Source organism: Chiloscyllium plagiosum, unplaced genomic scaffold, assembly GCF_037043375.1.
Source record: "Chiloscyllium plagiosum isolate Xiang-an unplaced genomic scaffold, Cpla_swu_hap1 HiC_scaffold_46, whole genome shotgun sequence".
Lineage (NCBI taxonomy): Eukaryota > Metazoa > Chordata > Chondrichthyes > Orectolobiformes > Hemiscylliidae > Chiloscyllium > Chiloscyllium plagiosum.
The window spans coordinates 14,696,706-14,763,026 of NW_028270184.1; the positions used below are offsets into that span (position 1 = coordinate 14,696,706).

Below are 66,321 nucleotides of genomic sequence, written 5' to 3' on the forward strand. Positions count from 1 at the left end.
GAAAAGTGTGAGGTGATTCACTTTGGAAGGAGCAACAGGAATAAAGAATCCTGGGCGAATGGTAAGATTCTTGGTTGTGTAGATGAACAGAGAGATCTCGGTGTCCATGTACATAGATCCCTGAAAGTTGCCACCCAGGTTGATAGGGTGTTAAGAAGGCATATGGTGTGTTAGCTTTTATTGGTAGAGGGATTGAGTTTCGGAGCCATGAGGTCATGCTGCAGTTGTACAAAACTCTGGTGCGGCTATATTTGGAGTATTGCATGCAGTTCTGGTTGCCACAAATTATAGGAAGGATGTGGAGCATTGGAAAGGGTACAGAGGAGATTTACTAGGATGTTGCCTGGTCTGGAGGGAAGGTCTTATGAGGAAAGACTGAGGGACTTGAGGCTGTTTTCATTATTAAGCCACCTCTTCACCTTCTTCTCTCTAGAAACATACAAGATGATCAGAGGGTTAGATAGGGTGGACAGTGAGAGCCTTTTTCCTTGGATGGTGATGACTAGCATAAGGGGACATAGTTTTAAATTGAGGGGTGATAGATACAGGACAGATGTCAGAGGTAGTTTCTTTACTCAGAGAGCACTAGGGATGTGGAACACACTGCCTGCAACAGTAGTAGGCTCATTAACTTTAAGGACATTTAAATGGTCATTGAATAGACATATGGGTGAAAATGGAATAGGGTAGGTTCAATGGGCTTCAGATTGGTTTCACAGGTCGGCACAACATCGAGGGCTGAAGGGCCAGTACTGTGCTGTAATTTTCTATGTTCTGAATTCAGGAATTCCTACTCAAAATATCTGGGAATGCAATAAGACCTTGATAATATTCTTCACTGTCCAATGCACCACCAATCTTGGTGCCATCTGTAATCGTACTAACCATACCTCCAAACCTCTCACCCAAGACGAATAATAGTGGCGCCAGCACCATGCCCAGTGGCACACCACTGATCACGGGCATCCAGTTTGAAAACAATCCTCTGCCACCACTCTCTGTCTTCGACAGTCAAGCTAACTTTGTATCCAATTCGCTAGCTCTCTGTGGATCCCATGAGATTGAATCTTACTCAACGACTTAGTAGGCAGCCTTGCTAAAATCCATCAAGACAATGTCTAGCATACTGCCTCACCTACTTTCTTGGTCAGTGCCTCAAAAAAACTCAATCAAATTTGTGAGACACGATTTCCCAAGCACAAAGCCAAGCTGACCATCCGAATGAATCCTTGCCTTTCCAAATATTTGTAGATCCTATCTCTCAGAATTCCCCTCACACAATGTGCACACCGCAGACGTTAGCCTTACAGCTTTGTAGCTCCCAGGTATTTCCCTGCAGTCTTTCATAAATAGTGGCACAATGTTAGCCACTCTCCAATCTTTGGGCACATCACTCATGGCTGTTAATGATCTTTTCTATAGATACTGCAATTTCCTCCCCAGTCTCCCACAAAGCCCTCGGATATACTTCATCAGGTCCTGGGGATTTATCGATCTTAATGCATTTTGAATTTTAACTCAATCCAACAATCGTGTTTGAATAAATTTTGTTTTGCTTAATGTCGAACAAGTTGACCAATTGAATTGCATCTGAAACACAGCACCTCAATTTTAGCTTGGAAATAAGGGAAAGGTAGAGTCGAGGCTACCTTCTTGATACACTTTGAGGGGGTCTGGTGTGGTCCATAATAAATTGGAAGCTCTTGTTGGGATCTCTAATTCCAAGTTGGGTTTAGGATTACTAGCAAATGGTAATGTTAACGTCTTGTGTTTCGGTTGGTTTAAACAGGGTGTGCTTTGTCTCGTGATAGCTCGTTCAGTCACTATGAATTCCCTCGGGGTGGAAGAGGTCACGTAGGGAGTTTTACAGGAAGTGAGAAAGGCAAGCCTTTAGAATTGATAGACCAGCTGGAATTGGGGTTGCCTTTGACAATGCGAAAAGGGATGGTAATTAGAGTCATAGAGATGTACAGCATGGAAACAGACCCTTCGGTCCAACCCAACCATGCTGACCAGATATCCTTACCTAATCTAGTCCGACCTGCCAGCACCTGGCCCATATCCATCCAAACTCTTTCTATTCATATACGCATCCAGATGCCTTTTAGCTGTTCTAATTGTACCAGCCTCCACCACTTCCTCTGGCAGCTCATTCCATACATGTACCACCCTCTGAGTGAAAAGTTGCCCCTTAGGTCTCTTTTATATCTTTCCCCTCTCACCCTAAACCTATGCCCTCTAGTTCTGAACTCCCTCACCTCAGGGAAAAGACCTTATCCTATCCATACCCCTCATGATTTTATAAACCTCTATAATGTCACCCCTCAGCCTCCAATGGTCCAGGAAAAACAGCCCCAGCCTGTTCAACCTTTCCCTATAGCTCAAATCCTCCGACCCTGGCAACATCCTTGAAAGGATTCAGAAAAGATTTACAAGTTTTACAACATCTTTTCGATAGGAAGGAGACCAGAATTGCACACAATATTCCAACAGTGGCTTAACCAATGTCCTATACAACTGCAACATGACCTCCCAACTCCTGTACTCAATGCTCTGACCAATAAAGGAAAGCATACCAAATGCCTTCTTCACTATCCTGTCTACCTGCGACTCCACTTTCAAGGAGCTATGAACCTGCACTCCAAGGTCTCTTTGTTCAGCAACACTCCCCAGGACCTTACCTTGGGATTTACTTTTCCAAAATGCAGCATGCCACATTTATCTAAATCAAACTCCACCTGCCACTTCTCAGCCCATTGGCCCATCTGGTCAAGATCCTGTTGTAATCTGAGGTAACCCTCTTTGCTGTCCACTACATCTCCAATTTTGGTGTCATCTGCAAACTTACTAACTGTACTTCTTATGCTCGCATCCAAATCATTTATATAAATGACAAAAAGTAGAGGACCCAGCACTGATCCTTGTAGCACTCCACTGGTCACAGGCCTCCAGTCTGAAAAACAACCCTCCATCACCACCCCCTGTCTTCTACCTTTGAGCCAGTTCTGTATCCAAATGGCTAGTTCTCCCTGTATTCCATGAGATCTAACCTTGCTAACTAGTCTCCCATGGGGAACCTTGTCGAATACCTTACTGAGGTCCATATAGATCACATCTATCACTCTGCCCTCATCAATCGTCTTTGTTACTTCTTCAAAAAACTCAATCAAGTTTGTGAGACATGATTTCCCACACAAAAAGCATGATGACTATCCCTAATCAGTCCTTGCCTTTCCAAATACATGTACATCCTGTCCCTCAGGATTCCTTCCAACAACTTGCCCACCACTGACGTCAGGCTCACTGGTCCATAGTTTCCAGGCTTGTCCTTACCACCCTTTTTAAACAGTGGCACCACATTAGCCAACCTCCAGTTTTCCGGCACCTCACCTCCGGTATCATCAATGATACGAATCTTTTAGCAAGAGACCCAGCAATCACTTCTCTAGCTTCCCACAGAGTTCTAGGGTACACCTGATCAGGTCATAGAGATGTACAGCATGGAAACAGACCCTTCGGTCCAACCCATCCATGCCAACCGGATATCCCAACCCAATCTAGTCCCACCTGTCAGCACCCGGCCCATATCCCTCCAAACCCTTCCTATTCATGTACCCATCCAAATGCCTTTTAAATGTTGCAATTGTACCAGCCTCCACCACTTCCTCTGGCAGCTCATTCCATACACGTACCACCCTCTGAGTGAAAAAGCTGCCCCTTAGGTCTCTTTTATATCTTTCCCCTCTCACCCTAAACCTATGCCCCTCTAGTTCTGGACTCCCCGACCCCAGGGAAAAAAACTTTGTCTATTTATCCTTGTCATGGAAATTAAATTGACTCGACTCAAATGCTTGCGAGAGCAAAGAAAAAGTTTTATTACATGCCTTTGGAAAGGGACCCTCTACACTTGACAAAATGTCTTACGCAAGGGGTCCCGAGTATCATTCATCCATTTCCTTTATATCATACTTCGCTAAGCCTTATCTCACCTCAAGGACAATCACCTTGGGAACAATTCAAGCCCTTTTCCACATAAGGAGTTGTTTTCCCATTCCTTTACTGTTGATTAGATTAGATTAGATTAGATTAGATTAGATTACAGTGTGGAAACAGGCCCTTCGGCCCAACAAGTCCACACCGACCCGCCGAAGCGAAACCCACCCATACCCCTACATTTACCCCTTACCTAACACTACGGGCAATTCAGTATGGCCAATTCACCTGGCCCTGCACATCTTTGGACTGTGGGAGGAAACCGGAGCACCCGGAGGAAACCCACGCAGACACGGGGAGAATGTGCAAACTCCACACAGTCAGTCGCCTGAGGCGGGAATTGAACCCGGGTCTCTGGCGCTGTGAGGCAGCAGTGCTAACCACTGTGCCACCGTGCCGCCCACAAAAAACTGCTCCTGCCCTTGTGTTTTCCCCTGACTCTGCTGAATTAGATTGTTTGCAAAACTTGCAAGGACAAGCTGTCTGTTCACAGGATTCAGCAAAGTCAGGCTGTCTGCAGTAAATTGACTTAGGAAGGTATTCTTTTACAGATTTCACAATAAACGTTAATTTTGTCAATTTTCCATTACAAGCCTATCCTTACCCCTCATAATTTTGTAAACCTCTATAAGGTCACCCCTCAGCCTCCGACGCTCCAGGGAAAACAGCCCCAGCCTGTTCAGCCTCTCCCTTTAGCTCAAATCCTCCAACCCTGGCAACATCCTTGTAAATCTTTTCTGAACCCTAGGTCATGGGATTTATCCACCTTTATGCATTTCAAGACATCCAGCACTTCCTCCTCTGTAATATGGACATTTTTCAAGGTGTCACCATCTACTTCCCTACATTCTATATCTCCCATATCCTTTTTGTTACAATACTTTGACGTTTATGATTGCCAGCAATGCCACTGGAATCTCTGGCAATGGCAAATGGAGCAGTTTGAATTAGAGGAAAAATGAAGAAAAAAGAAAACAAAACAGTTTGAATTATGATTGAAAGCGGAAGGAAAGCAGAAAGAGAGAAGAAAGGGAGAAAGAGAGAGAAGGTGAACTTCAGAAGTTAGCAATTGGAGAGGAAATTCGATGTGAAAGGGTGGAGGCAGAGGTAGAGATGGGCTTAGTGAGAAGGATAGTGATGACGTGCAAACCCATTGCAGCCAAAGGCCCGGTGGGGATCTGTTTAAATGAAAAAGGCTTCTACATCCTTCTCCTCAAACTTAGGCAACACTTGAACATATTTAATTTGTTTAGCCACTTTCTCAAATGAAAAGGCCAGTGACTATACGGATATGATTGATTCAAACAAAGTTGGCAGGTCGAGGTAGTGAGATATTCGCATCACTGTCAGAGGAGATACCTAGGGAGTTTGAGGTGGTGAGGCAAGCCATTGGAACTAGTGCACATGAACTAGTGTGTATAAACTAATGCCAGAAATCTATAGACAACGTTTCAGGAATCAAAGGAGGTACATTGAGTTCGAAAGGATCAAATCATGTTCTTATACACCTATCAAAATTACTTTAAGAGCATCATACATTTGATCCACTTTCAGAGAGACGAATATTTTGGAGGTGGTTAAAACTTGATTCCCTGAAATAGTGAGAACTCATGTGGACAACCAGATCGTGAAAAATTAGGAGAGGGTTAATGATTATGAGTTGGCTGACAGATCGGAGTTTTACTTCCAACATCAATTTCAGTCCGCCAGGGATAGAAATTTGGGAAAAGAGAAATCCTCAGATGGTAAGGGAAAAGGAGATCTCATTGAAGTCGAGAGTATGGTGCTGGAAAAGCACAGCAGGTCAGGCAGCATCCGAGGAGCAGGAGAATCGATGTTTAGAGCATAAGCCCGTCATCAGGAAGCTTTATCATCAGGAATGATTCCTGATGAAGGGCTTAAGCCCGAAATGTTGATTCTCCTGCTCCTGGGATGCTGCCTGACCGGCTGTGCTTTTCCAGCACCATACTCTCGACTTCAATGAGATCTCCTTTTCCCTTACCATCTGAGGATTTCTCTTTTCCCAAATTTCTATCCCTGGCGGACTGAACCGCGCTCTCGACTCTGATCTCCAGCATCTGCAGTCCTCACTTTCTCCTAGATCTCATCGAAGACAATAAAGGTAGTTTACCGCAGGGTAAAAAGGAAACCCATGAGAGAAGTGAAAAAAAAGCACGGGTGTTTCCATAGCAATAAAGTAGGCCACATGAAATTGGAGTGTTGGTGGGTTAGAAAAAGCACTGGGAAGACGGATGGGGGAGAACAGGAAATGTCGGTGAGCTTTGTTGAAGTGGTAAAGGAAAGGATGGGGAAACTACAAAGCTGCAAAAATACGTACAACCCGGTCAGGTTTGGGGTAGAAGAAATCGCGAGATCTCTTCAAAGAATGGGGCGGCACGATGGCTCAGTGGTTAGCACTGCTGCCTCACAGAGCCAGGCACCTGGGTTCAATACCCACCTCAGGCGACTCTATGTGTGGACTTTGCACATTTTCCCTGTGCCTGCGTGGGTTTCTTCCCACAGTTCAAAGATGTGCTGGTCAGGTGAATTGGCCAGGCTAAGTTGTCCATGGTGTTGGGCGCATTAGTCAAGGGTATATATAGGGCAGGGGAATGGATCTGGGTGGGTTGCTCTTCGGAGGGTTGGTGTGGACTTGTTGGGCCGAAGGGCCTGTTTCCATACTGTAGGGAATCTAATTTACTTGTGAGTAACATTTATTCATGTATGCCCAGAGGAATAGGTAAAGCTATTGTAATTTTAAACAATGGATAGGGTAACTAGGCAAAGTATTTTCCCTGGGATCAGGGAGTCCAGAACTAGAGGGCATAGGTTTAGGGTGAGAGGGGAAAGATATAAAAGAGACCTAAGGTGCAAGCATTTCACATGGGTATGAAATGAGCTATCAGAGGTGGAGGCTGGTACAATTGTAACATTTAAGAGGCAATTGGATGGGTATATGAATAGGAAGGGTTTGGAGGGATATGGTCCCAGTGCTGGCAGGTGGGAGTAGATTGGGTTTGGATATCTGGTTGGCATGGAAGGGTTGGACCGAGGGGTCTGATTCTATGCTGTACATCTCTATGACTCTATGACAGTAAGTCAATCTTTGATAGTGAGAGATGAAAAGAGGTAATTCAGAAGTTGTAACACCAGAAGAAGTGGTGGTAGGAGTAATAGAGAAACTCTCGGTTCCAGGAATACAGTTTATCCTTGGTAATGATATGGCTGGATCATAGATGGGTTGAAACGTCAGTGGAGACTCAGGCAACTGGAGGTATTATCGGAAGTATATGCTGGGGTTTTTCCTGACTGTGTGGTAACGAGGTCGCAAAGCCACAGGTTGAAGGAGAAATCAAAGAATAAATGTAGTCTCTGATAGGGAAGTTGAATAATACGAATTCACTTGCACCTCCACACACATCATTTACTACATCCGCTGCACCTGATGTGGCCTCCTCTATATTGGGGAGACAGGCCGCCTACTTGCGGAACGTTTCAGAGAACACCTCTGGGACACCCGGACCAACCAACCCTACCACCCCGTGGCTCAACACTTCAACTCCCCCTCCCACTCCACCAAGGACATGCAGGTCCTTGGACTCCTCCATCGCCAGACCATAGCAACACGACGGCTGGAGGAAGAGCGCCTCATCTTCCGCCTAGGAACCCTCCAACCACAAGGGATAATCTCAGATTTCTCCAGTTTCCTCATTTCCCTTCCCCCCACCTTGTCTCAGTCCCAACCCTCGAACTCAGCACCGCCTTCCTAACCTGCAATCTTCTTCCTAACCTCTCCGCCCCCACCCCCTCTCCAGCCTATCACCCTCACGTTAACCTCCTTCCACCTATCGCATTCCCAACGCCCCTCCCCCAAGTCCCTCCTCCCTACCTTTTATCTTAGCCTGCTTGGCCCACTTTCCTCATTCCTGAAGAAGGGCTCATGCCCGAAACGTCGATTCTCCTGCTCCTTGGATGCTGCCTGACCTGCTGCGCTTTTCCAGCAACACATTTTCAGCTCTGATCTCCAGCATCTGCAGTCCTCACTTTCTCCAAGTTGAAGTATAACTATGTCTGATCAAATGATTGAGAGAGAAAAAAAGAACAGACGAAGGACAAAGTGAAGGATATTTTTCATTCAGTGAATACAACAGAAAGATGAAAAACTACAGCAACTGTATCAATAGTATACACAGAAGAAGAATTTGAGTGTATCCCAGAATGTTACTATCTGAGAAACAAAATCTTGATGATGAACTTCTGCCCATTCCTCATCCAACAGAAAATGTGATGGTCTCCATTTCCTCAAGTTACATTAACGGTGGGTTACAGAAAGGAGATGCTGAGGGTACAACATGAATGATCATTAGAAGATCATTTGGGAGAAAGAAAAACTCAGGCCAAAATACAAAAAGCTTTTATAACCACCTGGGCTGCGTGCAGATGTGGTTGAATTTTGCCAGACATGTAATACGTGTCAGGTAATTGGAAAACTCCAGGAGGTGATAAAACCAAGACCTTTAATACTGATTCCAGCATTTGAGGAACCTTTTACAAGGGTCTTAATTGATTGGACAGAACCCCTCCCTAAACCAAAAAAAGTGGGACTCAGATTTCGTTGACCATGATGGATGTGTCCAATAGCTTTTCAGAGGCCATTTCACTAAGCAGGGTGACAGCTAAAAGCATTGTAGAAGAGTTACTCAATTTTTTTTATCAGATACAGACTATGCACAGAGATACGATCAGATCAAGGGTCAAATTTTACATCAACATTATTCAAGGAAATTGTGGATACCCTGGGAGTAAAAAAATTCAATCCACTGCACACCATCGAGAATTACAGGAAGCATTAGAATGGCGACATCAAACATTATAACATTATAAGTCTCAACATGATCTTTAATCAAGATTTGTCCAGAGGTTTGGGATAAAGGAATTCAATTTGTACATTTTGCAATTAATGAAGCTACTAAATATTTGCAACCTAATGAATCTACCAAAATCAGTCCATTTTGATTTAATTTTTGTGCATGAGGTGAGAGAACCACTGACATTAATTAAGGAGGAATTGGTGAGTCAGAGATCGGTGACTACATATTTTGACTGCGTGCCTAATTTTAGGGAAAGATTAAATAGAGTGGGTGAGTTGACTGGACAGCATTTGAAAATAGCGCAGCATGTGATGAAACAGGAAGCAGAAAGTCAATCAAAATATCACAATTTTACTCATGGAGATAAAGTGAGCCACCCATGGAAGGTGAACTTTTAAAAGCAAAATTTACTACGGACTATCAAATCAAAAGGACTTATTAAGAACTCCAGACAGAAAGAAATCTCAGAGTATGGCATGTGAATATACTCAAAAGGCATTTGATAGGAAGGAAAACAAAAGGAGAGTGTGCTACTTGTGTAATGGACCAGACAGAACCTCTTGAAATGTTTGAACAAGGTAGCCTTGACCCTAACTTTGTCTTATTTTAACAGCAACTGTAAAGCGCTGTGTTCCAGATGCAATTCAATTTTTCAAACTACTTGATGTTAAACAAAACACAAGTTATCCAAACTCTGTAGTTCAAGTATACCAAAAGAAAGAATAACTTAGAATAAAAACTCTTTTGGAAAACTTTACAGAATGGTAGATTCGGTAACTATTATTAACTAACTGTTCCAATACAGTAACATACCATAAATACACCCTTTGGTGAAAAGGCAAATTCAAAAATCAGATTTTCTCACAAGCAACTCTTGCAGTCAGAAGAGAAGCTCCAGGTTCCATCTATAACAGAGAGAGAGAGGGAAAAATAGCTTCTATTCCTTCGCATGGTAGCTCAGTGGTTAGCACTGCTGCCTCACAGCACCAGGGACCTGAGTTCAATTCCAACCTCAGGCAACTGTCTGTGTGGAGTTTGCACATTCTCCCTGTGTCCGCATGGGTTTCCTCTGGGTGCTCCGGTTTCTTTCCAAAGACGTGTAGGTTAGGATGAATTGGCCATGCTAAATGACTCATAGTGTTCAGGGATGCATAGGTTAGGTGCATTAGTCAGTGGTAAATGTAGGGGAATGGGTCCGGGTGGGTTACTCTTTGGAGGGTTGGTGTGGACTTGTTGGACCAAAGGGCCCGTTTCCACACTATAGGGATTCTATTCCATTGTAAAACTCCAGCAGCGTTTGCCAAATCTAACAATTAGATAAGACCCAGAAATCTTGGTCTGTGACAGCTGGTCACACCAATCTAGACTGCTTCCATTGTTCCAACTTTAAAAGAAAATCCCAAGGCCCTACAAGATATTTACATTGCCTCATGCTCAGCATCTCTCTCAACAGAAACCAGTACAAAATACACCTCTTAAGGCCACAGCATCATCACTTTGTTACAACACAAGTGATGAATCAAGTTCAGATGATTCTGAATTGGACATTCCTCATACTAAATTGGACAAGAGGAAGTTCTCAAAAATTGGGATAAATTGCTGAGTTACATTTCAGAGAAAATCGAAATGCTCTGAAATAATTATTAATCTCATGAGGAGATGTGTGGAAAACACTGGAAAGTCTATTTATTCATTCTCAGGATGAAAGCATCACTGACTCAGCAGCAACTATTGCCCATGGGGCATTTAAGAGTCAGCCACACAGCTGTGAGTCTGGAGTCACATGTAGGCCAGACCAGGTAAGGATGGCAATTTCCATCCAGAAAGGACATTAGTGACCCAAATGAGCTTGCCCCTGACAATTGATTCACAGTCATCAGTGGATTTTCAATTCCAGTTCTTTTATGGAATTGAAATTTGATCATCTTCCATGGTGGGATTTGAACCCAGGCCCCCAGAACATTAAGTGGGTCGCTGGATTAACAGTCCAGCGATAATACCACTAGGCCATCACGTCCCCAGTAGGAATCTTAGCTCTCGAAAGTTGGCACAGGTTCAAAAGGAGATTAAACATATGTTCAAAGACAATATAATTGGAGTGAGTTGCAGTGACTGGAGCTCACCCATCATCATGGTGCCAAAACCAGATGATACAGCACCTCACTTTTACATTTGAAACAAAAAAATGTCAGGGTCTAGGCTACCTTCTTCAAATGTGTTTTGAGAGGTTCTGGTTTGGTTCATAACGCAATTCCAAAAGCTTTTCCGGGTTCACTTTCTGTTAAACTCTCAAAGTGACTTCTTCCACCCCCAAGGAAACTCCACCTAAACTAACTGAATTCAACACCTGAAATATATTTAAAAAGTTAACACTCACCACCTTTGAGTCCAATAATCCTAAACCCAACCTGGAGTTAGAGATTTTCATTCCAGGTGAGCTCTGGAGGAATGAATGAATGAATGGATGGATGGATGGATGGATGGATGGAAAGACTGAATCATTGAATAAGTAAATGAATTAATTCATCAATTTGGGGACCAGAGCAAACAACCTCAAAATATATTAAGGAGATAGCCTAGACCCTAAATGTTTGAGAGAAAGTGAGGGCTGCAGATGCTGGAGATCAGAGCTGAAAATGTGTTGCTGGAAAAGCGCAGCAGGTCAGGCAGCATCCAAGGAACAGGAGAATTGACATTTCGGGCATAAGCCATTCCTGAAGAAGGGCTTATGCCCGAAACGTCGATTCTCCTGTTCCTTGGATGCTGCCTGACCTGCTGCGCTTTTCCAGCAACATATTTTCAGCTCTAGACCCTAAATGTTGCTCATTTTACAGTTAAGTGTAATATGGCGAGTTTTGAGAAGATCAACAAACACATTGACTTGGATCCCATTTACCACCTTCTGAGAAAAAGAACAGGAAACGACATCACTACATAAAATGACATCACCAACCTAAGGAAACCCAAATATATAAATAGAAAGCGGGCTGCACCACCAGTGCTTCATTTGGAGGGTCACTGAAGATGTTAGCTAGTAGGGTGATGAAACATCTGGAAATGAACCTTCCAGCTCAGTGAGCAAAGCTACATTCATTAAGTGTCATATGTTGCTGTCCTGGTGCAATTTGATTGGTCAAACTACCGGCTATAAGCAAAACACACTTTATTGATACACTAAAGAAAAGGCAAAATACAACAAATGAAAACAATAAAGAATTGGCTTAGCTGTAATTCTGTCGAAATGCTTAATAAAATGATTGATACAGCAACTATTTCTAATTAACTGTTCCAACACTATAACATACCATAAACACGCCCTTGACAAAGGCAAATTCAGAAAATCAAATTGTCTCACATGCAGCTCCAGCAGCAGGAAACACCAAGAGAAACCTCAAAGAAAGTGTAGGAGGGAGGGATGTACTGCAGCTTCCGAACCCTGCTGAACCCCAGCAACTGAAAACTAAAACTAAAAATCCTGGTTTGGTGGGAACTTGATCACACCCATTCAGGCTACTTTAGATTAGATTACTTACAGTGTGGAAACAGGCCCTTCGGCCCAACAAGTCCACACCGACCCACCACCTAGCCAGACCCATTGCCCTAAACCTAACACTACGGGCAATTTTTAGCATGGCCAATTCACCTAACCTACACATTTTTGGACTGTGGGAGGAAACCAGAGCACCCAGAGGAAACCCATGCAGACACAGGGAGAATGTGCAAACTCCACACAGTCAGTTGCCTGAGGCAGGAATTGAACCTGGGTCTCTGGTGCTGTGAGGCAGCAGGGCTAACCATTGAGCCACCGTGCCGTTTCAACTTATAAACAACTTGTGAAGCTTTGAGGATTTTTAAAAAGAGTTTCAATAGATAGCTCGAGACCTCTAACTTAAAAACTCTCTTCAAAAAAAAGGACAAATTACACCTCTTAAGTTTAGGGCCACTCAATGATAGTAGTGGGAAGTTGTTCGTGGAGTCAGAGGAGATAGGGAAGCATGAAATGAATATTTTTCACCAGTATTCACACTGGAAAAAGACAATGTTGTTGAGAATACTGAGGTACAGGCGACTAGACTAGATGGGATTGAGGTTCACAAGGAGGAGGTGTCAGCAATTCTGGGAAGTGTGAGAATAGATAAGTCCCCTGGGCTGGATGGGATTTATCTTAGGATTCTCAGGGAAGCCAGGCAGGAGATTGCAAAGCCTTTGACTTTGATCTTTAGGCAATCATGACATAAAGGAATAGTTCCAGAAGGCTGGAGGATAGCAAATGTTCCCTTGTTCAAGAAGGGGAGTAGAGACAACTTCGATAATTATAACTTTTTCCAACACTTTACGCACAACTGAAGTAAGTTTCACTGGTCTATAAGAGACAGGATATATAATCATCTAGAAAGGAATAAGTTGATTAGGGATATTCAACATGGTTTTGTGAAGAGTATGTCATGCCTCACAAACCTTATTGAGTTCTTTGATCACCTTCTTAAACAGTTGGATGAGGGTCAAGTAGTTGATGTGGTGTATATGGATTTCAGTAAAGCGTTTGATAAGGTTCCCTACAGTAGACTATTGCACAAAATACGAAGGCATAGGATTGAAGGTGATTAGTAGTTTGGATAAGAAATTGGCTAGCTGAAAGAAGACAGAGAGTGGTGGTTGATGGGAAATATTCATCCTGGAGTTCAGTTACTTGTGGGGCCAATGCTGTTTGTGATTTTTATAAATGACCTGGATGAGGTCTTGATATCATCCGCAAATTTACTAACCCATCCTTCTAAGGTCGATGGAGTTGTGGACAGTGCAGAATGATGTTGCAGGTTACAGAGGGACATAGATAAGCTGCAGAGCTGGGCTGAGAGGTGGCAAATGGAGTTTAATGTGGAAAAGTGTGAGGTGGTCAGGAGCAACAGGAATAAAGAGTACTGGGTGAATGGTAAGATTCTTGGTAGTGTAGTTGAGCAGAGAGATCTCGGCGTCCATGTACATAGATCCCTGAAAGTTGCCACCCAGGTTGATAGGGTTGTTAAGAAGGCATATGGTGTGTTAGCTTTTATTGGTAGAGGGATTGAGTTTCAGAACTATGAGATCATGCTGCAGATGTACAAACCTCTGGTGCGGCCTCACTTGGAGTATTGCGTACAGTTATTGTCACCACATTATAGGAAGGACGTGGAAGCTTTGGAATGGGTTCAGAGGAGATTTACTAGGATGTTGCCTGGTATGGAGGGAAGGAGGGAAGGTCTTCTGAGGAAAGGTGGAGGGACCTGAGGCTGTTTTTGTTAGAGAGAAGGTTGCGAGAAGGTTGGAGCATCAGAGGCTGAGGAGTGACCTTATGATCTTATTGAGGTTTATAAATTGAGATGTATTGGGGTTTAGATATGGTGGACAGTGAGAGCCTTTCTCCTCAGATGGTGATGGCTAGCATGACGGGACACAGCTTTAAATTGAGGCTTGATAGATATAGAACAGATGTCAGAAGTTGTTTATTTACTCACTGAGTCATAGGGGTTGTGAACAGCCTGCCTGCAACAGTAGTAGACTCATCAACTTCAATGACCATTTAAATGCCATTGGATAGACATATGGATGAAAATGGATAGTGTAGGCTAGATGAGCTTCAGATTGGTTCCACAGGGTGGCGCAACATCGAGGGCCGAAAGGCCTGTACTGTGCTGAAAAGTTCTGCGTTCAATTTTAAGCAATCATAGATTTTCTGCTGCAAAATTGCTGATCTCACTGACTTATGCACTTTAAGCACAGAGTGACACAGCATAGAAACAGTACTTTCAACCCATCATTTGAGGGTTGTTTTTCAGACTGGAGGCCTGTGACCAGTGGAGTGCCACAAGGATCGGTGCTGGGTCCACAACTTTTTGTCATTTATATAAATGATTTGGATGTGAACGTAGGAGGTATAGTTAGTAAGTTTGCAGGTGACACCAAAATTGGAGCTGTAGTGGACAGCGAAGAAGGTTACCTCAGATTACAATGGGATCTTGATCAAATGGACCAATGGGCTGAGGAATGGCAGATGGAGTTTAATTTAGATAAATGTGGCATGCTGCATTTTGGAAAAACAAATCTTAGCAGGACTTATACCCTTAACAGTCAGGTCCTGGGGAGTGTTGCTGAACAAAGAGACCTTGGAGTTCAGGTTCATAGCTCCTTGAAAGTGGAGTCACAGGTAGATAGGATAGTGAAGCATGCGCTTAGTATGCTTTCCTTTATTGGTCAGAGTATTGAGTACAGGAGTTGGGAGGTCATGTTGTGGCTGTACAGTACATTAGTTAGGTCACTTTTGGAATATTCTGTGCAATTCTGGTCTCCTTCCAATTGGAAGGATGTTGTGAAATGTGAAAGGGTTCAGAAAAGATTCACAAGGATGTTGCCAGGGTTGGAGGATTTGAGCTACAGGGAGAGGCTGAACAGGCTGGGGCTGTTTTCCCTGGAGCATCGGAGACTGAAGGGTAACCTTATGATTTTATAATCCTCTATGAGGGACATGGATAGGATAAATAGAGAAAGTCTTTTCCCTGGAGTGGAGGAGTCCAGAACTGGAGGGAATAGGTTTAGGGTGAGGGGGGAAACACACAGAGGGTGGTGCGTATATGGAATGAGCTGCCAGGGTGGAGGCTGGTACAATTGCAGCTTTAAAAGGCATCCAGATGGATATATGAATAGGAAGTGTTTAAGGGATATGGGCCAAGTACTGGCAAATGGGAGCAGATTAGGTTACGATATCTGGTCAGCATGGATGAGTTGAGTTGACTGGGTTGTTTTTGTGCTGTACATCTCTATGACCCTGTGTCTCTGCTGACAAACACCAAACTAAATTAATCACATTTAAAAATCACACAACACCAGGTTATAGTCCAACAGGTTTAATTGGAAGCACACTAGCTTTCGGAGCGATGCTCCTTCATCAGGTGATTGTGGAGGGCTCAATCGTAACACAGAATTTATAGCAAAAATTTGCAGTGTGATGTAACTGAAATTATACATTGAAGAATTGATTGTCTGTTAAGCCTTTCATCTGTTAGAATACAGTGATAGTTTCACTTCTTTCATGTGTAAATCACAAAACCCTTTTTTTAAAAAAAAGTTGCAAGCTCATTGCATTTAAATAAAAAGTGTTTTGTGATTTACACATAAAAGAAGTGAAACTATCACTGTATTCTAACAGATGAAAGGCTTAACAGACAATCAATTTTTCAATGTATAATTTCAGTTACATCACACTGCAAATTTTTGCTATAAATTCTGTTACGATCGAGCCCTCCACAATCACCTGATGAAGGAGCGTCGCTCCGAAAGCTAGTGTGCTTCCAATTAAACCTGTTGGACTATAACCTGGTGTTGTGTGATTTTTAACTTTGTACACCCCAGTCCAACACCGGCATCTCCGAATTAATCACATTTGTTTGCTCTTGGTCCACAGCCTAGCCAGAATGTGCTCACATTGTGGAGAGGATTGTTTTAAGTTATGACCTTCTTGTGAGAAGTTACTTATCTCATCGAGTTGCACACTTTACTGGCGTATACCTTTGATTGCAACAACCTGCCAGTATTTTGGACAGAATTGCTATTTACTGATCTTCTCCTGCAATGTTGCTTGCCTCATGGAATCAGGCTTGAGGCGTATGACTCATTCTAAGAAGATGCCAGTATTTTGAGGATTGCTAGAATTTAGGATTTTCTGTTGTGAAGTCCCTTTTACCACTGAGCTATGCTCGTTAACGCCATGAACTACTGTTTCCAACAATGTGACAGCAATTTGTAAAGGATTGCAGGAATGTTTTTTTTTAGTGCAAAATTGCTTTTATTACTAAAATAAGTCAGTAAGAATCATTCTAAGAGTGTCAGTATGTGCCAGCATTTTGGAGATTTTTGTCAGAAGTTCTGAATTCCTTGTATTTGCAAAATTACTTATCTTATCAAGCTATGCACTTAACTTACATCGAATGCCTACAGTGTGGAAGCCTAATGGCTAATCCACCTAGCCTGCAAATCCCTGAACATTATGGGCAATTTAGCATGGTGAATCCAACGAACCTGCATATTCTTTGGACTGTGGGAGGAAATTGGAGCACCTGGAGGAACCCCATGCTGACACAGTGAGAACAGGCAAACTCTACACAGTCACCCAAAGGTAGTATTGTACCAAGGCCCCCAGCACTATAAGGCAACAGTGTTAATCACTGAGCCACTGTGCCACCCTGACATGTAGTACATTTCTGACAATGGGCCGCTTATTTAGAGACAATTGAAGGAACTTCTGTCTTTTTCTGCTGCAAGGTTACTTAGTTCACCCGGTTAAGGCCTTTACTGATATGAAATGCTGACTTAAACGATGAACTGGCATTTTGGAGAGAATTGTTGGATTTCCGCTGACAACATTAGATTTTCTGCTGGAGAGATGCTTATTGCACTTCTGACTCTGACAATGTGCCAGCATTTTGGAGAGGATTGCTGGTATTATCCTTTTGTGTTGCAAAGTTGCTTGTCTCACCGAGTTCATGCTATTTTACTTAGGTTTGTTGTGAAGTGAGTCTGGGGCTGTCAGGAGAGTGCTCTGGGCCAGACGGTATTTGGGCCTAACATTGTTTGGAGAGGCAGCCAACTGGGTCCAATGATGTCTGGAATGGGGACCTGGGGCTGTTAGGGTCAGAATGTTGGGAGGGGTGCCAATGCAGTGACATGGGTTGCTTGGGACAACCAGGGAGCATCTGGCGATGTCAGGAGCATCAATACCGATGAGACATCCCATTCCTTGGGAACTCAAATCAGGATAAAAGGCAGAGTTCGTTATAACGCATAAATAGACTCAAACCACAGTGAGAAACAGAATAAAAATAATCAAAAAAAATACTGTGGATGCTGGAAATGAAAAACAAACCCCCAGAAATTGTTGGAAAATAAATTTCAGGTCAGGCAGCATCTATGGAGAGAAAGCAGACTTAACATTCGGGTCCAGTGTCAATACTTCAGAACTGAAATTTACTCAGAGACTAACTGTTGCAATGGTTCATATAAAAGTTTTTATAGTAATTTAACATAGCATATATTGCAGAAAAAAAAATGAGTCCAGTGACCAGTGAAACCTAGCTTCACAAATGTTGATGAAATTCCAGTCTCTCTAATCTGAATTTATGTTTTCCTGAGAGATAGAATAGCTCAGATTCTAAAATGTGATGCTTGTATTCATTATTGTGAAATAACAGAATAAATCCAGAAAGAATGCTTCAGTAATGTTCTGAATTACTTAACTAATGTTGCAGGGATCGATGAACACTGTCCTTGTAAATCACTGATTACAGAACTTCTAACATCCCTTCCCTGAATTCCTGACAAATTCCAACAAAAGAAAGCTAGAGTCAGTGGCCAGAGCTGGATACTGCTGTAGGGGATTGGTGGGATCTCTGGAGACAGCAGAGATCAAGTTCAGGGCACCTGAGGCTCTATCCTGTTGCTCACCTTGTGTAAGTGTCAGAGGACATGTGGGACATGCATGATTACTGTGATTCTCAGTATTGTCAAGAACTGAGAATCTGATCAGCATGTTCCCCATGACCAGGGAGTCCAGAAACAGGGGTCACAGTTTAAGGGTATGGGGGAAGATCATTTAGGCCTGAGACAATTTCTTATCGCGAGAACCGTCAGCCTGTGGAATTCTCTGCCACAGAAAAAGGCTCAGGCCAAAACAGGAAATGTTTTTAAGGAGGAGATAATAGTTGTTAGGAATAAAGGGACCAATGAGTATGGAGATAGAGGAACAGATTACGGAGTTGGATGATCAGCCATGATCATATTGAATGGGCTGGAAGTGCTGATGAACCAATTCCTCTTATTTGTGTGTTTATATTCCTTACAAAGGAGTTGAAGCTGTGAAGAGACCTCTCAAAACTGCTGTTCAGTAAGACCCGATGTTAGAATTTTCCACCTCTTTACTGTTCTAATCTTTTGCACTATTTAAATAATTCCCATTATACCAATGTATCCCTTCTAACCTTGCAAACTTTAATGTTTAATACGCAAATTAGTAAATGGGGCAGGTAGATGTCAGATTAATTTTCTCACAAATAAATGTTAAAGTCATTCACTCTTTTTCACAAATCCATACATTCTCCATTGGAAGTCAGTTGGGGAGTTTGGATCTTTCTGTACCACAGACCCAAGTCTAGATCACTTTGTTATGGAGAAGGGCAGTGGGCCCAGTGCTGACCATGGGGAGCACCACTATCTCCATCCCTCCACTCTCAAGAATATCCAGTAACTACTGTGTTTTTCCCCTTTATCTAATTTCCTACCCATGCTGCTCCTCTCCATTTAACGTTTTAATAAGCCAGCTGCCCAAGACCTTATCAAACACCTTCTGATAATCCATCCACACAAGATCTACTGCCTTTCCTTCCTCACTACATTATGATTCTTGAAAGCCGGGATTATCTGAAGGAATGACAGAGGTCTACAGAACACAAAATGGTCCTTCAGCCCATTGAGTTTGTGCCAGTCTAAAACAACCACCTGTGTATTCTAATCCCATTTGTCAGCATTTGGCCCAAAGCCTTGTATGCTTTCTTAAATGTTATGAGGGTTTCTGCCTCTTCCTCCCTTCCAGGCAGTGAATTCCAGATTTCACCCTGTCAATGCCCCACATAACTTTATGTATCTCAATCATGTCCATCTCAGTCCCCTCAACCCCAAAGAAAACAACTCTGTCTGTCCAACATCTCTTCAAAACTAAAACCTCTGCAGCCCAGACAACGTCCTTGCAAAACTCCTCTGCACTCTCTCCTGTGTTATCACATCCCTCCAACGATGTGGATCCCAGAACTGCACATAGTACTCTAGTTGTTTTGGACAGTTTCCACATAACCACTTTATCAGCTGAGGATGGACTGTAAGATCAAAGGTTAAGGCATATGACATACCTGCTTTTAACTACCTGCCCCACTGCCTTAAGAAATTGGTGGACATGTAGACCAAGCTCCCTCTGATCTTCAGTGTTTCCAAAAAGTATTCACTTGCCTTACCTGTCCTGCCCAAATACATCATTTCACATTTATGTGGATTGAAATCCATTTGCCACTGATCAGGCCATCTGACCAGCTCTTCTATACCCTCCTGTAAGCTAAGGCTATCCTCCTCACTATGTACCACCACAACCAATTTTATTGTCTGTTGTGGATGAAATGACTTGAGATTCAGGTACAGACCCTCCCATGCAGTCCTCCAAGCACAATCCATGCATTCGGTTGGCATACAGCTTTCACAGGGCAAGGTTTGTGGGGAGACTGACTTGTTTTCAAAAAAACTCACCAGCAATTCAACTCATCAGCTACAATATTAATGGGAAAAAAACATTCATGAGAAGTTCAGATGAAGTATTCTTCAAAATTGTCAAACATGGTGTGGTCACAGATTCCCCCACCCAGATCACAACATAAAACAATGAACATTATTCCTCAGTATAAAACAGAATATTCTCCCCTCAGACCCTAATATAAATGTGAGAATTATTGCCTCCCTCAAAACCCAATATTAAAGAGTCAACATTATTCCCCCCCAACCCCAAACTCCTGAATTTAAAATGGTGAACACTGTTCTCCTAGATGCCAGGTTTTGCCCTGATGGATTCAGGCTTTGTCATTCCAACATTCCTGACATATTAATTCCAGGATCCAGATTTAAGGGTGGGATTATTGGAAACCGGTGACACACCTTTCAAGCTCAGCTCCTGTGAGAAACTGCACCAATGAGGTACATATGTGACTAGCTTCACTGCACTAGCGGGTTGTGTTTGTAATTCGCTTGTGGGACGTGGGTATCGCTGGTGAGGCTAGCATTTATTGCTCACCCCAAAATGCCTTTGAGATGGTGGTTGTGAGCTGCCTTCTCGAACTGCTGCAGTCTCTGTACTCTAGGTAGACCCACAATGTCATTAGGGAGGGAGTTCATCGAGGATGTCATCGAGAAAACAGGTGCGATGTTGACAATGGGTTTCCAATGTCAACGATGAGTTTCCAATGTCTGGATTGTTGTGAGGGGGGTCTTTGATCCTGACCAGACAGGGAAGAAGAATTGTGCATTGCTGCATCCTGCACAATATGGTAGAGAGGTAGGTGGAGGAAGAGGCAGACTCAGCTAGTGGGAAATGGGGAACTCTGTTGGGTATGCTTGGGGATGGCTGTTGCGGAGCTTGATGGATATAAAATGGAAACATTTTGGAAGATGGAATTCCACTTGCACGTTTCTCTTCTGCATCATCACTTTCTTGAATCAATGTCATTCCCCACAATCTGGTGGGGATCAGGGATAGGTTACACGATACAATCAGCATTCATGATGAAGGGCTTTTGCCCAAATCGTCTGTTTTCCTCCTCCTCGGATGCTGCCTGACCTGCTGTGCTTTTCCAGCAGCACTCTGATCTAGGCTCTGTTCTCCAGCATCTGCAGGTCTCACTTTCGCCCGATACAATCAATGATCCTGTTTGGCTGCAGACTTCCCCTGCTCAGCTTGGTCCTGACCTGCATGGATCGATTTCAGAAATGTGCTCCATGGATGTAGCCGCTGCACCCAAGGCAGGCTGTCTCTGGTGCCTCTTCCAGGCTTAAAATGGTTTTCTTCAAATTCTGACCCTTTCTGATTCCCAGCTACCATTATCAGGCAGAAGGACGGCTTCACCCATACTGTTTCACAAGCCCCACCCACTCTGCTCCATCAGCTCCCTGCACCCAAAGATCTGTGCATCAAGAATTGGCCTCTTCAGTTGCTGAGTAGGGACTATGGCAGAGACACATAACCCGAAGTTGACATCATTCTCAAAGCAAGGGTCAGCCCACGATGTTCCACTTGAGGAGAAAAGCTCACAGAGCTATGGCAATGAGTGGGACTTCCTGTGCTTGACTGGCTCCGCCTGAATGCAATCCGTCACACACGCTTTTCTCCACAGATTAGATTCCCTACAGTGTGGAAACAGGCCCTTCGGCCCAACCAGTCCACACGGACCCTCCGAAGAGTTTCCCACCCAGACCCATTTCCCTCTGACTAATGCACCTAGCACTATGGGCAATTTAGCATGGCCAATCCACCTAAGCTGCACATCTTTGAAGTGTGGGAGGAAACCGGAGCAGACACTGGGAGAATGTATAAACTCCACACAGACAGTCACCCGAAGCTGGAAGCGAACCTAGGACCCTGGTGCTGTGAGGCAGCAGTGCTAACCACTGAGCCACCATACCACACAGATAAGAAAGCGTTTCAAGCTCCCACAATAAGACCTCCTCACTTAGCAACCATGACAGGAAGCAGTGGGAGAGCATTAAATAGAGACTGGGAGATGGCTGTCTCATGTGAGTGCAACTCACATCATATTCATCCCAGCACATCATCTATTTACTTCTGCTGGTACATCATCATCTGATAATTTTAGGAGTCATTTTTTTGGTTTTAGTGGACTTTATCAAACAGAGTGTGTAAATTTCCATTGGCACGGGCAATTTGAATTTCATTACATGGATTGCTCCAGCTTCATTTTCAGTGTCTCATTCTTTTTTGCAGTCTATCGTGGCTACTTTCAAGTGATGCAATCTTGTTGCTGTCAGGACAATATTGGGTTTTGTACTTCTTTCTCTCCCAAAGACAAACGCCATCTTTATTGAGCAGATTTAAGACTAGTCTTTGCGGTGGGTTCTGTATTTATCAAATGTTGCTGCTACTGTGTCATGAATAAGTGAACCCCTGTGATTCCCAAACATTGACATGAATTTTGTTTCATATTACTTCATAACTTTATCGCAGAATGGAGGTACCACTATGCAGACTAGGAGGAAGTAGGGACTGCAGATGCTGGTTATCAGAGTCGAGAGTGTAATGCTGGAAAAGCACAACAGGTCAGGCAGCATCCGAGGAGCAGGAGAATCAACGTTTTGGGCATAACCCTACATCAGGAATGAGGGCTTATGCCCGAAACGTCGATTCTCCTGCTCCTCAGATGCTGCCTGACCTGCTGTGCTTTTCCAGCATTACACTCTCGACTCTGATAACCAGCATCTGCAGTCAGCACTTTTTCAGCACTTCACTGTCAACCACTGTGAAGACTGTTTGAGTCAGTAAGAACTGTCAGCAAAGATTAATCAATAATTTCTCATTGAAGATTTAATCAGCAGAACATTTCCGACACTGAGATTTACAAGGATGTTGCTACGGTTGGAGGATTTGAGCTATAGGGAGAGGCTGAATAGCTTGGGGCTGTTTTCCCTGGAGCGTTGGAGGCTGAGGGGTGACCTTAGAGAGGTTTACAAAATTATGAGGGGCATGGATAGGATAAATAGGCAAAGTCATTTCCCTGGGGTCGGGGAGTCCAGAACTAGAGGGTATAGGTTTAGGGCGAGAGGGGAAAGATATAAAAGAGACCTAAGGGGCAATTATTTCACACAGAGGGTGGTACGTGAATGGAATGAGCTGCCAGAGGAAGTGGTGGAGGCTGATACAATTGCAACATTTAAGAGGCATTTGGATGGGTATATGAATAGGAAGGGTTTGGAGGGATATGAGCCGGGTGTTGGCAGGTGGGACTAGATTGGTTTGGATATCTAGTCAGCATGGACGAGTTGGACCGAAGGGTCTGTTTCCGTACTGTACGTCTCTATGACCTGAGAATTGAATAAAAGTGCATAATTTGACTGCAATTGAACCTGCTGGGAACTCTTGAATTCAGGAAAAGACCGCAGATGGTGCTTTTAAAAAGAGATATCACATCCCCAAAAATTAGCAACTTATCAAGGATTTTAAACTCCAGCAAGTTATACCATGAGCAGAAAAACAAAACAAAATACTATTAGACTCTTAGTCCTGAATCTGATGAACAGCTGCAGTGACAGCAGAATCCAATGACTGCACTCATTTATGAACTTGCTGATGTCTCAACAGGTCTCGTGACTGAGCGAATCCTTTCCCACACGTGGAGCACGTAAATGGCTTCTCCCCAGTGTGAGTGCGTTGGTGTATCAGCAGATTGGAGGAGGTAGTGAATCCCTTTCCACACACTGAACAGTTGTACGGTCTCTCCCCAGTGTGAACGCGCTGATGTGAAATTAGATCATTTGACTGCCGAAAATGCTTTCCGCAGGAAGAGCACCTAAATGGTTTCTCCCCGGTGTGAACTCGCTGGTGTACAATGAGGTGGCCAGACTGCCTGAAACTCCTCCCACAGGAGGCACAGCAGAATGGCTTCTCTGTTGTGTGAATTCGCTGATGAGTCATCAGGTTGGAGGACTTAGTGAATCCCTTCCCGCAACATGCACAGGTGAATGGCCACTCCCCAGTGTGAACTCGCTGGTGTGTACTGAGGCTAAATGAGGACTTGAACCTCTTTCCACAGTGGGTGCAGTTGAATGGCCTCTCCTCAGTGTGGGTTCGCTGGTGTGACATGAGATTGGTTGTCTGAGTAAATCCCTTCCCACATACAGAACAGATGAAGGGCTTCTCCCCAGTGTGACCACGCCGATGGTTTTCCAGCAGAGATGGATAATCAAATCCTTTACCACAATCAGCACATTCCCACGGCTTTGCCATGATGTCCGCGTCTTTGTTCAACTGGAGAGTCACTATCAGTTGAGGTTCAGTCCACATACAGAACAAGCATATGGCCTCTGCTTGCTTTAACTAGTGAGATTTTTTAAAAATTCAGACTTGTGTAAGTGATTAAAGCTCTTTCTAGTCAGCCTGTGAGTACACACATTTAGGCGTGTATGTTTATGTTTCCAGTCACATCGATGTTTTGAAATTTTTCCTCACAGAGAGAAGGGACAAACAATTCTCCTTTCATATGCAAAGTTTGATGATACCCCGGTCTTGGTGGATTTTTAGATTCAATCAGACTGCACTCGGTTTCAGTTTCTCATTCGCAAATGCATTTTTTTGATGCCCTGTAAAGGGAGATTACAAAAGTCATCGTTACCAGTCTCTTATAGAAATTCACAACACACAACTTGAGATTTTACATCTTCTTTGTTAATAAGACCATAAGACATAGGAGTGGAAGTAAGGCCATTCAGCCCATTGAGTCCACTCTGCCATTCAATCATGGCTGAGGGGCATTTCAATTCCACTTACCCGCATTCTCCCCGTAGCCTTTAATTCTTTGCGAGATCCCATCCCCTATACCCTTCTCCCCTCCCTAGGCTGAAACCCATCACCAGTTTTTTCTCTCTTTCCTCACTCTCCTCTGCCTGGGTTCATTGGATTCTCAGTCTGTGGCCAGGAGCTGGAGCAATCAATGAGTCAATTTTCTCTCCTGGTCAAGAGAGAATCACGAAGATCATCATGAAAAGCAAAACTTGGGTTGTTCACTTGGATCTGGTCCTGGGAAAAAGTCCCAGAGTTCCAAACGCAGATCTAAGCCCATTCAGGGTCTATGGACTGCACCAATTTAAAAAGACTTGCTTCTGAAACGCTTTCATTGTTTTCGATTTTAAAATCCCTGCTGGAGTCTGCAACTCAAAGGTTATCAGACACACGACAATCAGAAAAATCATACAGAGAAAGAAATAGCCAGGGAGTGGGGTAATATGATTGTGCAATTGTTGTGATGTGATGACATTATCCACATGAACACAGAGCAATTGGGTCCACGCAAAGCAGTGTGATCACACCACATTACACAGGATGAGAGGATGCAGAGGAAATTTACCAGAATAGTTCAAGGAATGAAAAACTTTAAATTTTAAAGTTGGTTTGGAGAAACTGAGGTTGATCTCTTTGGGTCAGGTGTTTTAGTTTCTGTTAGGTTTAGATAAGACAGATGAAGAACAGCGGTTCCCTTTAAGCCATAAAGTATAGGAGCAGAAAGCCCATCGAGCCTGCTCTGCCTTTCAATCATGGCTGATATATTTCTCAACCCCATTCTCCTTGCAAGCTTTGACCCCTTTACTAATTAAGAACTTACCTAGCTCTGTCTTAAATGCACTCAATGACTTGACCTCCACAGCCTTCTATGGCAATGAATTCACCAACCTCTGGCTGAAGAAATTCCTCATCACCTCTGTTCTAAAGGGTCCGCCCTTCACTCTGAGGCTGTGCCCTCAGTTCCTAGTCTCTCATAATGGTGGAAACATTCTTTCCTCTTCCAAAGTATCCAACCCTCACAAAATTCTGTAAGTTTCAATGAGATCTCCTCTTCCATCCTTCTCAACTCCATCAAGTGCAAGCCCAGAGTGCTCAACCGCTCTTCATCTGACAAGGCCTTCATCCCTAGGATCATTCTTGTAAACCTTCTCTGAACCCGCTCCAATGTCAGCACATCCTTCCTTAGATACAGGGTCTAAAATTGATCACAATATTTCAAATGCAGCCTAACCAGAGCCATATACAGCCTCAGCAGTACATCTACACTCCTGTATTCTAGCCATCTTGAAATGGTGCGGCACTGTGGCTGAGTGGTTAACACTGCTGTCTCATGACGTCAGGGACACTGGTTTGATTCCAACCTCGGGTGACTGTATGTGCTAAGTTTGCACATTTTCCTCATGAATGCGTGGTTTCATCTGGTTCCTCCAGTTTTATCCCACAATCCAAAGATGTCCAGAGTAGGTCAATTGGGCATGTTAAATTGCCCATAGCATTCAGAGATGTGTAGGTTAAGTGCATCAATCAGGGGTAAATATAGGGTAGGGGTATGGGTCTGGATGGGTTACTCTTCGGAGGGTCAGAGTGGACTTGTTGGGCTGAATGGCCTGTTTCTATTCTATTACATTTGCCTTCCTACCTGCCAAATGAAACTGCATGTTAACCGTAAGAGAATCCTACATTAGGACTCCTAAGCCACTTCATGCTTCAGATTTCTGAAGCATTTCCCCCATTTTGAAAATAGTGTATGCCTCTACTCTTCCTCCCAAAACATACAACTTCACTTTCTCATGTTGTATTCCATCCACCACTTCTTTATCCACTCTTCTAACCTGTCCAATCCTCCTGCAGCCTCTCCGTTACCCATCCCTCCATCACCCATCCCTCCATCAATCTTTGTGTCACCTGCAAATATGTCTCCTATTTACCTTCAATCTGAAATGAACCTACATTAGATAGTCAAATTAGCAGCTATTACCAACCAATAGACTTGCAAGCTTCCTGTGATGTCATTCTTTAGAAGGCTTTTATTAAGAGGATAAACATTTGAATTGAGGGGCCTGAGTAAACTAAACTACCAGTCGAAAATAGAAGCAAAAAAGTACCTTTTCTGCCCTATACCAAATTCCCATACTGCCTCCAAAGTCCCTGAACAATTTACTAACTTGGGTTGTGTCCTACTCCAGATTTGATCTCTCCTTCCTTCCTGTGTGCAGCTTACTGATTTTCCCAATTTCATCAGGCCCTCTCTTAAATTGAGCTGAGGTTTAGTTAAGCTTCAACAGTAATCAACCACTATTGAGGCTCTATTCAGGCTTCAGGTGTTTGAATGATCTACAGACACAGAACGAGAATCTTACAGTGTGGAAACAGGCCATTTGGCCCAACAAGTCCACATCGACTCTCTGAAGAGAATCTCACCCAGACATCACCCCCCCTCGTAACCCTGCATTTCCCATGGCTAATCCACCTAACCTACACATCCCTGGGCACTATGGGAAATTTAGCTTGGCCAATCCACCACTGTGGGAGGAAGCTAGAGCACCTGGAGGAAACCCACACAGACACGAGGGGGAATGTGCAAACTCCACACAGACAGTTGCCTGAGGCGGAAATTGAACCCAGGTCTTGGCGCTGTGAGGCAGCAGTGCTAGCCACTGAGCCATTGTGCTGCCCCAAAAGAGTTAAACTATTCCTTTTATTCACTCACAGGATGTGGGCATCTCTGGTGATGCCAATATTTTTTGCCCATTCCTATTTGCTCTCCGGGCAGTTGAAAATCAACCACATTGCTCTGGGTATGGAGGCCAGACCAGCTAAAGATGGCAGATTTCCTTCCAACTGGTGAACTAGATGGATTCATGGTCATCATTAGACCCGTATTTCCAGACTCTTTATTGAATTTGAATATTGTGCAAGACTGATGCAAATATGTGAGGAAGGAATTTTATGCAAGTCTTAACTGCCTAAAATTCAATGCTTACATTCAAAGGCCAATGACACCCAATGATGAACAACTGATGAAATCGACTGAGACTGCAGATCTCGATGCAATACCTGGATTGAGTTTCCCATCTGCAAATCTTTGCCAAATATCCTGTAAAATAGAAGTGGATAAAGCCATCACTTGTCTGTTCACGATAGGAATTCAGAAAACCAATATTTCACTTGGCTTGAATTTATTGTGTGCAAATCCTCCCCTTCCACAATCTTGTTCATTGTCAAAGTATGGCGTGCAGTTCTGGAATGCACATTATAATAGGGATGTGATTGCATTGAAGAGAATGCAGAGAAGATCTATGGGGTGTTGCCTAGTATTGTGGAAGAATAAATGCTCTATAAAAACTTACAGGAGCCGCAGAAAATCCTTCGCGAAATTCAAATTTAATCTTGCAAAATCAAAGCTGTGAGGGCCAGCAAAATGTCTTTCCTGACTCCCCACAATTCCTTTGTTCTCCTCCAATTTATACAATTTGTTGATTCTGCGTTTATTGGATAACATTAGCATAGCCAATCATGCTGGCTTGCTTTATCTTTCTAAACTAATCATCATCTGCCACACTGGTTCCCTCCACCACACTTAACCCATCACATCTTCAGCCTTAGCTCATCTCCCATGATTTAACTAACCTATCACAATACATTACCATTATCTGTTACTGGAGCACACATTGCAACACAAAATTAACTATGTGACAGCCATAATAACTTATGTACTAGGAGAGTTTTTATTACAAAGAGATTGCATAGAATGAAACAAAAGGACTGCGATGCTGGAAATCTGAAACAAAAACAGAAAAAGCTGAATAAACTCGGCAGGTGTAGCAGCATCTGCGGGGAGAAAGCAGAGTTAATGTTTTGATTGTGGTGACTCTTTTTCCGAACCTACTCTGAGGTGTTTGAATGAAGAGTCACCAGGCATGAAATTTCACACTGAGTTTCACCAGCAATTTCTGTTTTTGTTTTGGATAGACTGGTATTGTTTTCTTTGGAACAGTGGAGCATGGGGGACATGACTGAGTTGCGTAAGATTATGAGGGGTACAGACATGGTAGACAGGAAGCAACTTCTTCACTTGGAGGGATCAATCATCAGGAGCATAAACTTAAAATTCTGAGGCAAGAGATTTAAGAAGGGATATGAGGAATTGTATTTCACTCAGACGATGGTGGGATTCTGGACCTCTGTGCCTGAAATGTTGATCAAAGCAGAAACCTTCACAACCAGTCAAATCATAATTTGATGTGCACTTGAGATGTTAAGCATACAAGGCTAAGGGACCAGTTTCTGAAAAATGGGATTAGAATACTTAAGTGCCTGTTTTGAGCAGCATAGACTCTTATAGGACAAACAACCTGTTTTTCTGTGCTGCAGATCTCTGACTATGTAAAAGGAATTTATGAATTCCATCATTGTCAGTCCATGACTGGAATTCAGAAGAGACATGTATTTCTTTGTTTGAGTTTACTGTGTGAAAAACTAGCCTTTCTACACAGTGTAATAGGAGTTTATAAACCCCAATTTCATCAGGCCAGGGTAAATATTTTGGAGTCATACGTACTAGAAACAGGCCCTTTGGCCCACCATGTTTATGCTGACCAATAAATTCTGAAGTACACATTATTCCACTTACATGCAAATGGTACATAGTCTACCATCCTCTGACATTTTAAGTGCTTATCCAGATGCTTTTGAAATGTTGCTAGAGAACCTGCCTCCACCACCCTCTCAGAAAGCACGTTCCATGTTTTGACCACCCTCTGGGTGAAAGAGTATTTTTTCAGATCTCCTCTAAGTCACTTATTCCTCACCATAAACGTATGCCCTCTAGTCTTAACACTGCCTTATAGAAAACATTCCCACAATCTACTTTGTCTACGCTTCTTGTCATTTTGCACACTCCAATTAGATCCTATCTCAGCCTACTCTGCTTCAAGGAAAACAAACCCAGCCAATCCATTCTCTCTCCTCATAACTGAGGCTTTCATCCCAGGCAACGTCCTGTGATTCTGCACCTTTTTTAGATTAGATTACATTACAGTGTGGAAACAGGCCCTTCGGCCCAACAAGTCCACTCCGACCCGCCGAAGCGCAACCCACCCATACCCCTACATTCACCCCTTACCTAACACTACGGACAATTTAGCATGGCCAATTCACCTGACCTGCACATCTTTGGACAGTGGGAGGAAACCGGAGCCCCCGGAGGAAACCCACACAGACACGGGGAGAACGTGCAAACTCCACACAGTCAGTCGCGTGAGGCGGGAATTGAACCCGGGTCTCTGGCGCTGTGAGGTAACAGTGCTAAACACTGTGCCACCGTACCTTCTCCAGTACAATCCCATCCTTGCAATCATGTGGCGACTAGAACTACACACAGTGTTTCATATGTGGCATAATCAATGCTTTATAAAGTTGTAACAAGACCTCCTTGCTCCTATATTCTACAACCCCACTAAAGAAGATAAGCAACCCATATGCCTTTGTCAGCATTCTATCTACCTGTGCTGACATCTTCAAGGATCTAAGGACTGGTACACCAAGATCCCTTTGCTCCTCAGTACTCCCAAGGAACCTACCATTCATTATGTATATTTTTCCCTTATTAAGCCTCCCAAATGCATCACCTTGTACTTATCATGATTGAATTTCACCTGCCACTGTTCTGCTCAATTTACCAACTGATCAATACCAGATTTAGCATCCTCCTCACTATCAACAAGACCCACCATTTTGTGTCATGTGCAAACTTATCAATTATACTTTCTACATTCACATTCAAGTCATAATGTACATAGCAAACAGCAAGGGTCTCAGCATCATTCTCAGTGCTATACTGCTTTCAACCATAAAAGCATCTCTCAACCAACATCCTTTGTCACCCAGTTGCAAGCCAACTTTGGATAGTTTTTCATCTGATCTATGTTCCTATTCTTATACTCAGTAGTATGCAGCACTGGGGGAATCCAAAAATTACCATCTTATTATTGATCCTCTAATCTCCTACCTAACTCTAAATTTCTGTTGCAGGACCTCATTTCTTCTTGTTACCCACATCGTTGGTACCAAGATATACCACTACTGCTGGGGGGTTGTTCACCCTGCCCCTTCAGAATGTCCTGCAACTTAGCAAGTTTTGAGAAGATTTGTAGGCCCAGGTTGAGGTTTTGGATGTAGGTTTGCTCGCTGAGCTGGAAGGTTTATTTCCAGATGTTTCGTCACCATACTAGGTAACATCTTCAGTGGGCCTCAGGCAAAGCAATGCTGAAAATTCCTATTTTATGTTTGGATTGGTGATGTTATTTCCTGTGGTGAAGTCACTGCCTGTTCCTTTTCTCAGCCCACAAACCCACCAACACACAAAAACAGCAGCTAATGAACTTGAAAGACCCTATGCAGACAACAAGCAAAACTAATGTCATTTACAAAATACCGTACAAGGACTGTAACAAACACTACATTGGACAAACTTGCAGAAAACTAGCCACCAGGATACATGAACATCAATTATCCACAAAAAGACATGACCCTCTCTCACTAGTATCCTTACATACAGAAAAGGAAGGACACTACTTTGATTGGGACAACACATCCCTCCTAGGACAAGCCAAATAAAGACACGCATGAGAAGCGTGGCATTCCAACTGGAACTCTATCAACAAACACGTCGAATTAGACCCCATCTATCACCCCCTGAGAAAAGGAACAGGAAGTGACTTCACCACAGGAAATAACATCACCAACCCAAAGAAACCTAAACATATAAATAGGAAGCAGGAATTTTCAGCATTGCTTTGCCTGAGACCCACTGTAGATGTTACCTAGTAGAGTGATGAAACATCTGGAAATGAACCTTCAAGCTCAGTGAGTAAACCTACATCCAAAGCCCTGCAAATTCTCTGAGACATCCCTGACCCTGGCACAGGGGAGGGAGGGGGCAACATACCATTCAAGAGTCTAGTTGGTGATGAGGCAGTTCCCCTTTCAATCAAATTCCCTATCACTAATGCTCTTCCACCATGCAGTAGAGCCAACCGTGGCTGTTGCTGCTTTCTCCCGAGATGCCATTCTACTCAAAATTATCCAACATTGTACATCTGTTGATAGCGGCTCCTGCACAACCTGCCCATGCCTTCTTGTCTGTCTAGTGGTCACCCAATACGTTTCTACTGTTGTAGACCTTACTTGTGGTGTGACAAGCTCAGTAAACGTGCTACCCATGATGTCCTCAGTGTCATGGTGAGTCCATCATCAGCCCCAGCCGCAGGTGAATACATTTTTCACATATGATGGAAATGTGTTGCTGGAGAAGCGCAGCAGGTCAGGCAGCATCTAGGGAACAGGAGAATCGACGTTTCGGGCATTAGCCCTTTTTCACATACATGGGTCATCATGGACTTTTCAAAGTGTCCCTCATTTCCCACATATTGTAGGAACACAGCCGAGTTCTCCTGCTATTTTGAATTCCACCAATTCAAAAGAATAAGCGAAGAAAAAGTTACTCAACCTGACCGGCTACTTGCCAAATCAGATTTCTCGCCCCTTCCTAACAAACTACGGACCACGGAAATAAGCACTTTACATTCTATCCCCCTCCCAGTACGACTCACTCAGTCTCTGAAGCTGGTTTCAAAGCAACCAATCTTCTTGCCCTGAGTTCTTTTTGAACCCTGATGTCACCTCGAGAGCTCCGCTCCTAGATTCAGTAAAGGTTCACCCCAATCCTCTCTCCTCTCCTGCTGAGCTTGATCTTGGCCTTCCAGAAGCTACAGTTCACGCCGAGGGTTGGGTTGGGTTCAGTCCGGTCTGGCCCTCTCCTTGGGTGTATGCCCCCTCCCTACTGCCTTCCCCAGATCTCTCCACCCTCCCATTAAAACCTCCTTCCCTGTCAATGCAGCAACATTGTCCCTTGCAGACCAGCATTGAACAGGCTCATTGCCCCCTACAAACGTGGCGGCCGTTTCTCGAGGCTTCCCACCGGGAAAGCTGTCGCCGGTGCAAGCTGCGGACGCACCGGTCGGTCCTACCGCCTGCCCCACGGGCACCAGCTGGATTGTTACCTTTCGTGCAGCCGGGCGGAACAATGGCTTTCCCCGGCGTCACGTGCAGGGATTGTCAATGGGGCGAATAGGGGAGTGTCTCCGTCGCTCGGAACGCTGGGTAATATTCTCGCCATTGTCATCGTACATTATTCATTGCTCTGCTGAAGTGAGAAAGTCGGCCAGATGTGTGGAAAATATTAAGGAGTTGCTGGGGTTATTTTGTCGGGTTTATTGGGGGAGAGTTGGGGTGGGGGAGGAGGGCAGAGTGGGTCATTCGTAGGGGAAAACGGTACGGGAGAGGGGAGGAATGCGTGGGTCGGTGAGAGTGAGGAATGAGGATGAGTAGCTGGATAAGTGAGGGGGGAGAGTGGGAAAGAAACATTGAGAGATGGAGGGAGGAGCGTGAGACAGAGTAAGAAATGGAAACAAGACTTGAAAGGACAAATCTGACATGGTTATGGAAAAAGGAAATGAAATTTGGAAGAATTCTCTTTTGAGAAAGCTGAGATCAACACTATTGGCCTTCTAATATGCTATGTGACTGTACGATTCCATTGCTAGATCAATTTCTTTTGCAGACCATACTTTTGCAAAACAAATTCCTAAAATGTATAATTGAACAGTTTAGGAGAAAGTGGGGACTGCAGATGCTGGAGATCAGAGCTGAAAATGTGTTGCTGGAAAAGTGCAGCAGGTCAGGCAGCATCCAAGGAGCAGGAGAATCGACGTTTCAGACATGAGCCCTTCTTCAGGAATGAGGAGAGTGTGCCAAGCAGGCTAAAATAAAAGGTAGGGAGGAGGGACTTGGGGGAGGGGCGTTGGGAATGTGATAAGTGGAAGGAGGTTAAGGTGAGGGTGATAGGCCGGAGAGGGGGTGGGGGCGGAGAGGTCAGGAAGAAGATTGCAGGTTAGGAAGGCAGTGCTGAGTTCGAGGGTTGGGATTGAGACACGGTGGGGGGAGGGGAAATGAGGAAACTGGAGAAATCTGAGTTCATCCCTTGTGGTTGGAGAGTTCCTAGGTGGAAGATGAGGCGCTCTTCCTCCAGCCGTCGTGTTGCTATGGTCTGGCGATGAAGAAGTCCAAGGACCTGCATGTCCTTGGTGGAGTGGGAGGGGGAGTTGAAGTGTTGAGCCACAGGGTGGTTGGGTTGGTTGGTCCGGGTGTCCCAGAGGTGTTCTCTGAAACATTCCGCAAGTAGGCGGCCTATCTCCCCAATATAGAGGAGGCCACATCGGGTGCAGCGGATGCAGTAAATGATGTGTGTGGAGGTGCAGGTGAATTTGTGGCGGATATGGAAGGATCCCTTGGCACCTTGGAGGGAAGTAAGTGGGGAGGTGTGGGCGCAAGTTTTGCATTTCTTGCGGTTGCAGGGTAAGGTGCCGGGAGTGGAGGTTGGGTTGGTGGGGGGTGTGGACCTGACAAGGGAGTCACGGAGGGAGAAGAAGGGCTCATGCCTGAAACGTCGATTCTCCTGCTCCTTGCATGCTGCCTGACCTGCTCACATTTATCCAGATTGAATTCCTTCTGCCATTTTTCATCTTGTTGACACATTTGACCCAGATAGGCTGGGATTTTGTTTTACTGGGCCGTAGGAGGTTGAGAGGCAACCTTATAGAAGTTTACAAAATAAACTTATAGAAGTTTATGAAATGAAATAAAGTGGCACGGTGGCTCAGTGGTTAGCACTGCTACCTTACAGCACCAGGGACCCAAGTTCAACTCCAGCCTCAGGCGACTGTGTGGAGCTTGCACGTTCTCCCTGAGTCTGCATGGATTCCCTCCAGGTGCTCCAGTTTCCTCCACAGTCCAAAGATGTGCAGGTTTAGGTAGATTGGCTATGCTAAATTGCTGTAATGTCCAGGGTTTGCAGGTTAGGTGGATTAGCCATGGGAAATGCAGGGTTACAGGGATAGGGTGAGTCTGAATGGGAGGCTCTTCAGAGAGTTGGTGTGGATTTGCTGGGCGAAATGGCCTGTTTCCACACGGTAGGGATTCTATGAATAAGAGATGTAGATAGAGTTAATGGTAATCGTCTTTTCCCTGGGATGGGGGATTTTAAGACTAGGGGTCATATTTTAAGATGAGATGAGAGACATTTTAAAAAGACATGAAGGGCAAACGTTTTACACAGCATGTGGTTTGAAGTTCCTAAGGAAATGGTGGATGTGGGTAAAATTACAACATACTTATCCAAATGTCTTTTAAACATGAATAGGAAAACTCTAGAGGGATATGGGCCAGGAGCTGGCAGACAGGGCTAATTTAATTTGGGATTATGTTTGGCATAGACCAGTTGGACAGAAGGGTTTGTTTTTGTGCTGTATGACCATATGACTATGAATGTTTCTTTTCATATAAAAGGGCTAAAATCCTTTTTGTCCTTAGAACCTTTTGAACCAACTCTTAAAATTCAGTTGGTTCAAATAAGTAGTGGCAAACTTTCAGGCGAGAGCATCAAATAGTTGATTGTTACTCTTCAGATTAGCATTTCTTTACAACAGAAATTATAGGAAGCAGATACATGTTCATTCACTGTCTCTCAGTGATTGAAAGTAATAGCAGGGCTCCTTAAGGATTAGGATATTATTATAATTTTAATTAACACTAAAATATTAATATTGAATATTCAATTCCAGAACAAGTGCTAAAAATGGATTGCAATATTTGGAAAGAGTGCAGTCGAGAAGTGAAAGATTGAATGATGTTATTGGTGATTGAGAGGAATGAATTGGAACCTTGCACCATTATTTGATGGATTTCTTCAGCATGAAATTCAGAACAAACTGAGGCACCAACTGAAAACTGACATTTGTCTCCCAGTAATATGGATGTGACATGGGGTTAATTGTATCCAGCTAACTCATTTGGTACAGTCTGAAATCTCAAAGTTAGTGTTGTAGATTCAAATGTCACATGAGGTTTTTGTTTAAAAGTTGATGTTGTTTTCAGGAGTGAGGTCCAGCTCTCCATTCCTCGAGTTTCTTCATTCTCAAATTGAGTCGGACTGCATCCACTTCACATGAGAAGAAGCATTCATGCACAGCAAACTTCCTCAAGTTGTAACAGCTGAGGTTTCAAGATCAAAGAAAGTGTCACCCAAGACTACACTAAGATTGGAATCTTAACTCAGCGTTGTTAGACTGCATCACCACACTCCCACATCAATAGTGCCTTTCTTGTTAGATTTAACGACTATTTCCACTGCAATAGAACATGGGAAAAGGAGCAGGAATCAGTCATTAGGTTCTGAAAACCTCTTCTGTTACTGAAGCCCACTGAAGATGACCAAATCTTGATCGCCTATCACTTCCCAAACTGTCTTTTTTCCCCCCACTGTGCACTTACTTCTGGGTTTGAAATTTACCACAACCGTAGAATTTAAAGAGTGGGTTGGGGAGCTGTGAAAGCAGTGAACTGTTCATAAGGGAACAAAGCTGTAATAGCTTGGTTGGAGCTCCACAGTAGTCATAACTCTCTGAGCTCAGGACCTCAAACTTTCAGCTTGTGGTCCAAACCTCTACTTTCAACACCCCTGTGACAGCCCTTTATTCATTTACGTTCCACAAAATCTCTCCATCTCAGACTTTTACATCAGTTGAGAGTCCATAGCAAAATACTGAGGATGCTATAAATCTGCAACACACTGGAAAATATAGAAGCACAGCAGGCCTGGCAGTATCTGTGGAGAGAAAAACGAAGTTCACATTTCAAGTCTGATATGATTCTTAGAACTTGATAAGAGACACAGAAAGAAATTGAATAGCCTCACCATTCCGTAAGATCATTTAACTCAGATTGACAGGCAGAAAGAAAGACCAACAATTAATCAGAGCCTTTCACCACCTCTAGTCAAGACTTATAAACTTTAAAGTATTTTTGTAGTGTAGATGTTTCGGGCAAAAGCCCTTCATTAGGAAGGGCTTTTGCTCGAAATGTCAATTCTCCTGCTCCTCGGATGCTGTCTAACCTGCTGTGCTTTCCAGCACTATACGGTCGACTCTAATCTCCAGCATCTGATTTCCTCACTTCCATCTAGTTGACTTTGAGTGTAGTCAACCATTACAATTTAATGACAGAAAATTTGACAAGAAATATTGATTCAATGGATGACAAAATCATCTGAAAAACTATATCTCAATATAATGTATTTTCTGTATCTCTAAATGTTTGATCCAAATTCAGGATATACAGATCTCCAGCTGAGTGATAAATTTTATATTGAATCCCTAACAAAATAAGGTCAAAGCTTTCTATTTCTATCAGGTTACCTCTCAGTCTTCTCTTTTCTAGAGAAAAGAGCTTCAGGCTGTTCAAACTTTCCTGGGGATTATAATCTATCTGCTCCTGTAACATTTGTGATGGAACTTTTAATTTCAAATTCCTTTTGAGACTTGAAAGTAGCAAAATGTTTGTAATGTCAGAGGAATTTCAATTTGGACTATTTGTACTTATAAATTCATTCTCACAATATGTCCGTTCTCTTCACCACGTGACCACAACAACTCCGTTTCTTTTATTAAATGGTGCTGGGTGAAAATTTAGTCCATTCTCCACTTTATAACAAATGAGTACTTAGTATTGGAACAGTCTCCTCTCAAACCAATGAAAATTCCTTTTGTGCATTTTAGATTTGCTATTTTTCTCCTCCTGGATTTTAAGATAAAGCCACACAGCTAATGTGAAAACATTAATTTGTAACAATAGAGAACTGAATTGCATTGACAGCCACAAAGGAAAACACACACATGCTTGGATGAGCACCTGAAGTACCAGGACATTCAAGGCTGTGGGCCAAGTGCTGCAAAGTGGAACTACTGCAGATTTAGAATAGGTTTTATTGTTGCAGGCTCGATAGGCCAAAGGGTTCCATCTGTACTGTACACAGGCAAAGAAAAACACAGGGAGGTAGAGCAATTATAGCTGATCAATCAGGAGTGATAGGTGTCTATGGAGACAAGAACTTTCAGTCATTACCATCTACAAGGAGTCTTCTTGGAGTTTTTATCTGCCTTTTTACTTCACTTGGTCTCTGGAACTGTTTCTGGCTAAATGCACCAGTATTTCCAGCACTGACAAGAATTTGGAACACTTCCTGATTCACGTGTTTTTTTCTGGTATCAATCAGCAACAACTTGTGTTTATTCTGCAAATTCAGGAGCAATAATTCCATGACCAGGAATCAATCCTGTGCCATGGGATTAGAAGTGCCTCATCTAAACTGCAGGAGAGCCTTGTAGCTTGGGTGATTCACATTTTCTGTGCCATTTCTTCACTTCAGAACGACCTGGATAAGATACAAGTTTCTCTGACAAAAGGCAGATTTAGGTAAACGGAAGTTTCTTCAGGAAATGGCCAGAGCTGCTGTGACCTGGAACATGAAATGGAAGGCAAGGCAAAAGAGTCCCACAAGCTGCTCATGCGGAACATCCAATTTCCAAAACCTTCAAGACAATGCACAGCAGACATTCCTTACAAAAAGCAACAGACATACGGCAAATTCTAAACACTTCCATGTTACAACTCTTTCTGTTCTGTCCCTGTCCTGTCGCCAGCTCCCTCTGCCCATCCAGCTCCCAGGTCAATGAGCTAGTTGTTGCAAACACAGGCTGTTTTTAAAAAAAAATGTTTATTTGGAAACCAGAGCCGCAAAACGAAAGACATATGGTACTGAAAAGCAATGGATTCAGCCGATGACGACAACCATAGCTGTTCACAGGAACATGAAATCCACACTTTGCTCCTTTAAGATTGTTCCTAAAGTGCTGGAGAAACTTAGCAGCAGCTGTAGAGAAAGAAACAAGAGTTAATGTTTTGAGTCCAGTATGACTCTTCAGAAATAAACAGAAGGGGGAAATGATGTGTTTTATGCTGTTGAAAGAAGTGGGTCGGGGGGGGGGGGGCAGGCAAGTGTAACAGAAGAGAAAGTCAACAAAGATATCAAAGGTGAGGGAGGTTACAGATCAAATGTAACAAGGAATGTAAGGCAAAAGACAATGATAATAGCTGCAGAGAGAACAAAGATTGGGTGTTAATTATGGAATCAGTGTCAGTTCTAGGTGAATGCAACACCACGAAAATAAGAGGCAGGCACCGAGGGAATATATGTGTACATATATATTAAAATGAAGGTCAAGGTTCGAAATCTGAATTTGTTGAACTTAACATTGTGTTCAGAAACCTGTAAAACAACTAAGTGGAAAGCTGTTCTTCCAGCTTTCATTGAATTTCACTGGAAACTGCATCAGACCTTGCTCAGAAATGTAAGCATGACAGCAAGACAGTGTGTTGAAATGGTAATGGTCTCCCCATTGTAGAAAGACTACATTGTGAACCCATAGAATTCTAACAGGACTGAGAGGGTAGATGCAGTAAAGAATGTTCCTGATGACTGGGGAACAGAACCAGACATCACAGCTTAAGAATAGTGACAGGCCACTTAGGACTAAAATGAGATGGAATCTCTTCACTCAGTGGTGAGTCTATGGAATTCTCTGCCACACAAAGCAGTTGAGGCTGAAACATTGAATGTGTTCATGAACCATTTAGATATAGTTCTTAGGGCTAAAAGGATGTAAAAGTATGGGGAGAAAGAGGCAGGTTCAAGGTAGCATTAAATGATCAGCTGTGATCATATATAATGATGAAGGAGACTCAAAGGGCTGAATTGCCTTCTTCTGCTCCTGTTTTCTATGTTCCTATGAGCAGCGGATATAGTGGACTAGATTAAAGAAGTATCACTCCTTTACCTGGAAGGAGTATTTAGGGCCTTTGACTGTGAGGAAATGAAAAGGCAAGTGTTCCATCACCTGCAACTGTATGGTAAAGTGTGAGAGGGTTGAGTTGTTGGAGGTAAGAGGAATGCACCAGAATGTCACAAAGCAAATACTTACTTTAGAATACTGAAAAGAGATGAAAGGGGAAGATATATTTAGTGGTGGTATCATGCTGGAGGTGGCTAGGTCAGCACGGTGGCTCAATGATTTACTGTTGCCTCATTGCACCAGGAAGGATGTAAGTGCATTAGAATAGGAGATTTACTAGCTTGATACTTGGAATGAATATTCTTATGAAGATTGGTGGACAGACTGGGCTTGCTTCCACTAGAGTTTTCAAAGTTACATGATTGGATTGTCTGAGCTGCTGAATGGTCTTGACAAGGTGGATGTGGCAAGAATGCTTTTTTTTGTGGATGACATTAGCAGTCATTGATTTAAAATTAGCAGTCACCCATTCTTCCTGTGTGTGCATGGGCTTTCTCCCACAGAAGATGTATAGGTGAGGTGGATTGGCAATGCTAAATTAACCATAGTGTCCAGATATGTGTTGGCTAGATGAATTAGTTTTGTGAAATGCATGTTTGTAGTGTAGGGGGGCTGGGTCTGGATGGGATGCTGTTTAGAGTTGGTGTAGACTTGATGGGCCAAATGGCCTGCTTCCACACTTAGATGACATCCAAGGATCTGCCTGATCTGCTGTGCCTTTCCAGTACCACACTCTCGACTCTGATCTCCAGCATCTGCAGTCCTCACTTTCTCCTATAGGTGACATTAACCAATTTTTCATTATTTATTCAAACATTTAAAATTTTCCCCCTTTCCTTTAGTACATCTAATTTCTTTTAAGGTGAGGGGACTATAAAATTCCTCAGAGGTTCTATAAGGATTGAATTCACAAGTGCTGGTTTACAACATTTTATAGAGCTTTTACAAAACTTGAAAGCATTTTAAACTGTGCGGACAGTGTAACACTTTAAAAGGACTCTAAGCTGTTGACAGAACGGGCAGATGAGGTCAATGCAGAGAATTGTGAAAGACCATAGAGAGACATGTTGCACGCAAATTACAAGCTACCTTTAATTCAGATACTTAAGACATCTCAGACAAACAAGTACTGAATCAAACACCCTCCAGGTTTTCAGGAAGAGGTGGGCACTGTAGGTTGTGGAGGGTCTAATTTCCCTCTCCGATCCTATATTGATTTAGTCCCTGCTCTCCCCTCCACCTCTTTTGATCACTCAGCATTGCCCTTTGTTGAGAAGGGCTCTGCTTGTCACTGGCCACTTGGATGTTCCTTTTTTTTTGGTGGTGGGATATGATTAAAGATTTCTGCACTTGTTGTTGTTCACTGTGTCCTACAGCTGCACATACATGACAAAAAAAATACAATTTCTGAAACAATGAGTTTAACTTTATTGCACATAGCAACCAAAATAAGACCCCTCAAGTAGGCACAGAAGCGTAAACATGTACAGCAAAGAAACAGACCCTTCCATGCCGACCAGATATCCTAAATTAATCTTGTCCCATTTGCCAGCACTTGGCCCATATCCCTCCAAACCCTTCCTATTCATATACCCATCCAGATGCCTTTTAAATGTTGTAATTGTACCAGCCTCCACCACTTCCTCTGGCAGTTCATTCCATACATGCACCATCCTCTGCATGAAAAGGTTGCCCATTAGGTTCCTTTTAAAATCTTTCCCCCCTCACCCTAAATCTGTTCCCTCTAGTTCTGAACTCCCCCACCCCAGGGAAAAGACCTTGTCTATCCTATCAATGCCCCTCATGATTTTATAAACCTCTATAACGTCATCCCTCAGCCTCTGACGCTTCAGGGAAAACAGCCCCGATCTATTCAGCCTCTCCCAACAGCTCAAGCCCTCCAACTCTGGCAACATCCTTGTAAATCTTTTCTGAACCCTTTCAAGTTTAATATCATCCTTCTGATAGGAAAAAGACCAGAATTGCATGCAATATTCCAAAAGTGGCCTAAGCAATGTCCTGTACAGCTGCAACATGACATCCCAACTCCCATATTCAATGCTGTGACCAACAAAGGGAAGCATACTAAACGCCTTCTTCACTATCCTATCTACCTGCGACTCCACTTTCAAGGAACTATGTACCTGCATTCCAAGATCTATTTGTTAATCCTGACAACACAACTTGGCTATTACCCAATTAATGACAGAATTTAACTAAAATTCCAATCAACCAGTTTTGTCTCTAAGTATCCAGAATTTGATCCTTGTGCAGTGTTGTTCTTTGAAGCTCTGCTGCTGAATTGTTCTGGTGATGGATTCTTATACGTTTTTCCTCTTTCAAATTTGTGGTGTGACATATTGATGATTCAAAAGATTCTTCCATTCTCACCATTCCCACTTATGGAGACGTGAAGTCTTGTCAATTGCCTTCTCATCAGAAGTCGCTCCACTATTCCTTGTTACATTCGGTGTTAGCTGCCTGTTTGAAACAGCATGTCCTGCAAATAACTCCTTTACTTCAGGACATTCCTTCTGCAGGAAATTGTAACTGCCCTTGTGTCACGAGGCAGTGCGTTATCGAGTAGTGTGATCTCCTCTCTCCCAGGAAACAGTTTATTTATTTTGCTTTGATTCTTTCTTCCCAGGGATGGTTAATTAGCATGTTGCTTTTAATTTCTCAACAGTTTCCTTGTGTCCCTTTTGATCTTGGGAAAGTTTATTCCAGAAAGTTACTGCTGATACTTTAAATCCATGAAGTTATTAAATTGCTGAAGTCATAGAATGAATACAATAAAGAGGAACCTCCATTATCCAGCATTCGATTATCTAAATATTGGACTATTCAGCAAGATCGCAAGGTTCTGATGCTTGACAAAACTATGTTATCCAGCATTCGATTAACCGAAATTGGATTAACCAAATAAAATAATCTCCTCCTGTGTCCTTCGAATAATTGAGGTCCCTCCGTACTCCAAAAGATGTGCCAAAGCAGACAAATCTTGCTAAGGGAAGACAGCAGTTAAAAAAAACAAACATATTTGGCTTTATTAATGAGGGTATAAAGTATAAGAGCAAGGAGGCTTCAAATCATGATATACTACAATCAATGGACAAAGTGATTGATAGCAGCACCAGATCAGTGAGTTCAAATGTAAAGATATTTTACTGCAGTGAAACAGGCAACTGTTTAGGTCCAATAAAATTCATATCCTTAAGATGTACTTGCCATACAGCAAAGCTTCTTTAGATTGATACCTGAGATAGCAAGACTGTTGTAGGAAGATATTGATCCAAGTGGGCCTGAATTCTCTTTATATTAGAAGAATAAGAGGGAATCTAATTGATTTGACAGAGCTGGATGCAGAGAGAATGTTTTCCTTGAAGAGTCCTTGGCGCCAGAACATTAACACTGCTTTCTCTCAACTCAACCTGCTGAGTTTCCCCAGCGATTTTGGACTTTTATTCCCAGGTTGAGGAGTCTGGATACAAGGCTCATGATCCAAATTTAGGAACTTCTTCACTCAGGTGATGGTGAACTTGTAGAATTTTCTACCACAGAATGCTGTGGAGGCCGGGTCAATAAGTATATTCAAGAAAGAGACTGACACTTTTTTTTAAAGCTATTAAACGCATAAAAAAGATATGGAAAGAAAGTGTGAACGTAGTGTTGAGGGAGAGGATCAGTGGTGATCATACTGAATGGAGTAGGAAGGGCTCAGGGCCAGGGCATTGTGCGGATTTCCCTGAGCCCAGCAAGTGCCATGTCACCTTGGGCTACCTCTCAATATGGCGGCCAGACGTTAGTGCTCTATCTGCTAAGCAGCTGCTACCACTTCAAATACCGAGCCAACATCTTCCTATTTGGTCTTTACGTCTTCTTTGCCCCTTTGTGAATCCTCCCAATCCACCTGCCGGCACCATTCCCTCCCCCCGGGTAATCCGAGCACCTTCCACCTGCAGTCAACTGCACCGTCACATTTCAACACAAAATGGCGCCCAGGCAATTGACGGCCGCTTCGGACCAATAGGATGAGAAGGCGGGACTAAGGGCGAAAGCGCGTCATCATCCAACCAATCGGTGAGAATAAATGGGCGGAGCTAACCTGCATCTCCCTCATTGGCCGAAACTCTGTCTCATTTGCAAAGCTGATCGGTGTGAAACTTAAGGAAAAAAGTGGAGCCTTCTGTTTGTGGCTTTAAACAGATAGAACCTTGTGGGAGTGCAGCAAATACTTCACTTGTTACCGAAATGGGGCAGGCATGATGAAACAATGCACAATCAATTGAAGGGCTGATTTTAATTGAGTAAAGGACTAACTGAGCAAAGGGAGAACGCCCTCCTTTTCACAAAGAGAGTCCATTGTCTGGTAGAATCATAGTCATACAGCACAGAAGAGGTCGTTCGGCCCTCAGAGAAGGATAAGGGTAGGTTAGGAAGAGGGGTAATATTGTCACTATTCAGCAGAGATTATATAGGAACAACTGATCCCCGAATAATTTCTTATGGTATGTGTAGAAGGATGTGCAGAAGCAGATTTAAAGGAGGAATGGCAGGCGCAGGTACATCTACAACATTTAAAACACGTTTGGATAGTTAGATGAATCGATAAGATTTAGAGGATTATGGGCCAAATTCACATAAGTGGGACTTATTTACTTTGGGAAACTTGGTCGGTCTGGGTGAGTTGGACCAAAAGGTCTGTTTCTGTGCCGTCTGACTCTATAATGTAATTAATATATTAATTACATATTGTAAATCACATTGATATTGGGAGTACAGATGGGGAAATAGATCAGTGTTAGGCAGGAAGATTTGTGTTAATGTCATTCCTGAAAACAAAAAGAAACACTGATTTCTGTGATCGTGCAATCTCCTTGCTGTTAGTAAGACTATTGGATATCACAGGCATGTTAGAGGATAATGTATACAAGGACAAGTACACAATGTGCTGGAAACTCAAACAGACCAGTGTTGGTGGAGTTTTCACTACAGTAACAAATGTAGGAGAGTTAATAGTTTCTAATAGCTAATAACTACTTACACAATACTCATCACTCTTTCGACATGGTGACAAAAGTCACATCTACTTCCCCATAATAACCAGACCCACCATTGCCCCCTCATACAGTAACCTGGCCCAGTGCTCCCAATTCAGAGGATGACCTGACTTACGCTCCAACCTCATATGGTGACACGACCAACACACCTTTCTGTCTCAAAGTCTTTGAGATCTAGCAGACAATGTAGGGCTGTGTAGATGGTGACCATAATGAAGAGACAATTGTACAGTGGGTACTAAATTCTCCTTTCTGATGTCAAGGGCTGAGATGCATTGCACTTGTCAAGAGGGCAGTGAGAAAATTACAGACTATGTTTTTTCTTTAATAACAACAAACAAAATTCAGTCCTCACTTCTAGTCCTCATTTGTGACAAATTCCCTAAAAGTCAACACAGGCCCTCGATTAGAGTGTTGGAGTAGAAACTTCAGTTGTCACGACAACACTAGAACCAGAATGGGATTGAGATAATTGGAAATCTTCCAACTGACAACAGAGAACACGAGGGAGATAGCAGTAACCAGTAAAACCTTCAGCAGGTTTTTACAAGATGGATGAAAGCCTGGAGTTTAATATGGGAGAAGGAGAACTAGACAAAAATGGAAATAAATTTGAGTGAGAAAGTCTCAAAAAATGGCACAGTTGACAAAGGACATCTATCAGTCTCCTCTTATCATTGCAGAAATCAAGACACTGCAGCAAAACTGATTTACTCAACATTTGCACAGAGTATCAATGCTTACTCTAGCTATTGTATTATTAGTAACATCACCAGAAACAAACCCCAGTTGTCAGAATGAACAACATTAGTCCTGAATATGATTAACAACAACTTACAAAAGAATGCACTCCTTGCAGTCACTTGTGAACTCGTTGGTGTCTAATCAGGGTGGATGAACGAGTGAATTTCTTCCCACACATGACGCAGATGAATGGTCTATCCCCTGTATGAACTCTCTGGTGTGTCAGCAGTGTGGTTATCCCTTTCCACACACAGAGCAGGTGAATGGCCTCTTCCCCCTGTGACTCCGCTGGTGATTAAGTAGGTTAGACATCCAAGTGAACTCTTTCCCGCAGAAAGAGCAAGTGAAAGGTCTCTCCCTGGTATGGTTTTGCTGGTGCATCAATAGATCATTTCGAGTTTTAAAGTTTTTCTGACAGTCAGGACATTTAAATGGCCTCTTATCAGTATGAATACGTTTGTGTGTCAGAAAGTCAAATCGCGTGAAACCCTTCCCACAGATACAGCAGATGAATGGCTTCTCTCCAGTGTGACTGCGTTCATGGTTCAACAGATCATTTTTCCTTTTGTACTCCTTCTCACAGTCAGAACAATTAAAGAGTCTCTCCTCACTGTGAATAAGATGGTGTGACAAGAGATTGGATGATTTTGTGAAGCCTTTACCACACACCGAGCATGTGAATGCTCTCTCACCAGTATGAACTTGGTGGTGTCTTAGAAGGTGGGATAATTTGGAAAATCCTTTATCACAATTGGAGCAGTTGAATGGTCTCTCTCCAGTGTGATTGTGGCGATGAATATTCAGCTCTGACAAGTAAATGAATCCCTTTCCACAGTCCTCACGTTCCTATGGTTTCTCCCTAGTGATACTGCACTTGTGCTTTGCCAAGTTTAATGATCGGCTGAAGCCTCGTCTACACACAAAACATATGTATAGTTTCGCAACATATGCTGCGAACAGTACTTCCTGATTCCATGTTCAATGGTTGGGAATGTTCAGAGCCTAATGTGATAGTTAGTTTGAGATACCTGCCTACAAATTTTCCCTTTCTAACCTCCTGCAAAATGAATTAAAAACAGGATAAACACAGCATGAAAAACACAAAGGAGTGATTGTGAAATTGATTGAATGAATCCGTGGATCCAATATTAGGAAAAAGAAAAGCATGAAAACTGTCAGATTGCTATAAAGCCCAAGTGCGCCACTACTATCTAGCAACAAAGGGAAACTGCCTCTCAGTCTGGTTCGAAAACAAGAATGCAAGGCAATAGAGGTTCAAATGTAATGCAGTAGATTAGACAAACTTCACATCGGCAACATGACAATAACTTAAACAGAACTTGTCAAAGCTGCTTGGAGATAATAGTATTCCCAAATTCTTCAAGTCCAAACTACACTGGCTTGAATACATATTGTTAGCAATTCATCTTTATGTGTGCAAGTCCTGTAACACCTTACGTCAGGACATTGTTCAAAGAGTTTCACCACACATACTGCAACAATTCTATGAACATCACCTTTTCCAGGGGCAATGGGAGATTAGCAACATTTGTTTTCACTTTCTCTTCAAATGCAGGCTTCATTGGTATGATCAGAATTCATTGCCCATCCCTAATTACCTTCCTGAAGTTATTGGGGATTTGCTTCCTTGAACCACTGCACTGTGTACTGTGTAGGTACATTCAGAGTGGTGTTACTAAAGGAGTCTGACCTGACAATGGTGAGGGAATGATAGTGAAGGCAATATAGTTCCAAGTCATAGGGTATGAGACCTCTTTTCTTCCCTTATTCATTCACGTGAATGTGGGCCTTACTGGTTTGGCTAACATTCCTTGCCGATCTCTACTTGCCAAGAGGGCCATTAAGAGTCAGCTGGGGGTCATAAATTATATGTAGACCATGTATGAAGCAATTCCTGTTCACTGGTTTAGAGAGTCCGTGCACTTGCATTTTTTGTTCCTAATTTTATGGATTTCAATCCAGTAGCTACATATGGCAAAAGCAATCACTATTCATTATGATTTTCATTAGCAGCAAAACTATCACTAGTGAAAAAGTGCTGGGACAAATGTTAAAGATGTATGTCCACTGGACCTGATGGGATGCATCCTTGAATATGAAAGGAATTAGTTACACAGATAGTGGATTCACTGGTAATAATCTTCCAAGAATCCTTAGATGTTGGAAAGGTCCCAAAAGATTGGAAAACTATCAACATCACTCTTTTATTTAAAATGGAGATACAGATAAATAGTTAGCTTAATGTTTGTTATTGGTATAATGTTGGGAGCTCATTATAAAAGGATGTCATTGTAGAGCATTTAGAAATACATTATGTGCTCAAACTTCATGAAAGGGAAACATGCTTGATAAATTTACTGGAATTATTTGAGGAGATTACAAGCAGGATAAAGGTGAAGCAGTGTATTTGGATTTTCAGAAGGTGTTGATAAAGTACCACATGTTAGTCTACTTAATAAGGTAAGAGCCCATCATGCTTGAGGTAGTATGGATAGAGAATTGACTAACTAATTGAATACAGATAAGATGGCATTTTCAGGATGGTAACCAAGTGGATCAGTGCTGTGATACAATCATTTCGAATATATATTAATGATTTGGATGAGAAAAGTAAATTACTAGAGCCAAGTTTACAGATGACTCAAAAATTGGTGGGAAGACAAGTGGTGAGGATGGCACAGAGTCTGCAGAGGGATATAGACAGGTTAGAACATTATGTAGGAAAATGAGAGGCTTTGGACTTAGGAAGAACAGAGGAGCTGAATATTATTTAAAATGGAGAAAGATGCAGAAAGCAACAGAATAGTGAGAATTTGGGAATCCTCATCCAAAAATCACAAAAAGCTAACATCCAATTTCAGTGGGTAATAGGGAAGGCATATGGAATGTTGGCTTTAATTTTAAAGGGACAGGAGTGAAAAAAAGTACAGAAGTTCTGCTAAAAAAAACTTTTGCACTACTCACACCAGGGATAGAATACTGTGAACAGTTTTGAGCTGCTCATCTAAGGAAAGATATACCGACATTGCAGGCAGGCCAGAGAAGGTTTACCAGTTATAAAGGGACTATCTTATGAGGAGAGGTTAAGTAGGCTACACTCGTTGGAACTTAGAACGAAAAGCAACCTTATTGAAAGATTCAAGATTCTCCAGGGACTTGACAGGTAGATATACAAAGATTTCCAATTTTGGGAGAGTCTAGAACCAGGCAATAATCTGAAAGCAGGGATGGCCCATTTAAAACCGAGCTAAGGAGGATCTTTTTCTGAAGGTAGTGAATATGGAATTCTTTAACAGAAGAGGGCTGTTGAGGCTGGATCGTTAAGTATAATCAAAGCTGATTTTTAATTAGAAAGGGAATCCAAGAGTTACGAGGAACAGACAAGTAAGTGGAGCTAAGAATGACCAGATCAGTTTTGACCTCACTGAATAGCAGATCAGACTCGATGGGCTGAAGAGCCTACTTCTCCTGTTACGTCTCCTGATCTAACCTGTCCCACCATTCACTGCAGTATAGCAGCAACGCGCATGCGTAGACTCCGACACAGGAGCATGCGCAATAGGAATGATGCCAAGCGGCAGCAGTTCCTTTGTCACCTCTGCAGCCGGTAAAGAGGCGGTAATGCGGGCGGAGTGATGGAGGACGACGGGTGAACCAAAATGTTTATAAACATTTGATATAAGCCACAGGCCACGGATATCGCCTCACAGGTCCGACGTTTTCAGCTCCCGAGCTTTTACCCCAGTAACAGTCCTCTTATAGCGGCTGCCATCTTGTATCAGCGTGGAGCGCATGCGCACTCCCCCCCATGCTGTTGTGGCGGGGCATCAGAACTCTGTTTTTTAACTGGGTCCTAGTGCTCTGGGGAGGTTCTGGGGATTCGAGGGAAACGAGTTTTTGAATAGCTTCACTCACGCCCAGTCGCTGGTCGTGTTCGAATTCAAGAGAAGTCTATGAACCATCTATGTATTCAGTATGAGAGGTTGTAGGCACAGTATGGTTACTTGAGTGGGCTGCTCTATCACTTTGTGTTGCATTTTACTACCAGGCCCCTTTTGAACAGTGTGGAGGGGGAGGGGGATCAGGGAATCTTCTCCTGGTCTTTTGAAAGAACAAGTTGTAGAACCAGGATGAACAGGGCATATTGGGATTGGGGGCTGTATGCAAGAGCAGAAGTAATAAAAAGAAAAAGTGCTGGCGAAACTCAGTCGTTCTGGTCTCATCAACATGAGAAACAGAGTGAATGTTTCAAGTCCAATGTGACTCTTCTTCTGAAGTGAGTGACAGGGAAAAAAAAGCAACAGGGAAAAGAAAGCAACAGGTTTAGGCCATTTAGCTGTGAGTTATTTCTGCTATTCAGTAAGATTCTAGCTGGTTTGGTTATTTCCATTGGCAAAATCTTGCCTGAATCTCTCCATAAGAGTCTACCAGCTTCTCTTCCGTGTCAGGGTGGTCATGGGGAGGAAGCAACTGATATATTCCACATAGCTGGCTTTCTCTGGCTGCAGAGTTTTTTTTTCAGGAATGCAAAAGTTGCTGGCTGGACCAGAATTTATTGCTCCTCAGAATGGTGGTGGTTAAATGCTTCATTGAACTATTGCAGCACCCACTTTTTGTTTTCCAATCATGACATGTGGGCCAGCAGTTATTGCCATTGAGTAGCTTGCTATGGCTGCTTTAAAGTGCAGCTAAGAGTCATCCACATTGCAGTGGGTTTGGAATCACACGTAGGCCACAGGCGGTGTAAGGATAACAGGTTTCCCTAAGCAAACCAGATTGGTGCCCTTAGGCTGCCTCGTAATTAAAGATTTTTTTACTGAATTCAAATTCTCACATTTGCTGTGGGGAATTCAAACCCATCACACCTCGTCCATCAATCTGGGACTCTGGATTGTTAATTAGGACGGTGATATTATTGCTGGACTATTAAACCAGAGACTCAGGAATGTCCTGGGCACTCACATTCAAATCCTGCCACAGCAGATGGTGGAATTTCCATTCAGTTAAGAAAGAATAAGAGTCTAATAATGACCGTGTATCGATTGTCAGGAAAAGCCCATCTGGTTCACTAAAGTCCTTTTGGAGAAGGAAAGAGCCATCTTTACTTGGTCTGGCCTACATATGACTCCAGGCCCACAACAATGTGGTCAACTCTTTACTGTCTTTTGGGCAGTTAAGGGATAAACAATAAAAGCCGGCTTAGCCAATGATACCCTCATCATGTGAATGAATTTTTAAAAAATAATTACAATTACCACAGGATCACGACTTTCCCTGCTGTGTTGGAGGCAGTTCCAGTATTTTGCGGCATGGGGTAAGGTTAGATTGCCAAGTCTGGCTGGTGTGTGGCTTGGATGGGAACTTTCAAATTATGGTGTTCCTACATACCCACTGCCTTGTGCTAACTGGAAATGACATTCTGGTTTCATTGGGAACATTCAAAGGTGGGCAGAAATGTCTTCTCTCAGAGAGTAGTGAATCTGTGAAATTCTTTACCACGCATTCTTTAAAAGCTGTTGAGTCTGGGTCATTATTAAAGGTTGATCTAGACCGATTTTTAATCAGAAAGAGAATTTAAGGTTATGGGCATATGGCAGTAAAGTTGAGGACTTTCAAATCAGCCATGAGCTCATTGAGTGGTGCAGCAGACTCAAGGGACCAAATATGCTATTTCTGCTTTTATAGCTTATGATTCCCTTTTATTGTCTCTTGTTCAGTTTGCTTTCTTGCTGATTTTGGATTCTTTTAGTTTGATTTGACCGCATATTCAGGGAAATGAGTGGGACTAATGTTCCATCGAAAGTTGAATGGTCTAATCTGAATTGCTGACCTGGACTGATAGTGATACTGACGTCTCTGTTTATAGGGGATTAGAAGGAAATGATTTGTAGACTGGAAAATCAAAGCAAACATCACATCAATATCACGGTTACTGGATTCATCAGAGTCTGAATATCATCAGCCTAAGAATGTGGAAGAAATGTTTGTTCCATCTCTGGGAAAAGATTTCAAACGCCAGTGTGACTGGAAAGACACCACGCACACCATTCGCAGTGGGAAGCATCTGCGCTTATTCTGTGTGATTTTCAACTGATCGTCCAACCTGGAGAGACACAAGGACACCCGCATCACAAAGAAACCGTGGAAATGTGGGGACTGTGGGAAAGGATTCAGTTCCCCATCGCAGCTGGAAGCTCATCGACGGAGTCACACGGGCGAGAGACCGTTCACTTGCTCCGACTGTGGGAAGGGCTTCACTCTATCATCCAGCCTTCAATTACACCTCCGGGTTCACACTGATGAGAGGCCTTTTAAGTGCTCTGTGTGTGGGAATTGCTTTAAAATCTCCCCAGACTTAATTAAACACCAGTTGGTTCACACTGATGAGCGGCCATTTGCTTGCTCTCGCTGTGAGAAGAGATTCAGACAATCCTCTCACCTCATTCAACACCAGCGAGTTCACACTGGGGAGAGGCCGTACATCTGCTCCATGTGTGGGAAGGGATTCACTTCTTCATCCAACCTGGTGACACACCAACGGGTTCATACAGGGGAGAGGATATTCACCTGCTCTGTGTGTGGGAAGGGATTTTCTCAGTCATCCAATCTGCTGAGACACCAACGTGTTCACACTGGGGAGAGGCCGTTCACCTGCTCCAAGTGTGGGAAGAGATTCGCTCGATCAGCTCACTTGCTAACACACCAGCACGTTCACAAGTGACTGTCAGGATTGGATTCTGCTGTGGATCACATCCTGTATCTGTTGTTGTTCAGAATTCCTGTGACTGGGCTAGATATAATGTTCTGTGTATCTATCAAATAAATCAGTTTTGCTGAAAGCAGATGATGTGTTGTCGAACGCAAGAGAAAAGCGGGAGTAAACTGTGCAATCTCTTGAGCTTGTTCTACCATTCCACATGATCATTGCTGATCTGCATCCTCAACCTCTGCTTCCTGCCTGTTCCCCCTATCCCTCAGTTCCCTGAGGGACCAAAACCGTACCGCACTTTTCAATATCTTCAGTGATGGAAACAGGACATTTACAGCACAGAAATGATGCCCCCATGCCCTTTTCCAGTCTATTCCCACTTCTCAACTCCTGATTTGTAATCCAGGAGATCAAAAATAACTCCAGCGTGTTTCAAATGTTAGGAGAGTTTCTGCCTCACCTATCCTTTCAGGCACAAGTTCCAAATCCCTGTTGTCCTCCAAACGAAAGCATTTCTCAACTCTCATCTAAACATACCTGTTATTGACCTCGCTGCTCAGGTAGGAATGGATGGGGAGGAATTCTCCAATCTCCTAATGATTTTGTCCACCTTAATTGAATCTCCTCTCAATATGTTTCAATGTAAACAGCATCAGCTAAAATTCTGAGTCTGTCAGCAATTCTAATAAATCCCATCCATACTCTTTCTGGAGCATTCTTGCTATGGTAACTGGAACCAGATGCTATTCTCCAGCTGTAGCCTGACAAGTATTTTGTACACTTTGAGCAGATTCTCCCTGCTGTTTGAAACCTCAGCTGATAAAGGACAAGGATAGTTATGGCAGGTGCCAGCATCAATCACACTCTCAGAACAATTTAAAACAAATTTGATACACATTTCGAAGCAAATGGACTGATGAGTGATAAATGGCAAGGTTTTGTGTGGGGTGGTTGTGCTTCATTCACTTGATTGAGTTATTTGAGGAGGTGATGAAGATGACTGATGAGGGAAAAGTGATTAATGTCCTTATGGGCTTCAATAAAGCCTTTGACGAGGTCCCTCAAAAGGTGAAATCACATGGTAACGGGTGAGCTGGCAAAATGGACACAGAACTGGCTGAGTCATAGAGGACAGACGGTAGCGGTGGAAGGATATTTTGCAGAATGGAGGATTGTGACTGGTGGAGTTCCACAGAGACCCATGCTGGGACCTCTGCTGTTTGTGGTCGACATAAATAATTTCGAGAAAAAAGTGGCCAGTCTAATTAGTAAGTTTGTGGACAACACAAAGATTGGTGGAGTTGCAGATAGGACGATTGTCAGGGGATGCAGCAGGACATAGGTCAGTCAGCGATATGGGCAATAAAATGGCAGATGGGGTTTAATCCATACAAGTCATGTATTTTGGAAGGTCAAGTACAGGTGGAAATTATACAGTGAATGGCAGAACCCTTGGAGATATTGATATGCAGAGGCATCTGGGTGTATAGGTCCACAGATCACTGAAGGTGATAGCACGGGTATGTAAGATAATAAAAAATGGCCTATGGCATGCTTGCCTTCATTTGGAGGGGCATTGAGTATAACGATACGGAAGTTATGCTCCAACTTTATGAACTTCAGTTAAGCCACATTTGGAATATTGCGTCCAGTTCTGGTCACCACACTACCAGAAGGATGTGGATGCTTTTGAGAGGGTACAGAAAAGGTTTACGAGGATGCTGTCTAGTATGGGGGGTTTTAGCTATGAAGAAAGGTTGGATAGATTGGGTTTGTTTCCACTGAAATGCACGAGGTTGAGCTACAGATAGAAGTTTATAAGATTGCAAATGAAGTTTAAGAGAGTGGAAAGTATGAGGCTTTTTCCCAGGGGGAAGAGGTACATTGTAAGGGGACACGTGTTCAAGGTGCAGGAGGTGATGTTTAAAAGAGATGTGTGAGGCATGTTTTTCACACAAAGGGTGGTGAGTGGCTGGAAGGCGCAGCCAGTGGAGGTGTTGGAAGCACACACAATAGCTGCATTCAAGAAGCACCTGGATGAATACATGAATAGGAAGGGAATAAAGAGATACGGACCCTGTAAGTGAAGTTAGTTTTGGCAGATTATATCACCACAGGCTTGGAGGGCTGAAGGATCTCTTCCTGGGCTGGATTGTTCTTTGTTCTAAAATTTCTTCATATGGCCCCTTACAGCTTATCTATCAGGCATCATGAGATGAACTCTTCAAAGTTTCTCTGTGGCACTGCTGCCTCTCAGCGCCAGAGATATGGGTTCAATTCCCGCCTCAGGCGACTCTCTGTGTGGAGTTTGCACATTCTCCCCATGTCTGCGTGGGTTTCCTCCGGGTGCTCCTGTTTCCTCCCACAATCCAAAAGTGTGCAGGTTAGGTGAGTTGGCCATGCTAAATTGCCCGTAGTGTTAGGTGAAGGGGTAAATGTAGGGGAATGGATCTGGGTGGGTTGTGCTTCGGCGGGTCAGTGTGGACTTGTTGGGCCGAAGGGCTTGTTTCCACACTGTAAGTAATCTAATCTAATCATGTAATGTAATCTAATCTAATCTTAGTTTCCTGTTATTTATAGTGTATTCCCTTGCCTTATTTTTTTTTCAGTACAAACACTGTTCCTCACACTTTCATTGCAACAGGCGTAGGACATTCAGCCACTGGAGCCTGTTGCGCCATTCAGTGACATCATGGATGAACCCTGGCCAACTCCATTTGTGACCTTTGGCCCATATCCCTTCATACCTTTGCTTAACAAAAATCTATCTCAAATGTAAATGTAACCAAAGTGGCATCAACTGCCATTTGTAGAAGAGTATTCCAAACATTGATCATCCTTTATACTGCACATAGAAGTGCATCCTAACATCTGTCTTGAACAGTCTGACTCTCATTCTCAGCCTATGACCCCCCCCAGTACTCGAATCCCTGACTAGTAGAAATAGTTTATCTGTCTTTTCATGTTAATATCTTAGGCTACCCTTTAACCATCCAAATTCTGGAAACAAAACATGTCCAATCTGTGTACTCTCTCCTCATAAGTTAAACCCTGAAGTCCAGTTATCATTCTTGTAAACTATGTTCTATTCCCTCCAAGGCAAATATAGCCTTCCTAAACAAAACCAGAAATTGCTGGACAAACTCAGCAGGTATGGCAGACTTTGTGGAGAGAAAGCAGAGTTAACATTTCAGGTCCAGTGATCTTTATTCAAATCAAAAAATCTGTTGCTTTTCTCCAGCAATTCCTGTTTTTCATATTTCCAGTATCTGCAGTTCTCTGTTTTGTATCCTTTCTAACAATATCTGCTCACAATACTCCAAGGGAGGTCTAACCAGAGTTTTATACAACTGCAGCATAACTCCTACATCCTTGTACCCCAGTCCTCTAGATAAAACAGTGACCCTAGATGGGAAGATATTATCATTAGGCTGTTAATTCAGAAACTCGGCTCTGGGGACTGGGTTCAAATCCCACCGTGGCAGATTGTGGAATTAAAATTCAATCAAAAAGAATCTTGAATTAAGAATCTACTTATGATAATTAAATCATTATCAAGTATCAGATAAACCCTAATTCACTAATGTGCTTCAGGAAAGGATATCTGCTTTCCTGAACCTAGTCTGGCCTACATGTGACTCCAGATCTGCAGCAACGTGGTTGACTCAATTTCCCTCTGAATTGGCCTTGCAGTTGTACCAATCACGACAAAGTCTCAAAAAAAATGAAACCAACCAGACCACCTGGCACCAGAAAAGACAATGGCAGAAACATCCCTGTCAACCCTGCAAAATCCCCTTACTAACATCTGGGGGCCTAGTGCCAAAATTGGGAGAGCTGTCTCACAGACTAGTCAAGCAACAGCCTGACATAGTCATACTCATGGAATCATACCTGACAGAAATTGTCCCAGATACTAGTAACACCATCCCTGGATATGTCCTCTCCCACCTCTCTCAATTTCCTTTCGCTTTGATAATGCCCACTAAAGATTGCCTTTAAAGCTTCACCTACCACTGGGAGTAACATAGCCACCTTATCTCCACAAGCAAAATTGTACATTTTGATTTCTTGTCTGCTTCCTGTTTCATCACATACTGTGCTCACTTTCTGTAAAACACCAAAAGTGTCTTCTTTCACCCCAAGAAACTCTTAGTGACCGAAAGAGCCATTACGACACAACGCACACCCTATTTAAACCAACCGAATATAACATCCAAAATTTAAAAAAAACACCAACCTTTACCACTGACTGCCTTTAAGTCCAATAGTCTGGAATTAAGAGATTTTGATTCTGATAACAGACCCCAACTTAGTATGTTCCAAACCAAACCCCTCAAAACATATTAAGAATATAGTCTAGACCTTAACTTTTTCTTATTTTGAGGTAAGTATCAAACAACTCAATGTTCAGCAAAATGCACTTTATTTTTACACTACAGACATTACAAAAAGAAAAGAATTGGTTTAACTATATCTCTATTGACATGCATAACAAAATTAAATATATATCAACTACTATTAATCAACTGTTCCAAGATAGTAACACCCCATAAACACACCCTTGGCAAAGCAAATTCAGTAAAACAGATGATCTCAATGCAATTCTAACAGCTTAAAGAGAATCCCCAGCTTTTAGCTGTAACAGAGAGAGAAAAATAAGAGCTTCTACATTCAGCTTCAAGACCCCAGCAACTGCTGAAAGCTAAAACTAAAAATTCTGATTCTGTGGGAGCCTGACCCCACATTTTCATCTGCTGCTATTGTTCCAACGTTAAAAAAAAACCAATGCCTCACAAATTTTACTCTATTGGCTTTGAGCAGTCTGCTTAGCATCTCTGTCTCAATCTTTCTTCATAAAAAAAGGACAGGACAAAATACAGCTCTTAAAGCCACAGCTTTGTCACAATCTGTTTGTGACATTTTAAAAATCTATGCACCCGAAACGCCAAGTTCCTCTGGCCACCCACTGTATTTAACTTCAGACCATCCAGAAAGTACCCTGACCTATCGTTTGTCAGTCCAAATAGATAACCTTACACTTGCTCACATTACACTTTATCTGCCACAGTTTTGCCCATTCACCCAGTCTATCAAAATCCCTCAGTAATTTTATGCTAATATATTCACACTGTTTGCAATGCTATCAACAAACTTGTATATATCACTCGATTTGATCTGATTTGGTTTGATTTATTATTGTCACATGTACCTCAATACAGTGAAATGTTTTGTTTTGCATCCCGTACAGGCAGATCATAACATACAAAGATCATAGGGTGATTGAATAGAGCTGTAGAGTTACAGCTGCAAAGAAAGCAAACAAAAAGCAAGATAAACATTACACCTAAAATTTGAGAGGCCCATTCAGAAGTTTATCAATAACGGGGAAGAAGCTGTTCTTGAATCTGTTGGTACATGTGTTTAAGCGTTTGTATCTTCAGAAGAGTTTGGAAGAGATTAAAATGAGCTGGGAGGGGTCTTTGATGATGTTGGCTGCCTTTTCAAGGCAGCAAGAAGTGTAGATGGAGTCAATGAATGGAAGGTCAGCTTGCGTGATGGACTGGGCTGTGTTCATAACTCTCTGTAGTTTCTTATGGGCAGAGCAGTTGCCATACCATGCTGTAATGCATTCACATAGAATGCTTCCTATGGTGCACCTATGTAAGTTAGTGAGAATCCTGATGAACGTGCCAAATGTCCTCCTGAGGAAGAATAGGCACAATCGCACTTTTTTAACTGTCACATCAATGTGGGTGGTCCAGGACAGACTGTTGGTGATTGTCACTCCAAGCTCTTGACCATCTCCACCTCAGCTCTATAATGTTGATAGGGGCATGCCCTCTTCCTTGCCTCCTGAAGTCGATGATCAGCTCTTTAATTTTGTTGACATTGAGGGAGAGGTTGTTATCTTTACACCAAGCCATCAAGCACTCTATCTCTATCCTGTATTCTGTCTCATCATTGTTTGACATTTGGCCAACAATAATGATGTCCACTTTCTGTTTCATTATCCAACTCATTAACATATAATGCAAAAAATTGATATTCTAACACAGATCCTTGTGAGCCACCACTGGTCATATCCTGCCAATTTGGGCACCTACCCATTTTCACTACTTTCTGTTGCCCGCCACTCAACCAATTTCCTAGCCATGTCAGTAATTTACTCTCAGTTCCCAGGGGCTTCCAGCTTATTTAACACTCTATTATGTGAAACTTTATCAAATGCCTTCCGGAAGTCCATATACAGTGCACAATATTCATAGACATTCCCCTGTCCACTAGTCCCCTGACATTAGTCAGTTTTTCAAAGAAACGTCTGTGGGGTTTGTAAGGCATGCCTATCTGTCATGAATCTTTGCTGGCTCTCCCTGATGAACTGAAAATTTTAAAGATGTTCAGGTGCACCATGCTTGATTACAAACTCTAAGAATTTCCCCACCAGAGTTGTTCGGCTAACTGGTCTGTAATTCCTTGTTTTTCCTCATCCACTCTTCACTAGGCAGAGTGACGTACAATTTTCCAAACCCAGGGGATGACTCCTGTATCTTGGGAATGCTCAAAAATCATCATTAAGATGGCTACAATGTGCTCCCCCAGTTTCTTTAAAATTGGATGGGAACTATCCAGTCCCAGGGATTTCTGATTCCTTAATTCCATTAATTTCCTCATGAGTGATGTTTTACATGACAGAAACTTTATTCAGACACTGATCGTGATCCTGATCCACAATTAATTTTCTCAGGACTTCTGGCAAGCTACCTCTCTTTTCTACTCTAAATACCGAGGACAAGTAATTGTTCAACATGTCTACCATTTCCTCACAGTCATCAACAATATCCACACCTTCAATCTTTAGTGGTCAAAATTGCTCCTTACTCCAATTTAAGACTGAGATGAGCAGGTATTTCTTCTCTCAGAGGGACGAGAATCTTTGGATCTTGTTCCCTCAGAGTGGTTAGAGTCCTTATGTATATTTAAGGCTAAGATAAATAGGTTCTTGATCAGCAGGGGAATCAAGAGTTATGGTGAAAGGGCAGGAAAATGGATGTGAGAAATGTCAGATCAGCCAGAATGGTGGAGCAGGGTACAGGAGCTGATTGGCCTACTCCTGTTCTTATTTCTTATGGTTTTTGCTTCCATTAATTTTATTCAGTCCTTGTTCCTGATCCACTATTAATTTCCATGGGACTTCCAACAAATTAATTCAACATGTTCCATTTCCCTACAGTCATTGATAATATCCTCACTTTCAGTCTTTCACAGTTTATCAATGAAAGGCCACCTGTTTCCCCTTTACATAAGTATTATGTTATGTACTTATGTAACTAATTCATTTATGGGTTGACGGTTTTGCTGGTTTGGCCAGCATTTATTGCCCATCCCTAATTTGCCCAAAGGGCAGTTAAGAGTCAACCACATTGCTGTGGATCTGGAGTCACATGTCAGCCTGGATGGCAGTTTCCTTCCCTAAAGGGCATTAGTGAACCCAGATTTTTTTTTTCCTGACAATCGATAATACATTCATGATCATAGTTAGACATAATCATACTTCCAGATTTTTAAAATTGAATTCAAATTCCTCCATTTGCCTTGGTGGGATTCAGACCAGGATCCCTGGGGTCTCTGGATTAACAATCCAGCCATAATGCTAGTAGGCCATCACCCCCACCCCCAAATTTGATAAATATTCACGCAAAAACTATTTTAAATTGAATTCAATTTGCCACTTTCAGCACACCGAGTTGCAAAGTTCCTACTTAACAAACAGCTGTGTAGAAGCCTGCAAGATATCACACTGGCCTTGCTATGTGAGAGTGTATGTGCGTATGTATACATGCAGCAGTCTGCAAAGTAGTGTCCCCTCACTTTGTGACAAGTGTGTATGAGCAGTGCCATCCAAAACAATTCAAAGGGACAATGTTGTGTAAAAAAAACCTGAAATAAAAACAAAGTGCTGGAGAAACTCAGCAAGTTTGGCAGTATCTGTGGAGTGTGTTTTGAAGAGTGTCAATGCACTCAAAATGCTAAATCTGTATCTCTCTCCTCAGATGTCTCAAATACATGTATTTGAAAAGGCAAGGACTGATTAGGGATAGACAACATGGCTTTGTGTGTGGGAAATCATGTCTCACAAACTTGACTGAGTTTTTTGAAGTAACAAAGAGGACTGATGATCTATATGGACTTCAGTAAGGCGCTTGACAAGGTTCCCCATGGGAGAGTGGTTAGCAAAGTTAGGTCTCATGAAATATAAGGAGAACTAGCCATTTGGAAACAGAACTGGCTCAAAGATAGAAGACAGAGGGTGGTGTGGAGGGTTGTTTTTCAGACTGGAGGCCTGTGACCAGTGGAGTGCCACAAGGATTGGTGCTGGGTCCGCTATTTTTCATCATTAATATAAATCATTTGGATGTGAGCATCAGAGGTATAGTTAATAAGTTTGCAGATGACACCAAAATTGGAGGTGCAGTGGACAGCGAAGAAGGTTACTTCTGATTACAACGGGATCTTGATCAGATGGGCCAATGGGCTGAGAAGTGGCAGATGGTGTTTAATTTAGATAAATGCGAGGTGCTGCATTTTGGGAAAGCAAATCTTACAGGACTTATACACTTAATGGTAAGGACCTAAGAAGTGTTGCTGAACAAAGAGACTTGGAGTGCAGGTTCATAGCTCCTTGAAAGTGGAGTCACAGGTAGATAGGATAGTGAAGAAGGCGTTTGGTATGCTTTCCTTTATTGGTCAGAGTACTGAGTACAAGAGTTGGGAGGTCATGTTGCAGCTGTACAGGACATTGGTTAAGACACTGTTGGAATATTGCGTGCAGTTTTGGTCTCCTTCCTATCGGAAAGATGTTGTGAAACTTAAAAGGGTTCAGAAAAGATTTACAAGGATGTTGCCAGGGTTGGAGGATTTGAGCTATAGGGAGAGGTTGAATTGGCTGGGGCTGTTTTCCCTGGAGCATCGGAGGCTGAGGGATGATCTTATTGAGGTTTATAAAATTACGAGGGGCGTGGATAGGATAAATAGACCCAAAGTCCTTTCCCTGGGATGGGGGAGTCCATAACTAGAGGGGAAAGATATAAAAGAGATGTAAGGGGCAACTCTTTCGCGCAGAGGGTGGTACATGTATGAATGAGCTGCCAGAGGAAGTAGTGGAGGCTAGTACAATTGCAACATTTAAAAGGCATCTGGATGGGTATATGAACAGGAAGGGTTTGGAGGGATATGGGCCAGGTGCTGGCAGGTGGGACTAGATTGGGTTGGGATATCTGGTTGGCATGGATGAGTTGGACCAAAGGGTCTGATTCCATGCTGTACATCTCTATGACTCTATAACTTATAAATTCTGTCTCGTACATTCAATCATTGACGTATACAAACCTCAGAAAGCAAAGAAACACCACCAGAAACGGTATTCAGAAACTATCCATAAATTATTTGTTCCTTTCACAAAATCAACTTTGGATCCATTTCCAATTTCCCCTTGGATCTAACAACACTTTTTGGCAGAGCTTGCTATATGCAGTATTGTCTAATACCCTATAAACCACATCAACTTATATTCATTTTATTCTAAATCTGCATACTACTACACATCATCTTTTACCTCACTGTCTCATCTCCTAATCTGGGGGTGGGGTGTTCTGGCGCTGGAATTGAGAGCAAGAAAAGTTCACTAAATTGATTCCTGAGATGTCAGGTTTCTCTATTCACTTGTGGAATGTGGGCATTGCTGGCTGGCCAGTGTCTATTGCCTGCCCTAATTGTCCTTGTAAAGGTGATGGGGAGTTGCCTTTTTGAATTGCTTTAGTCCACCTGCTGTGGGTGGACAGCCAAGAATGTTATCTCAGAGTAAAACCGCACCTTGATCAGATGGGCCGAGGAGTGGCAGATGGCATTTAGTCATTGTCATAGAGATGGACAGCATGGAAACAGACCCTTCGGTCCAACCCGTCCATGCTGACCAGATATCCCAACCCAATCTAGTCCCACCTGCCAGCACCTGGCCCATACCCATCCAAATGTCTCTTAAGTGTTGCAATTGTACCAGCCTCCACCAGATCCTCTGGCAGCTCATTCCATACACTTACTACCCTCTGCATGAAAAGGTTGCCCCTTAGGTCTCTTTTATATCTTTCTCCTCTCACCTTAAACCTATGCCCTCTAGTTCTGGACACCCCGACCCCAGGGAAAATACTTTGTCTATTTATCCTATCCATGCCCCTCATAATTTTGTAAACCTCTATGAGGTCACCCCTCAGCCTCCGACGCTCCCGGGAAAACAGCTCCAGCCTGTTCAGCCTCTCCCTGTAGCTCAGATCCTCCAACCCTGGCAACATCCTTGTAAATCTTTTCTGAACCCTTTCAAGTTTCACAACATATTTCTGATGGGAAGGAGACCAGAATTGTACACAATATTCCAACAGTGGCCAAACCAATGTCCTGTAAAGCCGCAACATGACCTCCCAACTCCTGTACTCAATACTCTGACCGATAAAGGAAAGCATACCAAAGCCTTCTTCACTATCCTATCTACCTGCGACTCCACTTTCAAGGAGTTGTGAACCTGCACTCCAAGGTCTTTTTGTTCAGCAACACTCCCTAGGACCTTACCATTAAGTAAGTCCTGCTAAGATTTGCTTTCCCAAAATGCAGCCCCTCGCATTTATCTGAATTAAACTCCATCTGCCACTTCTCAGCCCATTGGCCCATCTAGTCCAGTTTATCCTAGATAAATGTGAGGTGCTAAAGTTTGGTAGAGTAACTCAGAGCAGGACTTATACCTTACAGGGTAAGGTCCTGGGGAGTGTTGCTGAACAAAGAGATCTTTAAGTTCAGGTTCATTGTTCCTTATAAGTGGAGTCGCAGGTAGACAGGTTAGTGAAGGCAGCATTCTTGGTACACTTTCCTTTATCGATTAAGGAGTATAGAATTTAGGAGGTCATGTCACAACTATGCATTGGTTAGGCCACTTTTGGCATACTGAATTCAGTTCTGGTCTCCCTGCTACCGGAAAGATGTTAAACTTGAAAGGGCTCAGAAAAGATGTACAAAGGTTTCAGCTACAGGGAGAGGCTAAATAGGCTTGGGCTATTTTCCCTGGAGCATCGGAGGCTGGGATGGGGGGCCTTATACAGTTCTATAAAATCATGAAAGGTATTAATAGGCTGAATAGTCAAGGTCTTTTCCACAGGGTAGGGGAGTCCAAAACTAGACAGCATAAGATTAAGGTGAGAAGGGAAAGCTTTAAAAGGGAACCAAGAAGCAACTTTTTCATGCACACAGTGGTGTGTGTATGGAATGAACTGCCAAAGGAAGTGGAGGCTGGTACAATTACATTTAAAAGGCATATGGTAGTATATGAATATGAAGGGCTTAGACAGATATGGGCCAAAGCTGGAAATGGGACTACATTAATTTAGAATATCTGGTTGGTATGGATGAGTTAGACGAAAAGCTTTGTTTCCATGTTGGATACCTCTGACTCTAACATCTACCTCATTCTCTCTCAAGTGTTATGGACCAGGCCAGACCCCCTCAAAACATTTCACGTTGTTTTAAGCAGGTGTTAAGTGGATATTCAAGGAGAGAAACAGCTGGTCAAGCCACTTAGTTTTAAACAAGACTGAATTTATTTTCAAGGTTACCAAATGAAACACAAACAAAAGAGAACGGAATGCAGAATAACACAACCGATCTGAAAACCCAATAGAATATCCTAACTTAATGATGCTGTTCCAAATGCTTGCAACAATTCCCACAAACACCCCTTGGCACAAAAGTTAAACTCAAACACTGGATCTTACAGGAGAGATGTCAGTGGGAGAGGAGGATCAGCCTAGACCTGCTTCTTTGGGTCCAGCAGCTTTTCCAACTTCTTTCAGTGAATAGCCAGACCAAACCAAACCAGAGAAAAGTTGAGCTGGGAGAACTGGCCACTCCCCTTTCATTGTACAAGTGTTTGTTTTTAAACTGGAAAGCCTTTTTTTCCCTGAGGCAGTATCTGTTAGCTATAACCAAACTGGCCCTAAAACCCTTCAACCTCAGACTTTTCAGAACCTGTGCTTTTACAATCCCTGGATGCTTGTGAACATGATACCAATCAAGGTTTCTTTGTCCTGGGTACTGTCAAGCTGGACCCATCCTGGCATCTTACTCCTGACTTGTGCCTTGTAGATGGTGGATAGGCTGTGGGGAGTCAGAAGCTACTTGATAAAGGATTCTTAATCTTTGATTGACACACAGTAAATACATGTCCAATCTCTGGTTAATTATATGCGCCAGTATGTTGATATGGGAGATTCAGAGATGGTGATAACATTAACTGTTAAGGTGTGATGATTAGATTCTCTCTTGTAGGAAATGGTCATTGATTGGAGTGATTGGTAGTTGCCACTTGTCAGTCCAAGTTATACCTTGTTGCATTTGGACACGGACTGCTTCATCATCTGATGAATCATGAATGGCACTAAACATTGTGCAGTTATCAGCAAACATCCCCACTTCTGACCTTACGATGAAGGGAAAGTCATTGATAAAGCAGCTGAAGACTGTTGGGTCTGGAACACTACTGAGGAACTCCTGCAGAGTTACCCTGAAACTGAGATAACTGATCTCCAACAATGACGACCATCTTCCTACGGGTAAGGTGCGACTCCGAACCAGTGAAGAGTTCCCCTGATACCAACTGACTAATTTTGCTGGGACTCCTTGATGCCACCTTTGGTCAAATGCAACTTTGACATCTAGAGCTGTGGACACCTCACCTGTGGAACTCAGCTCTTTTGTCCATCTTTGGATCAAGTCTGTAATGAGGTCAGTTCAGTGGCCACAGCAGAACCCAAACAGAGTGTCAATGAGCAGGTTATTGTTAAGAAAGTGCAGCTTGGTAACACTGTTGATGACACCTGATCAAGAGTAGACTGACACAGCAGTAATTGGCTGGGGTTGGATTGGTCTTGTGGTGTTTGTACAGGACATACCTGAGCAATTTTCCATATTGTTGAGGAGATGATGGTGTTATATGAACTTTTCCAAGTCAGCTCCCATCCCAACCACACCACTTGGTTGTGCCTCATTGTAGTAGCACACTGGAAATCAAGCTACACTACTTCCAGAGTTATCACAAAAGTTCAAGGTTTTCTTTTTAAAACGAACAGAATTTCCCTCTTTACCCGTCTTTTCAATCCAGGTTAAAGCACAGACCAGGTTTTTGTACTTGACAAGAATTATTATTTATTACAAGTTAAGTAGATTCTAACTACAGATACACAATTATAAAGCCATAGACCTCTACTAGTTAAAACTCTTAACCCCCTTATATATTCCTGTGTACATACACATACAGACAGACAAGAGAAAGAAACCATGGGTGTTAGGTGTGAAGGGAAAGAATGGTAAGGCAGATCAAGGGTCCCTCTCCATCAGGGTTGAGATAATCCTTTTTGTTGATCAGAATGCTGCTTCTCAATCTTCGCTCTCCTGATACTTTCACTTGGTGTTTGCAGGAGGCACAAGTTGACTGGTTCGCACGTAAAAGGTCTCGCAGTTATTAATTAAAAGTCCCAGCTTACAGCGACTGATGAGGAGAAATCAGCACGCTCTCTCCAGGGTCGAGATGCTTTTTAAACTATCGAACAAAACAGCTCCTTCCCTTCTGAAGGTCCGATGGCCTCGACCCAAACATTTCTTTCCCCAAGTTCTTCAGCTACCTGGAGCCAATCAATAATTATTTGCAGACAGGAGTCCTTTGTCATTGATAACTGGTCATTAGTCCACAGGTCAATCAGCGACTCATTGCCAGCCAAAGCTTCATGTGCACATTGGCACCCCTCCCCCCCCCCACCCCCAGTTCCAGCTTGTCAATACCTTGGCTTTGAATTACTTGCATAGACAACTGCGTAAATAACTGGGAATTTGTGTTGCAGACGTTTCGTCCCGTCTAGGTGACATCCTCAGTGCTTGGGAGCCTCCTGTG

General features: G+C 42.9%; 1 protein-coding gene and 2 pseudogenes across 1 annotated transcript; 1 reads left to right on the forward strand and 2 right to left on the reverse strand.

The window, feature by feature from the left end:
- Nucleotides 1–22,914: 22,914 nt before the first annotated feature.
- On the reverse strand, nt 22,915–32,894 carry LOC148136228 (uncharacterized). Its single transcript, XM_087983661.1, has 3 exons — nt 32,607–32,894; nt 27,978–28,090; nt 22,915–24,794 (listed from the first exon to the last, which is right to left on the reverse strand). Exon 3 carries the CDS (start codon nt 24,496–24,498, stop codon nt 23,767–23,769), a length of 732 nt encoding a protein of 243 aa, XP_087839787.1. The 5' UTR covers nt 24,499–24,794; nt 27,978–28,090; nt 32,607–32,894; the 3' UTR covers nt 22,915–23,766.
- Nucleotides 32,895–45,141: 12,247 nt separating this feature from the next.
- Nucleotides 45,142–51,154, reverse strand: LOC148136229 (uncharacterized; annotated as a pseudogene).
- Nucleotides 51,155–51,605: 451 nt separating this feature from the next.
- Nucleotides 51,606–52,894, forward strand: LOC148136230 (uncharacterized; annotated as a pseudogene).
- Nucleotides 52,895–66,321: the final 13,427 nt, after the last annotated feature.

Bases quoted from the DNA above. Each gene is read 5' to 3' on its own strand.
- LOC148136228 (XM_087983661.1), bottom strand. From the start codon at position 24,498: ATGTGGACTGAACCTCAACTGATAGTGACTCTCCAGTTGAACAAAGAC.